The sequence below is a fragment of the Bufo bufo genome, chromosome 6 (genome assembly GCF_905171765.1).
Source record: "Bufo bufo chromosome 6, aBufBuf1.1, whole genome shotgun sequence".
Classification (NCBI taxonomy): domain Eukaryota; kingdom Metazoa; phylum Chordata; class Amphibia; order Anura; family Bufonidae; genus Bufo; species Bufo bufo.
In genome coordinates, this window is record NC_053394.1 from 83,792,776 (window position 1) to 83,853,723 (window position 60,948).

Genomic DNA, 60,948 nt, shown 5'->3' on the forward strand with positions numbered 1-60,948 from the left:
TCTACCTTACTAAAGATGGCAGTCCGCATGTGTTCTCTGAGCGAACTGACCATCACTGCTGGAGAGTCTGATACTACTACACCCGACAAACCCCTTGTCACTATCACTAGCATTACCACTGTAATGGAAATGGTCTGAACTGTAGTAACCTTTGGTCAAGTTGTGTATGCACTGTAGCTTTAAGGCCGGACAGGTTCTGTTCTTTTTTGTCTTTCGCATGATGTTGCTGAAGAGTGCTAACCTTGAGATACAGTTACCTGCATACCTCAGTAATGCTGCCATACAATACTAATAAATAATGCCGAATATGTTGGCACTATATAAGCAACAGGAAATGGCACCCTCTAGCTTTCTAATATTTTGAATACGTCCCTTTGAGACGTCTTACGTGTTGCCATCCGCCATCGCATTTTGCAGACTAGCATTCTTCAGTCTCTTACATCTCAATAGTTTTCTCCCCAGACTTTTTCTTACTCCTATTATATAATTGGTACATTTTGTTCATTACGCCCAAAAGAAACAGAATTTGAAAAGCGGGTGGGTCTTTAAAATGAGCACTATTGTAAATAGATCTATTGGCCTTTCAGTCACACCGACACACCCTGCCATGATTAATAAAATCATCTTGGCTGCCAACCGAGCTGTCTGCTAAGTAACCAGATTTACCGACTTGTAGACAAAACGCTTACTATGCAAAGGATAATTCAACTTGCGTGATCTTCATTTAAGCCATGCACAATTCCTATTTGTTTGCAACAAGCTGATCTTTGAAACCGACTATCTCATAAAAGCCCTTCTATAAGTGCAAACCCTCATGGCACACATTACACAAGCAATGCTAAGATCTTGATATAGAATTAAGTTATAAGGTTATGTGTGGTGTGGGGTTGATTACTACTGTGTGTTTCCCATGTTGTCCCACTAGAACAGGCATGCTCAACCTGCGGCCCTCCAGCTGTTGCAAAACTACAGCTCCCAGAATGCCTGAACAGCCTACAGCAGGGCATGGTGGGAGTTGTCGTTTTACAACAGCTGGAGGGCCGCAGGTTAAGCCTCCCTGCACTAGAATGTTAGATCATATGTTATAGCTAGAGATGAGCGAATTTCATATTTTGGAATTCGTTCACACTTCGTTTGGTGGTAAAAGGTGAATTGCGTTATGGATTCCGTTACCACGGACCATAACACAATTCTATGACGGAATGCCTTTAGAATAGAATAATAGAAGTCTAAGGCCCCTTTCACACGAGCGAGTTTTCCGCGCGGGTGCAATGCGTTCACTTCACGCATTGCACGCATAGCACCCGCACTGAATCCTGACCCATTAATTTCAATGGGTCTGTGTACATGAGCGTTATTTTTCACGCATCAGTTCTGCGTTGCCACATGTTCTGTTAGACGCTGTTGTAGTCACAAGGAGAGGGCTGCAGCAGAAAGGACACACCCCAGGGTAGAGAGAACCTAGCAGAGCAATGAATAGGGAGATCTCTGGACCCATGTGAGGTACAGGGCTGGTTCTAGCTTTGTTAGAAAGAGATTGCCATGTACTATGTGATGTCTGATTTTCATTATTTACATCTGTAAGGGTCAGCCCCTAGAATACTGTTCTTTGCACAGATATCTACAATATGGTGCTACATAGACTGTAATGACTTATTTCAGCCACTAGAGGCCACTGTGGCTCTGAGAAAGAGGAAGCTGAACTGTTTCTGAGATACACTAGAGGTAGGAGGAGCCAGAAGTTCCCGAGGTTGGAGTCCTGGCTGGAGGTGGGAGTGCCCCCTGAGAGCTGTGAGAGGATGGCTGCCATGTTAGGAGCCAAGTAAAGGCTGGTGATGGGACATGGAGCCTGACTGATGGAGTCCTGAGAAGCTGGTTGTGCTGGAGACAGGCCAAAATAGACTCTGAACTGAAGTGCTGCAGCTGTGACCCAGAGAAAGAGACTGCACAGTGTGTTACAGAGGAGTGGGACCGTGTGTCCGAGACCAGTACAAGCCGTATCCTTCCTGCCAGAGCTGAAGAAGATCTGTATCTGCTGTAACCAGAGAGAGAAAGACAGACAAGCAAGTGACCGGACCTGGAGCCAGACTGCATCTTATGGGATCAAGGAGAATCTGCAGAACTGGGAGTGGCATCGGTGCTTATCTGTGATAGGTTATAGAGTCAGGGACTTAGTCAGTGTGCTGCAGAAGCGTCCCCTGGGTAGCAGGGCTAGATAGGAGTATATTAGCTGAGTGTAGCCTGGACTCTGATGTGTATACTGTGGAACGCATTTATTCTAACTCGTGTTTATGTAATCTGTGTAAACCTGTTTATACTGTTAATCCAATTTTCCGGCAGTTACATCTGGTTCTTTAATAAAGCCGGTTTTTGCTTCAGTCTCCTTGTCCGCTGTACTGTACTTGAATCCTGCTTTGCGATCTCTTCCTCCCCTGACCGCTACACATCATTCATGGCATAACCCATTTAATGACAATATAATGCAATACGCCATCAAATGACAGGTAGAAATCTACAGTTCAGTGCTGTAGAAAGCAAACAATTGTTAGTCGCAGACAAGCCCAGCCATAATTGAATTGTTTGTGTAGACATCCATATCGTCGTTTGCCGGCAGCAGACCGTGCTGTCTTAACACGCTCCATTGCTGGCAATCAATGAGTCTAAATCCATGCATAGGTCGCAATAATGCCTGCACAAGCGTCATAGACGCCTGTTCAGGACATTTTACCAATACCCCTTAGGCCCCTTTCACATGGGCGTTGTGGATTGGGGCCGGATGCGTTCAGGTAAAATGGTGCGATTTTGACACTAAAACAAGTCAGTTTTCACTGCGATTGCGTTCCATGTTTGCGTTTTTTCCGCGCGGGTGCAAAACATTGTAATGCGTTTTGCACGCGCGTGAGAAAAATCTGCATGTTTGGTACCAAGACTCGAACCCGGACTTCTTCACAGAAGTTCGGGTTTGGGTTAGGTGTTGTGTATATTTTATTATTTTCCCTTATAACATGGTTATAAGGGAAAATAATAGCATTCTTAATACATAATGCATAGTACAATGGGGCTGGAGGGGTTAAAAAAAATACTAAATAATTTAACTCGCCTTAATCCACTTGTTCGCGCAGCCCGGCTTCTTTTCTGTCTTCTTCTTTGAGGAATAGGACCTTTGATGACGTCACTGCGCTCATCACATGGTCCATCACATGATCTTTTACCATGGTGATGGGTCATTTGTCGGACCATGTGATGAGCGCAGTGACGTCATCAAAGGTCCTTTTCCTGTGCACAGCAATGAAGAAGACAGAAGAGAAGCCGGGCTGCGCGATCAAGTGGATTAAGGTGAGTTATATTATTTTTTTATTTTTTTTTACCCCTCCAGCCCTATTGTACTATGCATTCTGTATTAAGAATGCTATTATTTCCCCTTATAACCAGGTTATAAGGGAAAATAATAATGATCAGGTCCCCATCCCGATCATCTCCTAGCAACCATGCGTGAAAATCGCACCGCATCCGCACTTGCTTGCGGATGCTTGCGATTTTCACGCAGCCCCATTCACTTCTATGGGGCCTGCGTTGCGTGATAAACGCAAAATATAGAACATGCTGCGATTTTTTTCACGCAACGCACAAGTGATGCGTGAAAATCACTGCTCGTGTGCACAGCCCCATAGAAATGAATAGGTCCGGATTCAGTGCGGGTGCAATGCGTTCACGTCACGCATTGCACCCGCGCGGAAAAGGGGCCTTAGACTTTTCCTGCCATTCATCGGCACAGTGACCGCTGTGAACAGCACAGGCAGTGCAGCAATGCTGCTGGTGCCTGAAACAACCAGTGAGGAGCTTTGTTATTGGTCAGTTTCAGAGGGCTACTGGAGAATTCGACACACCATTCTCAAGTTAGGTGGGAGGCGCGCGATCTTCACTGGCGGAGTAAGCGGCCTTGCTGTGTAGAAAACTTTAGCGGAGGTCCCAGCTCTGAGACCCCCGCTGATCTCTATAAGGCCCCATTCACACGTCCGCAATTTCGTTCCGCATTTTGCGGAATGGAATTGTGGACCCATTCATTCATTTTTATGAGCCAGGCTCCGGAAATGCGGACCCGCATGGTCTAAGGCAGGGATGGGCAAAGTGTGGCTCTCCAGCTGTTGTAAAACTACAACTCCCAGTATTCCCAGTCTGCCTACAGCTATCAGCCTACAGCAGGGCATGATGGGATTTGTAGTTTTACAACAGCTGGAGAGCCCCAGTTTGCCCATCACTGGTCTAAGGGGCCACCTGCTTCAGTGCTGCTGTTCAGCTGAACGTCCGTGGAAGCAAACGGGCGGACAGTTGAAAAGCTGCACTTTACAATGCAGTGTAAGGCCCCCTTCCTGTACACATAAGGCCTCTTTCACACTTGCGTTGTCCGGATCCGGCGTGTACTCCACTTGCCGGAATTACACGCCGGATCCGGAAAAACGCAAGTGTACTGAAAGCATTTGAAGACGGAACCGTCTTCCAAATGCGTTCAGTGTTACTATGGCACCCAGGACGCTATTAAAGTCCTGGTTGCCATAGTAGGAGCGGGGAGCGGGGGAGCGGTATACTTACAGTCCGTGCGGCTCCCGGGGCGCTCCAGAATGACGTCAGAGCGCCCCATGCGCATGGATGACGTGATCCATGTGATCACATGATCCATGCGTTTGGGGCGCCCTGACGTCACTCTGGAGCGCCCGGGGAGCCGCACGGACGGTAAGTACACTGCTCCCCGCTCCCCACTACACTTTACCATGGCTGCCAGGACTTTAGCGTCCCGGCAGCCATGGTAACCACTCTGAAAAAGCTAAATGTCGGCTCCGGCAATGCGCCGAAACGACGTATAGCTTAAGGCCGGATCCGGATCAATGCCTTTCAATGGGCATTAATTCCGGATCCGGCCTTGCGGCAAGTGTTCCGGATTTTTGGCCGGAGCAAAAAGCGCAGCATGCTGCGGTATTTTCTCCGGCCAAAAAACGTTCCGTTCCGGAACTGAAGACATCCTGATGCATCCTGAACGGATTTCTCTCCATTCAGAATGCATTAGGATAATCCTGATCAGGATTCTTCCGGCATAGAGCCCCGACGACGGAACTCTATGCCGGAAGACAAGAACGCAAGTGTGAAAGAGCCCTAACACAAGTCATTACCACAGTGCTGCTCTGCAAACTGACAGCTCTGGACACCAGCAGCACTCTTCTACTGGAGCTGTAGGACCTGCCATGATGTCACCTGCAGGAGGCAGAGCAACAGCAGAGAAGAGGTGGATGAAGGACCTGCGATGACCTCACCATCATGTGACCAGAACAGGAGGCGGAGCTATGCAGTAAAGTAATGAAGAAAAAGACCAGTGATGCATGGGCAGAAGTGAAGGATTCAATGTAAGGGCCAGGGAAGTGCTGGGAGTTGAAGTCCTCTCCTCTTATACCTCCTGTTATGTAATATCAGAGTACATTACAAGATGAGGTATGAGGAGAGGACTAAAACTCCCAGCATGTCCAGCTTATTATGTAATATCAGAGTACACTACAAGAGAGAACTACAACTCTCAGCATGTTAAGACCATTATTATGTAATAGGGTACATTACAACACCCTGGATATGCTGGGAGTTGTAGTCTTTTCCTCTTATACCTCCTCTTATAATGTACTCTGATATTACATAATAACGGCTTGGATATGCTGGGAGTTATAGTCCCATCCTCTTATACGTCCCCCTGTAATGTGCTCTGATATGAAATAATAATGGCTTAGACATGGTGGGAGTTATAGTCCTCTCCTGTTATACCTCCTGTGGTAATGTGCTCTGCATTAGGGCCGGGACAATAGATAGGCGAGGGTAGTCATCCGCATAGGGCACCACTTCACTACCCATAAAGGGGGGCACACTCATGGCCGTCCAACTTCACAAGCCTCTGGCCGCTAGGCCTTAAGCCTGTGAGGCATTAAAACAGCGCAAGAAGCTGCAATTACATCAACGCAACCTCCTGCACTGGGTCTCGCATGATGACATGATCACGTGAGAGCCAGAGCAGGAGTGGTGATGACATTGGGACCGCATGCATCAGGACGCAGCAACACAAGCCACAAATAAAACTGTGGTCTGCATCGCAGACAGCGGCGAGAAAAACGGGTTTGAGGTGTTTATTTTTTTTATACTAAATGTCCGCACTGCTGGGGCACCAGGGAAGGGGGGAAGGAGATCATTATATATACTTGGCACTACTGGGGAGGAATGGAGGAGCATTATATACTGGCACTACTGGGGAACATTATATATACTGGCACTATGGGGGGGAGCATTATATATTGGAACTAGTGGGGGGCACTACAGGGGGACATTATGGTTATATTATTACTACTAGGGTACTGTAGAGGCACCTGGCACCCCATGCCGATCAGCTGTTTGAGGAGACGCTGTGCGCACGTGCCGTCTCCCTCCTCTCTTCCTGCTCACCGCTGTATGTCTATGGGACAACAGCAGTGAACAGCATGTGCCGTCTGCTCAAACAGCTGATTGGCGGGGGTGTCAGGTGCCGGACCGTTTTTTTTTACAAGATTGCTAATGTGAAGGAGGCACAATGGGCATTTCTACTCTGGAGGGGGAACAATGGGCATAGCTAATGTGAAGAGGGCACAATGGGCATTTCTACTATGGAGGGGGCACAATGGGCATTTCTACTATGGAGGGGGCACAATGGGCATTTTTACTATGGAGGGGCACAATGGGCATTTCTACTATGGAGGGGCACAGATAGGGCATTACTACTGTGAAAGGGGCACAGAGGGCATAATTACTGTGAGGGGGCACAATGAGGGCATAACTACTGTGAATAGGGCACAATGAAGGGATAAGTACTTTAAGGGGGCACAATGTGAGCATAACTACTGTTAGGGGGCACACATCTGTACAAAACTACTGTGAAGGTTGTACAATGAGGACAATACTAGTGTGAGGGGGTATGATTTTATTTTTAAGTATTAGGGGAAGAGAAAGGACCCGCCCCAGGTGCCAAACACCCTAGGCATGCCACTTAGGGCTCATTCAGACGGCCGTATGCTATCCACAAAAATGCAGATCCGTTTTTTTGCGGATTAGATGCTGACCCATTCACTTCTATGGGGCCCTATTCTATTCCACGGTTCCGCAAAACAAATGAAACATGTCCTATACTTGTCCGTGAAAATCAGGACATGGCCCCATTGAAATCTATGGGTCCGCAAAAATACTGAATGCTATCCGTTTTTTTTTGTGTATCCGCAAAAAAAAACGGATAGCATTCAGTATTTGTTTTGCGGAACCGTGGAATAGAAAAGGGCCCCATAGCGGACAGCATACGGCCGTCTGAATGAGCCCTTATGATGAGGGATACGTCTCCTCCTGCAGTCCTCTCGGAGCTGCCGTAGATTTTAGTCATTATTTAAGCCAGTTTCTGGTGTAAATTATGATGTGCCCTCGCCATGCCCCCTTTTCTGAAACTGGTGAGGGCAGTGTAAAAATGTAATGACATTTAAAAAGTTGCAAAACTAGGGTGTAGTAGGAATGATAGATTCCCCCCATTGACTCTCAGCGGTGTTGTTAATCTATATTTAGACGCTGAACACCTGCCCACTCTCACTTCTTCATTTTTCAGGGGGCCTCAGTCAAACAATCACAACACATACATTGTCTTACATGTGGACACATTCAATATGCCCTTTTTATAAATGAGAAATGTGAAGGAATATTATAGACAATATTCTGTCACGACATTTGTGCAGTGTCCATTTGGTTTATTTTACATTTAAAGAGAAGGACGTGCCACCTCTCCTGACATGTCTGTTGTAGTCACTACTTGCATTCCCCTCTAATAACAATTCTGGAGCATCTATCCTTATGACTCTGTAACAGCGGCTGCTGTATGCCGTGGTTCCCCCACTTATCGCTGCGGTCCCGGGCGCCGTGCTCAGTGGTAACCTGTGACCGGTGCTTCCATTTCACCGCTGTGGTCCTGGGCCCGGTTTCTGTAGGTGTTATTGCTTTTGAGGATTCCGCTCCACAGCTTCCACTCAGCCCTGGACACAGCATGAGTTTGGCTGGTTTTGTGTTACACTGCTCTAAGGCTGCGTTCACACGGGCGGGATTTCCGCGAGGGTGCAATGCGGTAGGTGAACGCATTGCACCCGCACTGAATCTGGACCCATTCATTTCAATGGGGCTGTTCAGATGAGCGATGATTTTCACGCATCACTTATGCGTTGCGTGAAAATCGGAGCATGCTCTATATTCTGCGTTTTTCACGCAACGCAGGCCCCATAGAAGTGAATGGGGTTGCGTGAAAATCGCATGCATCCGCAAGCAAGTGCGGATGCGGTGCGATTTTCACGCACGGTTGCTAGGTGACTGTCTATACACTGTATTATTTTCCCTTATAACATGGTTATAAGGGAAAATAATAGCATTCTGAAAACAGAATGCTTAGTAGAAGGTCAATTGAGGGTTAAAAAATAAAAAAAATTAACTCACCTTGTCCTCTTGTTCGCGTAGTTCTCCCGGTCTTTAGTTCTTTAAAAAGATGAACTATGGGCTAAAGGACCTTTGATGACGTAAGATCACATGCTCCAATCACATGGTCCATCACCGCGGTGATGGACCATGTGATTGGAGCATGTGATCTTACGTCATCAAAGGTCCTTTAGCCCATAGTTCATCTTTTGAGAAGTAAAGAAGAGACCGGGACTTACGCGAACAAACGGAGAAGGTGAGTTAATTTTTTTTATTTTTTTTAACCCTCAACTGATCACCTACTAAGCATTCTGTTTTCAGAATGCTATTATTTTCCCTTATAACCATGCTATAAGGGAAAATAATAACATCTACACAACACCGAACCCAAACCTGAACTTCTGTGAAGAAGTTCGGGTCTGGGTACCACAGTCGGTTTTTTATCACGCGCGTGCAAAACACATTGCACACGCACGATAAAAACTGAACAACGGAACGCAATCGCAGTCAAAACTGACTGCAATTGCATTCCTACTCGCGCGGGTTTGCCGCAACACACCGGGACGCATCCGGAACTAATCCGGACACGCTCGTGTGAACCCAGCCTAAGGGAAGAGTACATCACTCCCTGGGCTGTGTGGGTTAGGTCAGGTGACCTCGCTGACCAACTCTGGCTCTCCTGCATGTATTTAAGTGCCTCAGCCCCCTTCCCAGATGCCTCAGTGTCAAGGTCCTTGAGTTTACTGGTTTCTGACACTCTCGTGTGCTCCTGATCTATACTTCATTCCTAGACTCTGATTATCATCTGATCCCTTCCTGCTTTGTCTCTCCTGTTGCCAACCCGGATTGCCTGACCTGTACCCATGCCGCCTGGCCTGACCTATTGCCTGTCTGACTACGTCTCTGCCTTATCCTACAGACCAGCTGCCACTGACTGGACTGTCCAATCAGTACTGCTGGTGGCAGACTGTGCAGGGACACACCCCAACTGGTAACACCCATCTGTACCTTTACTGCAAGCTGCTGACAATCCATTCATAAACTTCTAGTAGAAATAACAGAGGAATGGCACAATATAGAGCCATAAGAATAAATGCTCCAGAATGCAAGTAGTTACTACAACAGCTATGCCAGGAGAGGTGAGGAAGGCCAGGAAGAGGAAAGGTCCTCTAAAATAATGCATCAGTCGAAGATCCTGCTGCAGTGTCCTTTAACCCCTTAGTGACCACACATACGCCTTTTTACAGCGGTCACTAAGGGGCCTTAGGCTGGGCCGCTGCTTTTTTACGACGGCCCAGTCTAAGCGCTGCACAGGTCCTCAGGGGAGCAGAGGCCCTGCTCTAACAACCCAGACCGGCTGTCTCCCATTGGCACGCCGCAAATGCGATCGCGGGGTGCCGATGTGTGTGAAGGCTGGCTGGGTTCTCGTGTAGGCCCCAGACCAGTTTTGAGTCATTTCAAGCAGGCTGCGCCTCTCTGGCCAATATCAGAATAGCACTGATATTAAAATGCAGTGCACTATAGGGATAATGCATTGCATTTTAAAATCAATCAGAATATTGTCTGTTATAGTCCCCTTGTGAGACTATTAAGTGGTAAAAAAATGCTACCACTTAATTTTATTCAATATAAAAATCCCATAAAAAAAATAATTACTGCGTCCGTAACGATTTGGACTACATAAATATCACGTAAATTATCCCCTATGGTGAACGCCATAAAAAAAAGACAGAATTGCTCATTTATTCTTAGTTGCCACCAAAATGATACCAAGAAAAAATCCAGTCCCGCAAAAATCAAGCCCTCACACAACTCCAAAAAAAGAAATAGAAAAAAAGTTATGGGTCTTGGGAAGCGGCAATGCAAAAAAGTTATTTTATTTAACCACCTCTCGTCCGCACATCGACTATAAACGTCCGGGAGGTAGTTCTATATCTCTGAATGGACGTTTCTGAACATCCATTCAGAGATTGCAGCTGCACACTAATTGTGCAGCTGCAGATCGGGTTGCCCGCTGTCAGTGACAGCAGGGCAACCCTTAGAGAAGGCAGGGACAGTTCCCAGGCGTCCCTGAGTTCTAGATCGCTGTATACACAGTGCTTCCTGTTACGGCCTGGCGGTCATGTGACCGCCGGGCCGGAGAGTGCAGGAGCTGTCAGGTCTTTCACAGATCTCGATCAGCCCTGCACTGAGGCTGTACAGCGCTGTATACCGCTGTACAGCCTCTCTGGGGGGTGTATTTACCCTGTAACTGGGGCTACTATGTCAGCCCCAGTTACAGGAGAAATCAATAGTGAAAAAAAAAAATATTTAAGTTAAGTGTCTTGTATGACCCTATGGGGGACGAAAAGTGTAAAATAAAAAAATAAAGTGTTAAAATAAAAAAATAAAAAGAAAGGTTTTACATGTAAAAAAAATAAAAAAAATCCCCCTAGTAAGGAATAAATTATTTTCTTTTTTTTTAAATAGAATTTTTTTAATAAAATGACATATTTGGTATTGCCGCGTCCGTGACGGTCGGCTCTATAAATATATCACATGATCCACCCAGTCTGATAAACACCATAAAAAAAATATGTGTAAAAAAAAAGCCATTTTTGTCACCTTACATCACAAAAAGTGCAACACCAAGTGATCAAAAAGGCATATGTCCCACAACATGGTACCAATAAAACCGTCACCTCATTCAGCAAAAAATTAGCCCCTACATAAGAAAATCGCTAAAAAAAAAAAAAAAACTCTAGCTCTCAGAACATGGACACATTAAAACAAATGTTTCAAAAATGCTATTATTGTGTAAAACTTAGATAAATAAGAAAAAGTATACATATTAGGTATCGCCATGTCCGTAACGATCTGCTCTAAAAAAATTCACATGACCTAACCCCTCAGGTGAACGCTGTAAAAATGAAGAAATAAAAACTGTGCTAAAACAACCAATTTTTTGGTCACCTTGCCCCATAAAGTGTTATGATTTTTTTGATCATTCATTATATGTACCAAAAATAGTACCAGTAAAACTGGCACCTTATCCCCTAGTTTCCAAAATGGGGTCCCTTTTTGGGAGTTTCTACTGTAAGGGTGCATCAGGGGGGCTTCAAATGGGACATGGCATCTAAAAACCAGTTTAGCAGAATCTGCCTTCCAAAAACCATGTGGCACTCCTTTTCTTCTGCGCCCTGCCGTGTGCCCATACAGCAGTTTATGACCACATGTGGGGTGTTTCTGTAAACCGCAGAATCAAAGTAATAAATATTGAGTTTTGTTTGACTGTTAAAGAAAAAAATGGATTAAAATGGAAAATCTGCCAAAAAAGTGTAATTTAAAAATTTGATCTCCATTTTCCTTCAATTCTTGTGGAACGCCTAAAGGGTTAACAAAGTCAGTTTTAAGTAACTTGAGGGGTGTAGTTTCTACAATGGGGTCATTTATGGGGGGTTTCTATTATGTAAGCCCCACAAAGTGACTTCAGACCTGAACTGGTCCTTAAAAAGTGGGTTTTGGCAATTTTCTTAAAAATTTTAAGAATTGCTTCTAAAATTCAAAGCCTTTTAACGTCCTAAAAAAATAAAAATACATTTCCAAAATGATGCCAACATAAAGTAGACATATGGGGAATGTTAAGTAATAAATATTTTATGAGGTATCACTTTCTGTTTTAAAAGCAGAGAAAGTGAAATTTTGAAAATTGCAAATTTTTGGTAAATTTTTGATTTTTTCTTAACCCCTTAGGGACACAGCCTTATTTCACCTTAAAGGGTTTCTATCACTTCATATGACATAATTAGCTGGCAGACACTAGCGATCTGCTAGTGTCTGCTCTGGCCAACCATCCTACTATAATCGAATTCTCGCGCATGCGCCGTGCGCGGCTGTATTCGGCGCATTAGAGATGTCTGAGCTCGGAGCGGTCAGACATTCAATGCGCATGCGCCGCTTCGGCGCATGCGCATTGAATGTCTGACCGCTCTGAGCTCAGACATCTCTAATGCGCCGAATACAGCCGCGCACGGCGCATGCGCGAGAATTCGGCCGCTGCGTCACACGGAGGAGGACATGGGCGGGCTGGAGGGACGTGCTGGGCGGCCGCTGTGTATGAAGGTAGACGGAGCCTCTAGGTGCTAATGACGCCCACATAGCACCTAGAGGCTCATTAGCATATTTATAAAAGTTAGTTTTTTAGCAAAACCGTTGCCCCACAAGTGATTATAGTAGGATGGTTGGCCAGAGCAGACACTAGCAGATCGCTAGTGTCTGCCAGCTAATTATGTCATATGAAGTGATAGAAACCCTTTAAGGACCAGGCCATTTTTTGCAAATCTGACCAGTGTCACTTTAAGTGCTGATAACTTTAAAACGCTTTGACTTATCCAGGCCATTCTGAGATTGTTTTTTCGTCACATATTGTACTTCATGACACTGGTAAAATGAAGTAAAAAAAAATATTTTTTTTTTGCACAAATAAATACCTAATTTACCAAGAATTTGGAAAAATTTGCAAATTTCAAAGTTTCAGTTTATCTACTACTATGATGACTTTACATTCCCCATATGTCTACTTCATGTTTGAATTATTTTGGGAATGATATTTTATTTTTTGGGGATGTTATAAGGCTTAGAAGTTTAGAAGCAAATCTTGAAATTTTTCAGACATTTACAAAAACAAAATCTTTAGGGACCAGTTCAGGTCTGAAGTCACTTTGCGAGGCTTACATAATAGAAACCACCCAAAAATGACCCCATCTAAGAAACTACACCCCTCAATGTATTCAAAACAGTTTTTACATACGTTGTTAACCCTTTAGGTGTTGCACAAGAGTTATTGGCAAATGGGGAGGAAATTTGAGAATTTCATTTTTGTGTCTAATTTTTCATTTTAACCCATTTTTTACACTAACAAAGCAAGGGTTAACAGCCAAACAAGATTGTATCTTTATTGCCCTGACTCTGCCGTTTACAGAAACACCCAATATGTGGCCGTACACTACTGTACGGCCACACAGCGGGGCGTAGAGTGAAAGGTGCGCCGTTTGGTTTTAGGAGGGCTGATTTTTATGGACCGGTTTATTTACACCGTGTCCTGTTTCAACCCCCCCTGATGCACCCCTGGAGTATAAACTCCCTAAAAACGACCCCATCTAAGAAACTACACCCCTCAAGGTATTCAAAACTGATTTTACATACGTCGTTAACCCTTTAGGTGTTGCACAAGAGTTATTGGCAAATGGGGATTAAATTAGAAAATTTCATTTTTTTGCCTTATTTTCCATTTTAACCCATTTTTTCCACTAACAAAGCAAGGGTTAACAGCCAAACAAGACTGTATCTTTATTTCCCTGACTCTGCCGTTTACAGAAACACCCAATATGTGGTCGTACACTACTGTACGGCCACACAGCGGGGCGTAGAGTGAAAGGTGCACCGTTTGGTTTTTGGAGGGCTGATTTTTATGGACCAGTTTATTTACACCGTGTCCTGTTTCAACCCCCCTGGAGTAGAAACTCCCTAAAAGTGACCCCATTTTGGAAACTACGGGATAAGGTGGCATTTTTTTGGGGACTATTTTTAGGGTAAATATGATTTTTAGTTGCTCTATATTACATTTTTGTGAGGCAAGATTACCAAAAATTGAAATTCTGAAATTTCATCTCCATTTGCCATTAACTGTTGAGGAACACCTAAAGGGTTAATAAAGTTTGTATAATCAGTTTTGAATACCTTGAGGGGTGTAGTTTCTTAGATGGGGTCACTTTTAGGGAGTTTTTACTCTAGGGGGGCATCAGGGGGGCTTCAAAAGGGACATGGTGTCAATAAAAAAGGCCATCAAAATCGGCCTTCCAGAAACCATGTCTGTCCTTTCCTTTTGCGGCCTCCCTTTTACTGATACAGCAGTTTACGACCACAAATGTGGCGTTTCTGTAAACTGCAGTATCAGGGTAATAAATTGTAACTTTTGTTTGGTTGTTAACCCTTGTTTTGTTACCGGAAAAAACGGATTGAAATGGAAAAGTGCCAAAAATAGCGGTTTTGGCACCGTTTTGTTTTGTTTTTTTAACCGTGTTAATCTGGGGGGTTAGGTCATGGGATATTTTTATAGAGGAGATTCTTACGGACGCGGCAATACCTAATAAGTCTACTTTTTTTTTACAATTATTTAGGTTTTGGACTATATTATCCTTTTTGATACAATTTCTTTTTTTTGGTATCTCTAAAGTCTAAGTGTCATTTTTTTTATTTTTTTTATCCAATTATCTTATGTGGGGGCTCATTTTTTGCGGGTTTTATTGGCAGTATTTTGGGGGCTATATGACTTTTTGATAGCTTGCTATTAAACTTTTTATTATGTAAGGTGACAAAAAAAAAACCTTTTTTTCTGGACCGTGTTAATCTGGGGGGTTAGGTCATGGGGTATTTTTATAGAGGAGATTATTACCGACGCTGCGATACCTAATATGTCTACTTTTAATAAATTATTTTTGTTTTTTTGGGTGTCTCAAGTCTAAGAACCAGTTTTTTTTATCCGATGTCAGTGCTAAATTGGGATATAAATTTAGTACTCCATGGAAGTGTGATACTCCCTGAAGCAACCGTCAATGCAGAGGCCCGGATGATCGGGGCACGTGTCGCACTGAGTGGTGGTGTCCTTCCGTATCCCCCTCCTGCGACACACTCTGCACTTTTTTTGGGTTCGTCCCTTCTTTCCAGTATGGGGGACCACACCTGGAAAGTGTTGGCCAGGGACGATCCGGGCGCCTACAGTTCCCGAGGTACTCTGGCCTGCTCTTTCCCGGTCCGAAAAGATCAGGGCCTTGAGGACTGCCTCAGAACTGGAGGAATGTCCCTGTGCTGCCAGCACTTCGGGATAGTACAAAAGAGTTGTACATGGCAACCTGTACCAAGTAGACCGCAACTTTTTTGTACCATGCCCGGGTTTTGCGCATGGCGTTATATGGCTTGAGGACTTGATCCGAGAGATCAACTCCTCCCATATACCGATTGTAGTCAACGATACAATCGGGCTTGAGGACCGTTGCCGCGGTACCTCGCACAGGGACAGGGGTGATGCCGTTACCATGAATTGTGGACAGCATAAGGACATCCCTCTTGTCCTTATACCTGACCAGCAACAGGTTTCCAGTGGTAAGGGCACGGGTCTCACCCCTGGGGATAGGTACCTGGAGGGGGTGGGCAGGGAGGCCGCGTTGGTTTTTCCGCACGGTCCCACAAGCGGACGTGGATCTGGCGGCAAGGGACTGGAACAAGGGGATACTGGTATAAAAGTTATCCACGTAAAGGTGGTAACCCTTATCCAGCAGTGGGTACATAATTTCCCACACAAGTTTCCTGGTAACACCCAGAGTGGGGGGACATTCTGGGGGTTGAATACGGGAATCTCACCCCTCGTATACACGAAATTTGTAAGTGTACCCTGAGGTACTCTCACAAATTTTGTATAGCTTTACGCCATACCTCGTCCTCTTGGAGGGCACATACTGGCGGAAAATGAGTCTCCCCTTGAACGCAATGAGAGACTCATCAACCACAACCTCCCTTCCAGGTACATAGGCCTCCATGAATTTGGCCCCAAAGTGATCGATGACCGGCCGTATCTTATACAGACGGTCATAGGCAGGATCACCTCGGGGGGGACATGCTGCATTATCGGAATAATGCAGACATTTCCGGATGGCCTCAAACCGGGAGCGTGTCATGGCCGTACTGTAAAGTGGGGTCTGGTATAGGACGTCCCCACTCCAGTAATGCCTGACACTGGGTTTCTTGACCAGGCCCATATGCAGCACGAGGCCCCAAAATGTCCTCATTTTGGCTGCACTGACCGGCGTCCAGCCACCGGGCCTGGCCAAAAAGGAGCCCGGGTGTTGAGCAATGAACTGTTGGGCGTACAGGTTCGTCTGCTCCACCATCAGATTTACCAGTGGGTCACTGAAAAAATGACAAAAAAAGTCATATTCAGTGTAGCCCACTGTGGAAATCTGGATTCCTGATTGGCCTACAAAATCAGGAATCACGGGCTCGTATCGCTCTGGGCTACACCAGACTAGTTCACCGGCAGGGTGCTCCGGTGGATTTAACTGGTGGGCCGGGAAACCAGTACGAGCCCCAGAGCTGCTCGTACTAGTGTGGGCCACAGGGTCCCTAACATGGCAGTCCCCTTGCTCCGCCTGGCGGCGTCTCCACCGCCTTGGGGGCTCATCATCATCGCTAGATGATGAGGAGGACGTGGATGACAACAGGAATGTGGGGTCATCCTCGTCCTCACTGGGACTCTCGGAGTCGGAGGCAAGCTGGGCGTATGCCTCCTCGGCCGAGAACGTCCGGCGGGCCATAGGGGAGTGTGTGTCTGCGTGTGTGTAAAACTTTATTTGGTGTGCGTGTGTGTGGGGGCACGGGTGTTCACGAACACACCCTAAAACTAACAGAAAAAAAAATATATAAACTAACTAGAAAAAGGGCAAAAAATGTGGAAAAAAAATTTCAAAACCGCTGATCAACCGTCCGAAGGATGTCACCATCACCACTCAAGATCGCTGGATGGTGATTGGTGGGGTGAAATCACACCACCATCACCATCCTGTTCCGGGTTATCGGGTCTTCAGAGACCCGAATAACCCGGAAACGCAGAAAACCGCAGGTCTGAATTGACCTGCGGTTTTCTGCGATCGCATATATGGGGGGGTCACATTTGCCCCAAGTGCCTGCTCAATGATTTGAGCAGGCACGGGGTTCCGATCACCGCACGGCGGTGATCGAAAATACACAGGGCGTACATGTACGCCCTGTGTCATTAAGTACCAGGACACAAGGGCGTACCTGTACGCCCTATGTCCTTAAGAGGTTAAATAAAGGTGAAATATATTGACTCAAATTTATGACTATCATGAAGTACAATGTGTCACGAGAAAACAATCTCTGAATGGCTTGGATAAGTAAAAGTGTTCCAAAGTTATTACCACATAAAGTGAGATATGTCAGATTTGCAAAATTAGGCCTGGTCAGGAAGGGGGCAAATGGCCCGGATGTGAAGTGGTTAAAAAAAGGGGGGGTTTTATTGCAAAAAAGTAGTAAAACGGAAAAAAAACTATATGTATTTGGTATCACTGTAATCGTAGTGACCCAGAGAATAAAGATATAGGTTATTTATACCGAAAAATTAACTCTCTAAAATGCATACCGTATTTTTCGCCCTATAAGACGCACCGGCCCATAAGACGCACCTAGGTTTTTGAGGAAGAAAATAAGAAAAAAATATTTTGAACCAATAGGTGTGCTTTTGGTGGGTTTTGAACTAATTGTGGTCTGTGGATGGCGCACTGTTATGGGGGATCTGTGGGTGACGCACTGTTATGGGGGATCTGTGGGTGACGCACTGTTATGGGGGATCTGTGGGTGACGCACTGTTATGGGGGATCTGTGGGTGACGCACTGTTATGGGGGATCTGTGGGTGACGCACTGTTATGGGGGATCTGTGGGTGACGCACTGTTATGGGGGATCTGTGGGTGACGCACTGTTATGGGGGATCTGTGGGTGACGCACTGTTATGGGGGATCTGTGGGTGACGCACTGTTATGGGGGATCTGTGGGTGACGCACTGTTATGGGGGATCTGTGGGTGACGCACTGTTATGGGGGATCTGTGGGTGACGCACTGTTATGGGGGATCTGTGGGTGACGCACTGTTATGGGGGATCTGTGGGTGACGCACTGTTATGGGGGATCTGTGGGTGACGCACTGTTATGGGGGATCTGTGGGTGACGCACTGTTATGGGGGATCTGTGGGTGACGCACTGTTATGGGGGATCTGTGGGTGACGCACTGTTATGGGGGATCTGTGGGTGACGCACTGTTATGGGGGATCTGTGGGTGACGCACTGTTATGGGGGATCTGTGGGTGACGCACTGTTATGGGGGATCTGTGGGTGACGCACTGTTATGGGGGATCTGTGGGTGACGCACTGTTATGGGGGATCTGTGGGTGACGCACTGTTATGGGGGATCTGTGGGTGACGCACTGTTATGGGGGATCTGTGGGTGACGCACTGTTATGGGGGATCTGTGGGTGACGCACTGTTATGGGGGATCTGTGGGTGACGCACTGTTATGGGGGATCTGTGGGTGACGCACTGTTATGGGGGATCTGTGGGTGACGCACTGTTATGGGGGATCTGTGGGTGACGCACTGTTATGGGGGATCTGTGGGTGACGCACTGTTATGGGGGATCTGTGGGTGACGCACTGTTATGGGGGATCTGTGGGTGACGCACTGTTATGGGGGATCTGTGGGTGACGCACTGTTATGGGGGATCTGTGGGTGACGCACTGTTATGGGGGATCTGTGGGTGACGCACTGTTATGGGGGATCTGTGGGTGACGCACTGTTATGGGGGATCTGTGGGTGACGCACTGTTATGGGGGATCTGTGGGTGACGCACTGTTATGGGGGATCTGTGGGTGACGCACTGTTATGGGGGATCTGTGGGTGACGCACTGTTATGGGGGATCTGTGGGTGACGCACTGTTATGGGGGATCTGTGGGTGACGCACTGTTATGGGGGATCTGTGGGTGACGCACTGTTATGGGGGATCTGTGGGTGACGCACTGTTATGGGGGATCTGTGGGTGACGCACTGTTATGGGGGATCTGTGGGTGACGCACTGTTATGGGGGATCTGTGGGTGACACTTATGGGGGATCTGTGGGTGACACTTATGGGGGATCTGTGGGTGACACTTATGGGGGATCTGTGGGTGACACTTATGGGGGATCTGTGGGTGACACTTATGGGGGATCTGTGGGTGACACTTATGGGGGATCTGTGGGTGACACTTATGGGGGATCTGTGGGTGACACTTATGGGGGATCTGTGGGTGACACTTATGGGGGATCTGTGGGTGACACTTATGGGGGATCTGTGGGTGACACTTATGGGGGATCTGTGGGTGACACTTATGGGGGATCTGTGGGTGACACTTATGGGGGATCTGTGGGTGACACTTATGGGGGATCTGTGGGTGACACTTATGGGGGATCTGTGGGTGACACTTATGGGGGATCTGTGGGTGACACTTATGGGGGATCTGTGGGTGACACTTATGGGGGATCTGTGGGTGACACTTATGGGGGATCTGTGGGTGACACTTATTGGGGTCTCTGGATGGCACTATTATGGGGATCTGTGTATGACAGTTATGGGGGGGATCTGTGTATGACAGTTATGGGGGGGATCTGTGTATGACAGTTATGGGGGGGATCTGTGGATGACACACATATATAGCATCTTATGCTATGTGTCATCCACAGATCCCCTCCATAAACAGTGTCCCTGTAGTGAATGACCCTCAATAAAGGGGGTGGGGGTCGCATCTGCTTTTATAATGACAGCGGGGCCCGTGCAGTGACTGTATTCTACTACACGGGCCCCGCTCACTGTATAATCGTATCTGTAATAGTTAATTATGTATATACCGGTAATCGCATAATCAGCGCTACTTACAACTACAAGCGCTCGGTAGGTAGCAGAGAGGAGGGAGGAGGCAGGCCGGGTGTCACGGCTGAGGATGGGGGAAATCCTCAGCCGTGTGGAGCCCGGTGATGTTACGGCTGCTTGGCCATGAAGACAGGATTAGGGAGCAGGTCACCTCCTAAACGCATCCCTAACCTGACCCTGGCTCCTAGCTACATGAGCCAACCTTGATGGTAGGAGGGCTCATGCTCCGGAACCTAGAAGTCCCTGCTAGCCCTCAAGATGACCCTAAGCTAGGAGCTGAGTAAGACAGCCCACTCCTCCTAGACACGGAGGAGCAGGAGTCTCAACGGCCAAGCTGCAGGAAAAGGGGAGACATAAACAGCTCTATGGATATGGCAGGTGAACAAAGAGTTCCACCTACCTGCCACAGCCTTGCTGACTGGATCCCTGTGTAAGCAGGGTGCAGATCACAAACGCATCCCCACACAGGAACCCAGATCCATAGCTGCACAAAATCACATATAAAACATCACACGGACATCACACATAACTAGAAATAACTTAAAGCGACATTATGGTTATGACCACAGGGGTGGCTCTTACTGGCAGGTAATAAAGACATGAGGCTGCTCTCAGCTAAGCATGGCTGAAGCAACCTGCAGGCCTGCAAAAGCAATGAGGCTTTATAGGCCAAGAAGCCACACCCCACAGTCGGACACACCCAGTGCACACACACACTAGGAAGGAGATTAACCCTTCCAACACCAGGGAAGGGAAAACACCACTTAAAGGAGATGTGCACACAATAACATAAAAAGGAAGTGCACACATACACACATAACACAAAACCGCATGCACAACGTAGCGAGCTGCAATGGCACAGCTCAGCCTGCTACGCTGCCACATACACACTGTTGCCAGCGGCAACCACAGGTGAGGCAAATACCACAGCCCTCACCTGTGATTGAACACCAAAGAGAACCGCTGACAACCGCATGCGGTTCAGGAGTCACGGTCATAGCCATGGCCGTGACACCGGGAGGACGGGCGCTGGCAGCGTGAGTCACTACGTCATGCGCCCACGCCGCCTGCTTCACTCATAAAGTGGGCGGTGCAGGCGCGTGACGTAGTGACTCACGCTGCCAGCGCCCGTCCTCCCGGCCTGCCTCCTCCCTCCTCTCTGCTACCTACCGAGCGCTTGTAGTTGTAAGTAGCGCTGATTATGCAATTACCGGTATATACATAATTAACTATTACAGATACGATTATACAGTGAGCGGGGCCAGTAGTAGAATACAGTCACTGCACGGGCCCCGCTGTCATTATAAAAGCAGATGCTGGCCCCAGCCTCTCCTCCCTCACAGCTGATACACCCGCCGCTCGGCATTGCGGCGGGTGTATCATTGAAAATTCAGCAAAATCAGCAGCTTTCGCCCCATAAGACGCACTGCTATTTTTACCCCACTTTTGGGGGGGAAAAGTGCGTCTTATAGGGCGAAAAATACGGTAACTTAAAAACACAGTGGCAGCATGGGTGTAGGAAGCGGGGGGGACGGATTCCCCCCCAGGAAATAATGCGGGGGGGACAGGTTTGGTCAAATCCCCCCCCAGGCCAGCGGCAGTGTGTGCGGCGGGGGCGGGGCAGGCACTGAGATGAGCACTTCCATTGTGGAAGCGAAGCGCTCATCTCCATGGTGATGTGTTTCTGTTTGTATCGCTGTCCTCAGGACAGCGATACAAACAGAAGGCTGTGCGGAGGAGCAGGGCAGGGAGGTGTGTCCCTTTCCTGTTCCTCTGATAGGCTGCCGGCACTACTAGGCCGGCAGCCTATCAGAGGCCGGCGTAGGCGGCGCGATGACTTCATCGCGCTGCCTGAGCCGTACAGCGCTGGAGTCGGGACACAGGCCGGAAGAGGCCTGCATCGCATCGCTCCAAAGAGGTAAGTATAAGTGTTATATATTTTTTTTTAACTATATACAATACATTTTTTTACTGGCACATAATGGGGGGGCCCTGGTATTACTGGCACATGATTGGGGAATTTGGGGGGGCCCTGGTATTACTGGCACATAATGGGGGGGGGGCCTGGTATTACTGGCACATGATTGGGGGGCCCTGGTATTACTGGCACATGATGGGGGGGGGGTCTGGTATTATTGGCACATGATTGGGGGGGGCTGGTATTACTGGCACATGATTGGGGGGGCTGGTATTACTGGCACATGATTTGGGGGGGTCTGGTATTACTGGCACATGATTTGGTGGGGTCTGGTATTACTGGCACATGATTTGGGGGGGAGTCTGGTATTACTGGCACATGATTTGGGGGGGGGGTCTGGTATTACTGGCACATGATTTGGGGGGGTCTGGTATTACTGGCACATGATTTGGGGGGGCTCTGGTATTACTGGGACATGATTTGGGGGGCCCTGGTATTACTGGCACATGATTGGGGGGGTCTGTTATTACTGGCACATGATTGGGGGGGTCTGTTATTACTGGCTGATGAGAGGCGCCGGGGGGGCTGATGAGAGGCACTGGGGGCTGCTATGAGGCATGGGGCTCTTATCTGAGGTCTGATTGGGGGTCATTCATATTGGGGTCTGAGCTGAGGTGTGATCTGAGGTCTTATTAACTTTGGGGATCTTATTGGGGCTGTTAGCTGAGGTCTGATTAACATTGGGGGTCTGATTGGTGGTCTGACCTGAGGCGTAATGGAAAATATTTTTTTCTTATTGTGCCCACTTCCAGCCCGGAGCCCAGCTGCCCAGAGCACTGATCCGGAGCAGCTTGGAGAAAAAGGCCTCACAGTCTCCCACACTCCTTCTGCCCGCCAGCCAGCACCCCTGAGTCTTCAGAACTGTAAGTAAATTATATATAATACCCGGCGAGCAAAAATGCTGTTCCCCCCAGATTTTTGGGGGTTCCTACACCCATGAGTGGCAGTATTGCTATTTTTCCCATCTGCCTCCCAGAAAAAGTTTATAAAAGTTAATCAGAAAGTTATGTGTACCCCAAAATGGGAGCATTAAAAACTACAACTTGTCCCGCAAAAAACAAGCCCTCATAAAGCTATATAGACGGAAAAATAAAAAAGTTATAGCTCTTAGAGCGCGACGATGAAAAAAGGAAGAAAAGCGTGTAAGGGGTTAAAGGGATTCTGTCGCCAGAAAATTCACTGAGAAGGCACAGTGCCTTGTAGGACTAGCTCAGTAGAATGTAATAATACCTTTCACTTTAGTGATCCCTTCCTTCATTCTGGAGAATAATTTTATCTATATTCAAATGAATAGTTAAAGGGGTTATCCAGGAAAAGATATGTATGACTTATCCTCAGGATAGGCTATTAGTATTAGATCTGTGGGCGTGCGACACCTAGGACCCCTGCCGATCAGCTGTTAGAAGAGGCCTTGTGCTGAACTGCAATACCAAGCACAGCCACTATACAACGTACGGCGCTCTCCTTGGAATGCAACCGTAAGCCTGCATTGCTCACAAGAGCTCCAGTGAGCGTAGCGGCCCCCTGAAACAGCTGATCGACTTGGACCCCCCGCTGATGAGATAATGATGATCCATCCCAGGGATCAGCAACCTCCGGCACTCCAACTGTTCTGAAACTACAACTCCCAACTTCTCTGGGAGTTATGAGAACAGCCGAGTAAGTTTGCATGCTGGATGTTGTAGTTTCACAGCATCTGGAGTGCCGAAGGTTGCTGATCGCTGATCTATCCTAAGGATAAGTCATCATTATCTTTTCCAGGATAACCCTTTTGAGGGCAGACCTAAGCGATAGTTCCTGGATAGTCAGAGTACTAAGCCACACAGCCACCCTCCTTTAAAATATATATATATATACTGTATATATAGTATCATATTATTAATTTCCATATTTTTACCTGTAAGGTGGTAGAATTTCCACTTAGTGCTGTTGTTCAGTAAATAGAATTTCTTTGAGTAAATTTCAAATTTTTGTGATTAGACGGGTATCAAAAAACGTTCATACAATCCAAATGTACAAAGAGAAGAGCAGAGTTGATGAATTTTATTTTCTCAAATGGCTTCAAAAATGTACAACTATAATGCAATGGCGCCACCTAGAGGAAATGTATAAAACATATACACTAGAACGAGGCGCAATCAGACAGGTGAAGACATTAGGTTTTTTCTTTTTTACAAAATGTTAGTTTTTTTTAAAATATCTATGCATCCATTCTGTTAGTACCGCTTTCTATATGCTTTATGCTTTACAGTGGCCCTTGAAAATTTCTGAATCTTTCAGACTTTTCTATATTTCTGCATAAAACTTCGTCAGATTTTCACACAAGATAATGAAATAAAAAATGAGTCACAAATATTAGACTTTGTCATTGATTTATTGAGAAAAATGGTCCAATATGGCATGTCTGTGAGTGGTAAAAGAATCGAGCGGGTTTTGATTTTTATTCTGTTACGGCGCTCACCGCATAGGAAATATTTTTTAATAGTTCACACTTTTTCGGGCGTGGCGATATGTAATATGTTTATTTTTTATTGTTTGTAAATTTTATATGTAAAATTGGGAAAGGAAAGGAGGCGATTTAAACTTTTAGTATTTTGGTGTTTTTTTTTTTACTTTTTATTTACTATTAGCCTCCTTAGTGGCTATAACCCTTGTCCTATTCACCCTGATAGAGCTCTATTAGGGGGAATAAGACCTCACACTCTCCCTGCTGTCCTGTGCTTTGTGCACACAGCAGCAGGGAGATTACCATGGCAGCCAGGGCTTCAGTAGCGTTCTGGCTGCCATGGTAACCGATCGGAGCCCCGCGATTACACTGCTGCCACTGCCACCAATGGAGGAGGGGACCCTGTGGCCACTGCCACCAATGAATATAAAAATGGGGGGGCAGGGTGTGTCTGTGGCCACTGCGCCGCCAATGATACTAATACAGGGGAAAGGGTGGGGGGGGGGGGCGCACTGCGCCACCAATGAATGTAATTAATACAGTAATTCAAGTATAGCAGGGAGTGGGTGCCGGCAGAGGTATCACATACCCGGCCTCAATAACAGGGCATGCCATCCGCCGAATCGCGCCAATTAACCCGTCAGGTGTGCCGGTTCAGCGGATCGCATGCCCTGTTATTGAGGCCGGGTGCCGGGTATGTGATACCGCTGCCTACACTTGAATTAATGTGTTTCACATTCATTGGTGGCGCAGTGGCCACAGCCCCTCCCCTCCTCCCTGCTATCTGCCCATTGGTGGCAGCTGCAGCCGTGTCACAGTGGGGAGGGAGGGACAGACTCCCTGCTTCTCCACGGTGCTAGTGAAGAGAACATGGCATGTGCTGAGAGCGGCGCGTGCCATGTTCTTTAACTGATACTAGGCTGCGCAGCCTTGTATCTGTAAATAGTAAGACCCGGTATCGTATCGATCCGGGTCTGAAAGTATCAATTGGGTATCGATACTTTGATACCCGATGCAACTGAACATGAGATCAATCATAGGCTTCAACAAGTGAGTGAAATGATTGTTCAGATCATATTCAGCTTTTGGGCAAACTTTTTTTTATGCCAAGAGATGTGCCTATCCTTGTAAATGCGTGCATCTATAGTAAAACTATTTCTTGGTTGCACTCAGAGCCGGTTCCATCATTGCATTGCTGCCGCATTACCCGGCACGGCACTGCTAGGGACCACTGCCTCGCACGCCACAACATTACTAACACCAAGGGCACCCCAAACCACCAGCAGGCAGGAGACCATCACCAGGCTGTGACCCGAGAGGAAGAAAGAGAGCGCCCCTCTCACTGTGCAGCGACCCAGGGAGAGCTGGAGGATTGCCTCCGTGAGTACTACTACCACCATCACCAACCATAGACACCACTCTCAACCTCTCCACCTCGTGCCTCCCCTGTCAGCTGCTGCTTATGGACATGAAATATCTGAACTGAACAATAGACTAAGGGTACTTTCACACCAGCATTATTCTTTTCTGGTATTGAAATCCGGTAAAGGGTCTCAAAACCGGAGAAAAAAGGATCAGTTTTGTCCTAATGCATTCGGAATGGAAAGCAATCCATTCAGTATGCATCAGGGTGTCTTCTGTTCCATCCCTTGTATGGTATTTGACCTGACAAAATACCGCAGCATACTGCGGTATTTTTTCCAGGCCAAAATCCCGGAACAGTACCGCACTTGCTGGATCCGGCATTCATTTCCATAGAGATATATTAATGCCAGATCCGGTACCAAGTGTTCCGGAAATTGCCGCATTGCCGGTTTTCTGGTCTGCGCATGCGCCGGGCTTTTGATCTTTGAAAAAAAAATTATACCGGATCCGTTATTCCGGATGAGACGGATCCAGTATATCACCGGATCCGTCTAACTGATCCTGAAAAAAAAGCTATCCGTTTGTATACGGCTTGCCGGATCCAGCAGGCAGTTCCATTGCCAGGACTGCCTGCCGGATTCTAACAATGTTAGTGTGAAAGTACCCTTATACATTCATATGAAACTAATGTCATCCCAATCACCAAGAATATTGGTCAGGACGCTAATTCCTATGTCCACCATCATATTATGTCACCTACCTATGGAGGCTTCCTGTATAGTCCTGGATTTTGGATCAAAACAGGTTTAGCACCCCATAAAATTACATCGGACCAGAACCCCAATAGAAGTGTGCCAGCCACAGAAGCCACCATAGAAGTGTGACAGCCACAGATGCCACCATTGAAGTGTGCCAGCCACGGATGCCACCATAGAAGTGTGCCAGCCACAGAAGCCACCATAGAAGTGTGCCAGCCACGGATGCCACCATTGAAGTGTGCCAGCCACGGATGCCACAATTGAAGTGTGCCAGTCACAGAAGCCACCATAGAAGTGTGCCAGCCACCGATGCCACCATAGAAGTGTGCCAGCGACCGATGCCACCATAGAAGTGTGCCAGCCACGGATGCCACCATAGAAGTGTGCCAGCCACAAATGCCACCATAGAAGTGTGCCAGCCACAGATGCCACCATAGAAGTGTGCCAGCCACAGAAGCCACCATAGAAGTGTGCCAGTCACGGATGCCACCATAGAAGTGTGCCAGCCACAGAAGCCACCATAGAAGTGTGCCAGCCACCGATGCCACCATAGAAGTGTGCCAGCCACGGATACCACCATAGAAGTGTGCCAGCCACAAATGCCACCATAGAAGTGTGCCAGCCACTGATGCCACCATAGAAGTGTGCCAGCCACAGATGCCACCATAGAAGTGTGCCAGCCACAGAAGCCACCATAGAAGTGTGCCAGCCACTGATGCCACCATAGAAGTGTGCCAGACACGGATGCCACCATAGAAGTGTGCCAGCCACGGATGCCACCATAGAAGTGTGCCAGCCACGGATACCACCATAGAAGTGTGCCAGCCACGGATGCCACCATAGAAATGTGCCAGCCACAGAAGCCACCATAGAAGTGTGCCAGCCACAGATGCCACCATAGAAGTGTGCCAGTCACAGAAGCCACCATAGAAGTGTGCCAGCCACGGATGCCACCATAGAAGTGTGCCAGCCACGGATGCCACCATAGAAGTGTGCCAGCCACGGATGCCACCATAGAAGTGTGCCAGCCACGGATGCCACCATAGAAGTGTGCCAGCCACGGATGCCCCATAAGGCCGTTATCACACTGTCAGTGTTTGATCAGTGACTTCCATCAGTGATTGTGAGCCAAAACCAGGTGCGGGTCAGAAACACAGAACAGGAGGAAATCTGTCCATTATACCTTATATCTAAGTAGGCTTCACTTCTGGTTTTGGCTCACAATCATGATGAAAATCACTGATCAAACACTGACAGTGTGAACACAACCCAACAATGCACAAACCACATATACCCCCATAAATACACAGAAACCATATATAACACTCTCCAAAAACTGTAAATTGAGATATTCTGTGATTTTGTGATAAAGACAGAATCCATTTGATGTCAACAGAAGAAACATGTCTAAAATCGTGTTCCTAGGGGCAGTGGAGTACTGACAAGTAACGACCAATCAAAAAGCAGCTTTCATTTTCCTAAGGCAGACTACAAAATGAAAGCATCAACGTGATTGGTTCTCATGTTTAACTGCAGAAGGTTTGACGTGCGCTGGCGCGTCTAGCCTCGTCCTATGGCTGCGCAGTCTAGGACAGGGTTAGCGTTCTGTGAGGCGGAACCGAAAGTCGCGAGGATCGTTTCCTCCGGAAGACATCGCCGGTGCACTGTACCAATGTGAAGCCGCTGCTTTTGGTTTTCACTTCCTGGATCGGTCGTGTCATCAAGCCGGCGAGAGGTGAATGTGCTGGGTGACGGGGCAGCGGTATGTGAATAGTTAATAGCCGCTCCGTTATGGGGGAAGGGTGGTGTTGTGTGCTGAGAGCCGGGCACCTCCTGGCAGAGAGGGCAGTGTGCAGAAGGAAGGTCACAGGAGGCAGCCTCACCCGCTGGGCACATTGTCAGAGCATGGCTGAGGCGGCCATAGTCCTACTGCTGCCCTTCTAGGTAGACAGGGGCCCTTCGCCCGAGGGGTAGATTGGCATTAGTACATTTACTATACTGATGCGGGAAGTGTTTCTCTGCTGCTCTCTGTATATTGTTTCATTGTTTGATGCAGTTTGTGTTTTAGAAATTTCTCTATTCTGATAAATGTTGCGCTTTTGTGTAAAAGATCCCGATTCAAGTGTATAAATACGCAGGGAAAATGGACGTTCACGGCAGGAAGCAGAAGTGGCCCTCAAGGACAGCGGGGAGATGCGTGTGATGCATATCTATAAGGGGCGGCTCACCTAACCATCTGTTCTATGGGTCTTGTGGATTGGTAGCTGCGCTTTAGGATTGCTGTTGGTACTGAGGCTAAAGCTGCCCATATACCGTTACCCCAGTGATATAATGTGTATGTGGTGGCCGATGTATCGGGCATGTAAGAATTCAATCTGCCTGATCCTTTAGTTTATTTGAGAGTATCCTGCTGTCCGCATCCGGCGCAAGTTCTGTGGCGCCGCTAAAAAGATAAAACCTGTCCTATTCTTGTCTGTTTTGTGCACAGGGATGTGACCTTTTTATTGAAGTGAAAAAGAAAATGGCAGCATTCGTACGGCCAGGAGTTGTGGTTTAGCAACAGATGGAGGGCCGCAGGTTGGGCATCCCTGCTCTAGAGCCCCTTCATTCTGGAAATCGTGATGGTTCAAGCACAGAGACTCATTCATTTCTGTGACCGTTTTGGATCCCCTTTCCTCTTCACTGCCTCCTTCTCTGAGGGGTTGGTCAGTGATGGGCCCCCCACCCAGAACTGTGAAGGGTGAACCTTCCGTATAGTTACAAGAAGGTTTCGTTTTTGCAGAGTACACTTGACTGCATTAATGAGGTCAAAGTCTGCAAGTCCCGTTCTTCCGCCTACAGATAGAGGGCAGACAGGTGGTATATCTGCAGGAGGAGGGGAGCGAGACTCAGGTCCCAGAAAATAATATGTCCCTAAGCTCCAGATAGAGGAGACCTCCAGAGCCTCTGTAAAAAGCCAGCAGATAGACCTGGTGGGCTGTCATGAACACTGTCATGCAGCCTATGTGCGTTGGTTCTGATAAAGTACAACGTTCTGTCTTTTCTGAATGACGCGTTTCTGGTCGGCCTCATACAATGGAGCTAGCATTTTCAAGAGTAAAATAATGGAACTTTTATGTTTTTCTTTTTCAGAAAATGGTCCACGCAGAAGCCTTTTCTCGCCCTTTGAGCAGAAATGAAGTTGTGGGCCTCATCTTCAGGTTGACCATATTTGGAGCCGTCACCTATTTTACCATTAAATGGATGGTAGATGCCATCGATCCCACCAGGAAGCAAAAGCTTGAAGCCCAGAAGCAGGTAAGAGCTTTATGATTGATGTCTACTGGGCTCATAAATGAGATATTAAAGCCGATAACTGCCTAGTACGTACAGAAGTAGCTGAAAGAGCTCAGCCGTTTCCAGCACTCTCCATAGACTCCTATGGAAACTGCTACAAGCACTCGCAGTAGAAATGCAGGCTAATCTAATCCAATTTTGGCCTTTAGAACGGCAACTGGGAACTTGGGACCACCATTCTTGGAATCGCCAGGTAGTTGGACCTCACCGATCAGACACTTTTGGCATGTTGTACATCTCACTTTATGAATGTACATCTGTCTTTCAGCTGTACTATGTAGATCCTGTGCTTTTGGCGACTTTTTCACTTTGCGTCACTCGGGCGCAGATCAGATCTGTGTAGATTTCTTACCCAAATTGTCTTATAGGAGTCTGTAGCAGTGTAAAAATCACCTGTCTCCTCAGGTTTTTTATTAGTATTGACCTTAGTAATGTAAGGTTGACGTCAGGCAGCCGTATTTTGGAGGTCAGTATTGTGAACAAGCTCATTTGCTGTTCCATAAATTGGAGGTTTGGTTCCCTTTGTACCTCCATTTTGGAGTGTCACAAAGCCCAAGGGAAGCATGTGCTATTAGTTAAGTGGGAGTAACAATGGCCTCCGATAACATTTCTGGTACTGCCACAAACAGTGGAAACTCCACAGTGTATCTGGCAAAGTCGTGGGTGATGCCAGTTACAATCACTAGGACCCCAGCAATTCCATGAATGGGGGCCCCATGTTCCCTGTTGCCGTGCTGAAACCTGTCTGACATGGGATTAGATAGCCTGCATTTCTGCTGTACTGGCCCGTAGCAATGCCCATAATAGTCTATGTTGGAAAAGGTTTAGCTCTCTCATCTATTTCCATTTGTGTTGATTTTTCCGTGAAACCGTTTTGCCCCAGATGGCACCTCCTGCGTTGCACAGGAAGTCCACAGCTGATACCCGCAACTTGAATTGACATTCTGCTGATTTAAAGGGGCTGGCCGCTGTCTGGTTAGTCTTGGTCAGCGTGTTTGTAAGATTATATTGCTCTTACTCTTATAGATCTTCATTAGGTATGCCCCCCCTGTTGGCCAAGTCTCTTGTGCTGTCCACACAGAGGTCCTGTCGATAAAATGGTGGCTGATGGAGGGTCATGTGACCAGACAAATCACTCCTTCATTCAATTAAACCACACCTGCCACCTGCACTTGCACTGTAGGGAGTTTAGCGCAGGTGCAGTGCGTTTGAATGGCGGAGGCTGAGTGATGTGATCAGCCGCCATCTTATAGACAGGACCTCTATGAGGACAGCACAGAAGATTTGCCGAACAAGGGGACATAGCTTCTGAAGTATAGCAAACGGCATAGAATATCAACAAAGGCTATATTAGTAAGTGCCATATAGCCATCTTACCTACACATTGGTCAGTAGTAGTTAGAAGGTGGCCAAACCCCTTTAAAATCTGCACCACCGGTCAAGTTATGTGCGGACACTTTCCACACTGTAGATTACATATTTTTTTATTCTCATCCACTTGTTGCTACTAAAAATGCTGTGTCTTTTCCTCTTAGGATTCCTCTATACACGGTGTTTACGCAGTGTAAAGGGGTTGACTAGGAACAAGCACTGACATTCTGCTAGGATTTGCCATCAGTTGTTGTCAGATGGCCCTGAGCCCACACTGATATTCATAGTAGCAGCATACAGGTAAAATATCGTGCAAAAGTCCATTTATTTCAGTAATGCAAATTAAAAGGAATTGCATTAATGCAGCTTAAAATTAGAATTTTGTGAAAAGGTTCAATATTCTAGGCTCAAAGTGTCACACTCTAGTCAGATAATTAATCCATACCCCCTGAGCAAAGGGGACCTCAAAATTGTGACTTTGGGGTTTCATAATTATCCAAATTATAACAAAGGCTTGAAATATCTCGCTTTGCATGTAATGAGTTTATCTCATATGTTAGTTTCACCTTTTAAGTTGCATTACTGAAACAAATGAACTTTGCACGATATTTCAATTTTTCGAGTTTCACCTGTACATATGAGGATGCCATATCGCCATCTCCTTTCCACCCTGGTGAGCGTTTTCTGGAGCAGCATAGGTAGACTGCGTAGATGTAGCAGCACCGCACTTATCTCTATCTGTTGCACTTCGTCCTGGTGATCAGCTGGGATCACAATAGTTGGGCCTAAAAAAAGTATTTACGGAAATAACCCCTTTAATATTTACAATGCAGGAATAAGTGGAGAATAGTGACCGTCAATTTTGACAACCCCAAGTTTGTCGTTTCTGAGGTGTTAGATGCTGTATATTGCAGGTTTCGTTGGAATTCTTACTATTTCTGTCATTGCTATTCTGTCATTCAGGCCGAGAAGCTGATGAGACAGATTGGGGTGAAGAACGTAAAGCTAACAGAATATGAAATGAGCATCGCCGCCCATCTTGTCGATCCACTCAGTATGCAGGTAACCATGTTGTTCATGCTGCGGAGAAGTAATTCTTGGCTAGTTTTGTTGTATATAGCTCCATTTTATTAAACATCGAGCTGTAATGGGTCTTCAGGTCTCCCAAATGAACATGGTTGAAGTAAGTCATTTGACAAAAATAAGAAGATGCTTGTAATGAATCTCAGAAGGTTTATGGAACGTTTACACATACTATAACTACTGGGTTTTTAGTTTTATAAGATGCATTCCCCCCCCCCCCTTCCCCCCCGACAAAAGTGTAGAGGAAAAATGGCAGTGTGTCTTATAAAGTGAGTATAGCAATCCAGGGGTGGGATTTTGACATCTTATTGTTACTAATGTGCACTTCCATTATGGAAGCACCCATTAGTACAATAGGTCAGGGAAGTGGGGAATGTACTGGCTTTACTCACTGCTTGGTCTTCTTCTCCGGGCACCACACTGTTCTGTGTCCTGATAGCGTGTTACATCAGGTCACAGTGCAGCGCTGCTGGACCTCCCGAGTGGCAACGCCGTCCAGGGCAGGAGCGGTGAGTTGTTTTATTTAATTGTCCGATAAAGATTGGGGGTCTCATCTGAGGTCTGATGAAAAATATTTTTTTTCCCCTCTAAAACCTGAGTGCGTCTTATGGTCACGCAAGCCTTATAGAGCTAAAAATATGGTATTTTAAAGGTTATTTGGCATTTTATATTAATGGCCTATACTTAGTATAGGCCATCATTGAGCCGGACAACAAGGCAGTAGTGCTCACTAGAGTGCCTTTCCTCTTCACTCCTGTACCCGATCCTGTTCATGTACATGGGTATGTGTCTGGTACTGAGCATCGACTCCTTTTAAAGGGAACCTGTCACTCGGATTTTGGGTATAGAGCTGAGGACATGGGTTGCTAGATGGCCACTAGCACATCCACAATATCCAGTCCCCATAACTCTGTGCTTTTATTGTGTCAAAAAAACTATTTTATAGATATGTAAATAAACCTTAGATGAGTCCTGCCTCCTCCATGCTTGAGAGACGAGTCCAGCGTTCTCTGACTCTGAGCCCAGCCATGCCCACTGTGAAGGAGCCCGGCACCGCCCCGCATCCTCCGAATCTCCTCCTTGCTCCCCGACGTCACAAAGCTAGAGCGCCGTGAGCTAGCGCATGCGCAGTTCGTTCCCTGAGGCTGATGCCAGCACAGGGAAGGAACACTATGCCGACACTGCGCATCGCGAGATTACGGCGCTCTAGCTTTGTGACGTCGGAGAGCAAGGAGGAGATTCGGAGGATGCGGGCGGTGCTGGGCTCCTTCACAGTGGGCGTGGCTGGGCTCCGGAAACGTTAGTAGCCTCATTTAGATAGATAGATAGATAGATAGAGATATAGAGATAGAGATATATAGATAGATAGAGATAGATAGAGATATATAGATAGATATATATATATATAGAAAAAAATAACCAGCAGCACCACCAAGCCAGGAAAAAAAAGTAGAGAGGGTGCAATGTCCAAGTATGGTAACTGGTGCTTACCCACAAATATGGAACAAAGAAATCGGACTGCACTCCAGTTGAATCCTCCGTGAAAAAAGGTTTATTCACCCATAGGTGGCACAAGCGACGTTTCGGCTCGCAATGAGCCTTTCTTGAGAAAGGCTCATTGCGAGCCGAAACGTCTCTTGTGCCACCTATGGGTGAATAAACCTTTTTTCACTGAGGATTCAACTGGAGTGCAGTCCGATTTCTTTGTTCTATATATATATAATAGTTTTTTTACACAATAAAAGCACAGAGAGCTATGAGGACTGGGTATTGCGGACGTGCTAGCGGCCATCTAGCAGCCCATGTCCTCAGCTCTATACCCAAAATCCAGGTGACAGGTTCCCTTTAAGCTGCAATAACTGACAATGGCATGATAGTATGTGTCAGTACTATAGTTTAGTTAAAAGGGCTTTCCAGGATTTTTATTCCTCTGGATGAGTATCTGATTGGTTGTGGTCCCAGGTGTTGGACCCCCACCTATCAGCTGCTTTTGTCAGTGGCGTTCCTCCCTTCTCGCACATTACCAAGCACAGTGCCATACTTTGTATAGAGGCTGTGCTTGGTTTCGCACTCAGCCCTATTTACTGAATGAGGCCGAGCTGCTCCTAGGCCACGTGAACGTGAGTTGTAAACTGCAGCAGAAGGTTTTAGACACCACGCAGTATTTTGGCTCTCGAGCAGCGCTATCTGGATCTCTGTACAAAGGTTCCAGCACTTTACAGGCTTATGCTAACAGCAGCACTTTTCAACTCCCAGACGTTTCCTTGAAGTTTGGCCACACATCTTATCCATCCAAGAAACCGCTGGAGGAATGAGATCAATACCATGAAAAGGTTATCTGAGTGAACGATTTGTCAATGCATGTCGTGAGTCCCATTTTTAACAAAAAGTCATGAGGCTCTGAAGGCTCCGTGACACTGATGGAGGGCCTGGTCCACTGTAATGGTTTCCAGTAATGTAAGGCTGCGTTCACACTTCAGTTATTTGGTCAGTTATTTCGATCAGTTATTGTGAGCCAAAACCAGGTGCGGGTCAAAAACACAGAACAGGAGCAGATCAAATAATTACACCTGATCTCAGTGAAGGCTTCACTACTGGTTTTGGCTCACAATAAACTGATCAAAATAACTGAAGTGTGAACGCAGCCTAAGGGTCCATTCACACGTCCGTTGTTTCTTTCCTGATCTGTTCCGTTTTTTGCGGAACAGATCTGGACCCATTCATTTTCAATGGGTCCTGAAAAAAATCGGACAGCTCAATGTCTGATTTTTTTTTCAGGACCCATTGAAAATGAATGGGTCCAGATCTGGTCCAGATCTGTTCCGCAAAAAACGGAACAGATCAGGAAAGAAACAACGGACGTGTGAATGGACCCTTATGGTGAGCATAGCTCTGCGGGTTGACCTATTCTTGCTGTAAAAAAAAGAAAAGTCCAGCTAAAACGGAAATGTAGATGTGAGTAATCATAGAAAGCGTTTAGACTGTGGTTTGTGCAGAGATGAGAGCGTTTTATACCATTACATTTTTCATAAAAGACAAGGTGAGTCTTCACTCCCTTATAATACTAATGTGATAACTTGTCTTCAGGTGACGTGGAGTGACATTGCTGGCCTGGATGATGTGATCACAGACCTGAAAGATACGGTTATTCTCCCAATAAGGAAGAAACATTTATTTGAGAACTCCAGACTTCTTCAGCCTCCTAAAGGTACCACTCTTGACTTATGTTGCTCTGTGTTGTTTTGGAAACTTATGGTGACTTTCTGGAAAAGGAACTATCATTATGTCCTAGCTGTGTTGTTCTTACAGCAGTTGGATGTACAGGTACATCTAGTGGATAGCGCACGTGCAGGAGCCGTGCCTCGACCATCAGCAGCTTGTGTCTGCTGCTGTATACAGTGTCATGACGCAGCAACAGCTGGAATTGGAGTTATCTTTGAAGCCAGTCAATTAATCACTTAGATGTCATGGCCAGTAGCAACCATGGTAAGGATACTTTCACACTAGCGGCAGGACGGATCTGACAGGCTGTTCACCCTGTTGGATCCGTCCTGCCGCTATTTCGCCGTTGGCTATAATGGGGACGGGGGGCGGAGCTCTGGTGCAGCATGGCGAGAGGCCGCCGGACTAAAAGTACTTCATGTCCGACTTTTTAGTCCGGCGCGCCCCCGTCAATAGTCAATGGGGACGGAGCGGCAGTCCGGCGGCACGGCAAAATAGCGGTAGGACGGATCCGGCAGGGTGAACAGCCTGTCGGATCCGTCCTGCCGCTAGTGTAAAAGTACCCTAAGGAGTTGACTTGACAGAAGGTGGGGCTCTTTCTGTCAGCCCATCAGTACCCTGCAATGAGTTCAGGTGGTGCTGATGGGATTCCATGGCAGCTGGGATCCTAACAAAGGTAGGTAGAACTAGTTGGTCATGCCAGTGTAACACTAAGGGTACTTTCACACTTGCGGCAGAGGATTCTGGCAGGCAGTTCCATTCCGTCGCCGGAACTGCCTGCCGGATCCGTCAAAACGTATGCAAACTAATGGCATTTGTCAGACGGATCCGGATCCGTCTCTCCGGTGTCATCCGGAAGAACGGATCCGGCATTTTATTTTTTCCAGTTTTTGCAGTCTGAACATGCGCAGACCGCAATGTTGGATCCGTTTTGCCGGAACACTCGAGGCCGGATCCAGCATTAATGCAGGTCAATGGGAAAAAATGCCGGCAAGTGTTCCAGAATTTTGTCCGGAGATAAAACCGCAGCATGCTGCGGTATTATCTCCGTCCTGAAAAGTAAAAAAGACTGAACTGGAGACATCCTGATGCATCCTGAACGGATTGCTCTCCATTCAGAATGCATTAGGATAAAACTGATCAGTTCTTTTCCGGTATAGAGCCCCTAGGACAGAACTCCATGCCGGAAAAGAATAACGCTAGTGTGAAAGTACCCTAACTGACAATATTGTAATAATAAGTATTCTCAAGTATTTTAGTAGCGATCAAGTAGTTGCTACAGGATAGGTCATCAATATCAGATCGGTGGAGGTGCTGGGAGTTCGAAGAGGCCAGAGCGCTCAGTCACGTGTCCTAGGTGCAGCTCAGTCCCCTTCAAAAGAGAGCTGCTATGCAATGGATGGCACTGTGCTTGGTAAGCTGTGAGGAGGCTGCAGCACTTACCAGAGCTCCAGTGAGCGCAGCAGCCTCTTTAAACAGCTGGTCGGCAAGTGTGCTGGGAGTTGGACCCTCACCAATATGATATTGATGACCTATTCTGAGGATAGACCATCAATCTCAAATTCACGGATAACCCCTTTAGGCCTCTTTCAGACGGGCCTTGCGGGAAAAGGTGCAGGTACGCTGCGGGAACATGCGCAATTTTTCCGTGCGAGTGCAAAACATTGTAATGCGTTTGGTACCCGAACTTCTTCACAGAAGTTCGGGCTTGGGATCGGTGTTCTGTAGATTGTATTATTTTCCCTTATAACATGGTTATAAGGGAAAATAATAGCATTCTGAATACAGAATGCATAGTAAAACAGCGCTGGAAGAGTTAAAAATAAATAAATAATTAAACTCACCTTAATCCACTTGATCGCGCGTCTCCTTTCTTTGCTGTGTGCAGGAACAGGACCTGTGGTGATGTTAATCTGGTCATCACATGATCCATCACCATGGTAAAAGATCATGTGACGGACCATGTGATGACCGGAGTGATGTCACCACAGGTCCTGTTCCTGCACACAGCAAAGAAAGAAGACAGAAGAGATGCCGCGCTGCGCGATCAAGTGGATTAAGGTGAGTTAAAAAAAAATTTAACTCCTCCAGCGCTATTTTACTATGCATTCTGTATTCAGAATGCTATTATTTTCCCTTATAACCATGTTATAAGAGAAAATAATAATGATCGGGTCTCCATCCCGATCGTCTCCTATCAACCGTGCGTGAAAATCGCACCGCATCCGCACTTGCTTGCGGATGCTTGCGATTTTCACGCAACCCCATTCATTTCTTTGGGGCCTGCGTTATGTGAAAAACGCACAAAATAGAGCATGCTGTGATTTTCACGCAACAAAAATCACCGCTCATGTTAACAGCCCCATAGAAATGAATGGGTCGGGATTCAGTGCGGGTGCAATGCGTTCAACTCGCGCCTCGCATCCGCGTGGAATACTCGCCCGTGTGAAAGGGGCCTTAGTCTTAAGACTGGTCCATACCTACATCCAGTTGATAATAATGAAGATAATTCAGACCCCTTTGTGCATTTTGTTGTCTGTAGGAATATATTATTTTCAACGTCTCGGTTTGCTATAAATGAATGAAATATTCTTGTGCACTGAAACCCATATAGTCCCTTACAAACAGGCAAAAACACCTAAGTAAGAAGTCTGCTTATTTAGTATGGAGATGCATTTCCTGACAGCAGAATGCTTCTAGAAGTATAATTTCAAATTGCACAAGTCCCTCCTGACTGCGGAGGGGAGGTTTAGAACAAATGAGCTCTTCCAGCCAAAAACCTTGCCGTCTGAAAGCGTTTAATTCTCTATAACATGATAAAGGCTCTTCCTCACTTCTCAGAAGTTTTATTTCTTGGAATCATTAAAAGTAAAAGAACAAATGCAACTTATTCCCGGCCAAAGGGAGAGCAGAAGAGCGATATCCTGTGAAGAAAAGCAAATGCTGGCAGAACAAAGTGCTGATTATTTAAAACAAAATTAACCCTACATTTTTCAATCGTAAAAAAAATCTTGTGTGCTAAATCCCCATCCAGGAAATAGCTTATGTCCGGTATGGTGATAGGAACCTGTGTGGCCTATATCAAGCATATAGCTGCTGTCAGAAGACCTTCAGTGAAGACTGATTATAGCAGATGGTGATGCATTGTTTCCGCGTTGTATTGCACGTCAGACTCCTCACTAATTGTTATGTTATTTAATTATATAGGTGTGCTGCTTTATGGACCACCAGGATGTGGGAAGACTCTTATTGCTAAAGCAACTGCTAAAGAAGCCGGGTGTCGCTTCATAAACCTGCAGCCATCTACTCTGACTGACAAGTGGTATGGAGAGTCCCAGAAACTCGCTGCCGCTGTCTTCTCCTTGGCTGTAAAACTACAACCGTCCATCATTTTTATTGATGAAATTGGTAAGACAACGTCAAAGACCGTGTGGGTCATTAACTTATCATGTAGGTTTACTGGTAAAAACCAAACCAGTCAGATTCCTGCTCTAATTTCTCAGACGCTGACTGGAAAATCGACTTTTCCCACTAACTAATTCTAATGCTTATCACCATTGTGTTAAAGGGGTTGTTCGGTGTACATAAATTAAGAGATGCATACTCACTGATCCCCTGCTGCGCTTTACTCTGACACTGCATTTCCCCTGTCCTTCTTTACTACCTGCTGCATTTCCCCTGTCTGTCTGTGTGATTCATGGGTAAATCAAGTCTACCAGAGTGTTCTGGGTCATAGACTTAAAGGGGTTGTGCGGTTTCAAGATAGGTAATCAATATCAGATCAGCGGTAGTCTAACTCTCTGCACTCCCACTGATCAGCTATTTGAAGGGGTCGTGGTGCTCGTTAGAGTGCTGTGTCCTCTTCAGTATTTACCTGCACGCTGTCTAGATCAGGTATGCACAGCCTGCCTAGGACAGGGGTAGGCAACCTCCGGCACTCCAGCTGTTGTGAAACTACAACTCTCAGCATGCATACTTGCTGTGTTCTTCTCAGAACTCCAATAGAAACAAGTGGAGCATGCTGGGAATTGTAGTTTCACAACAGTTGGAGTGCCGAGGGTTGCTGACCACTGGCCTGAGAGATGAGGGATCTCCCAGCATGCCTGCACAGCCTACAGCTATTAGGGCATGCTGGGAGCTGTAGTTTTGCAACAGCTGGAGGTTCCGCAGGTTGAGCATCCCTAGTCTAGATTATAGATTGGTGCAGTGTAATTACAGCCAGTACGTAATGGGACACGCAGTTGCAGTTACACACACCTCCCCTACAAGTTAGACGGCACTTGAACATTAAGACGGATGCAGCACTCACGCTAGTGTCAAGGCTCCTTCAAACAGCAGGAATTGGATCCCTGCTGATCTGATATTGATGACCCATCCTGACGATAGGTCACCAATATGCACAACCCCTTTAAGTCTATGACCCAGAAGACTCTGGTAGACTTGCTTTACCTGTGAATCACACAGGCACAGCCATTCACAGAACACTGACAAGACGCATACAACTCTGTCCACTTCTCAGCTGACAACAGGTCATCAATACCCTTACACTGCACATAACCTTTAGCATCAATGAGCCATAATAAGACATATAGCTAGGTGTAAATGCCATTATTATAAGGGTAACATCCGAGTTGCCTGTCAGCAAAGCTTTTAGACATAGGTCTATGAGCAGATTTACTTTCTTTTAACTGATTTGTGGATCAGATGTACCTATTCTTTAAATTCCCATAAAGTGATGCCATATTGCTGAGATATGCCACTACTTCATGACCGGTGGGGATCTGATCTCTAGGACCTCCACCAATCCTGAAGATAGAGGAAAGCTCCATTCTAATAAATGGGGTTATACTGCAGTTCCTTGCACAGCCAAGTGGCCAGGAGCACCTCTGGGCAGGGAAATAACATTGAAAGGGCGATCGCCCCATTATTCTCAGTGGAGAGATAAGCCATGACTCTCTGCGATACCCTTTTAAGTCATTCTTTGGTTTCAAGACTGAAATTCCGACACGATCATGTCCAGCTGAGCCAGAAGCACTCCTGATCTAGTGTATCCGAGCTGTCTCTTGTAACGCGCCTGGATCAGTTTGATGTGATCCTGTGTGCCTTTCAGAGACCGCATAGACCTTGAAATGTTAGCGTTAGGCCAGCTTCACATATATCCAGAAGTCCAGCTCAGTTTACTCCAGCAAGGTGCAGAAAACACAGGAGGGGAACAGAAGCTAGAACTGATCCCATAGTTTTCTGTTGGATCGTTCATATTCATCCCGTGCATCACTAATGATGCTGGATGTCAAATAGCGCAGGACTGAAAAACTTGGCATGCAGCGTTTTCCTGTCCGGCGTTAGTATAGACACCAGAACTGCACGTACATCAGTTGTGTCCGGCTCCCAGCCTGAAGTAGCTGGCTGGACATGGGAAGGGGGCCATTGTAATGCTTCATAACTATATTAAAAACATTTCATTCTCCTGAAATGAGTTATCCTCTTTCATTTTTGATTCTGAAATGTATCTGAGCAGCAATTATTTAATCTCGTTACTTCTCTTCTTTTGCAATGAAGATTCTTTCCTTCGGAGCCGTTCAAGTACTGATCACGAGGCAACTGCAATGATGAAGGCTCAGTTCATGAGTCTCTGGGATGGACTGGATACTGACTATAGCTGTCAGGTAAAAGCCTCTGTATTTAATCATCATCATATGACCGATACATGGGACAACTGACGGACCTCATTATCTTGTAATTGGGTCCTCGGGATCCACAGATTTTCAGACTTTGTAGTTACCCACTGGTATACTATGTGTCCACCCCACTGTCCTCTTCCAGTTAATACCTGTGGACTGGAAATTACATTTCCTTATATGCCTTTTATGGCACAGAATACCAGACATATATGGGGTCACTTATCAAACTGGTGTAAAGTAAAACTGGCTTAGTTGCCCATAGCAACCAATCGGATTCCACTTTTCATTTTCCATAGGAGCTGTTAAAATGAAAGGTGCAATCTGATGGTTGCTATAGGCCACTAAGCCAGTTCTACATTACACCAGTTTGATAAATGACCTCAATAGAGTTGTAATATCCCCTCCTCTTGGGCAGAACATACTTCCAGTACAATAAAGGAGTTGTGCCATAGGATAGGGGATAAGTATTTGATGTGCTCCTGTATGAATGGATTGGCAGGTTGCGCATGTTCGCTGCTGTTCCATTCATTTTCTATGGGACTGCTGGAGCTAGCCAAGAACAATATTTAACTTGCTGTATATGCCAGGAAAGGTCCTGTAGTATTCATTAAATTCATCCATAGGCCCCCATTCGCCCACCAGAAACAAAAAAGTAAAAATAATTTACTTTTTGCATCCTTCTCTCTGGTATACTTTTTATTATACTTTTTTTTCTGGATAGATTAGTGTAGTCCACTATGCTATTCTATTCAAAGACATCCTATGGGTGACAGATGCCACCTAAAAGGCCCCAGAACAGACCCCCTAAACAAATCCATGCCTTTGAATACAAACCTGGGCTAAACCCCTAAACAAATCCATGCCTTTGAATACAGACCTGGGCAGACCCCCTAAACAAATTCAGACACCAAATGCTCGTAAACTATTACAAACCCCAGAACAAGCCTTAGCTCATTTACAGGTAGTTACTGTTACTGTTAAAGTCTGTTTTAAAAATGTTCTGGAAAATGTAAAAGGCTTCTAAAATTCTAAGAAAAAAACACAATGCAACAGCACTCTGCAAACCCAATGCAATAATGCCATAGTGATAGAAAATATGCTGGTGGTAATGCTACGCTTATTTTGTAAATTTGAGATTCTTGGCAAATACATTTTGTACAAAATTATTTTGGCCCGTCTGCCACGCGTCAAGGCGATCTCTATCAGACGGGAACCTAACCCTAAATCCTACCTGTTATGTGCCATAATGACCACTATAAAATTCAGGGAGTGCATGCATGCTGAGTCCACCCTATACCTCTCCTGGTGCCAGACTGCTTCCAGTGAGTGAGGGAGAGCAGGCTAAGCTTTATACTTACTCTAATTAAAATCGCAAAAACTCAAATGCAATAGCACTCTGCAACCAGCACTCTGCCCTGCCTCTATGCTGGATGTTGAATGAGGCATTGGTGTACATTTTGGCCAAAGCGTAATAGGCCACTCACCACGTCAAGGTCGCCTCTGAGTGGTCCCTAACACTAGTTCCTACCTGTTTATGGGCCATGATAGCCACACAAAGTCCAGGGAGCGCAGGTACAGCATGAACGCTAGGCACACTCTGCTTTTAACCCCGTCCGGTGCCGTGACAGCTTTCATCGGATACAGGGATGCAAGTACCAACATGCATGCTGAGCCCACTATATACTTCTCCTGGAGCCAAATGGCTACTGGTAGGCGCTGTAAAAGTCGACTCAGTTTTATACTGACTTTAAAACAGCGCCTACCAGTAGCCATTTGGCTCCAGGAGAAGTATATAGTGGGCTCAGCATGCATGTTGGTACTTGCATCCCTGGATCCGATGAAAGCTGTCACGGCACCGGACGAGGTTAAAAGCAGAGTGTGCCTGGCGTGCATGCTGTACCTGCGCTCCCTGGACTTTGTGTGGCTATCATGACCCATAAACAGGTAGGAACTAGTGTTAGGGACCACTCATAGAGGCGACCTTGACGTGGTGAGTGGCTTATTACGCTTTGGCCAAAATGTACACCAATGCCTCATTCAACATCCAGCATAGAGGCAGGGCGGAGTGCTGGTTGCAGAGTGCTATTGCATTTGTGTTTTTGCGTTTGTATATGTATTTCGCCATAGCGATGTGCACCTGCATATAGGGTTGTGCTGATTGAATCCCCCACATTTTTTCTTTGTACTAATTAAAATCGGACTATAAAATCAGAAAATTGCTAATTTTGCCAAAAGCTCTATAGATTTTGGATTATTTTTTTTATAAATAAAGGTAAAGCATATCAACCCAAATTTACCACTATCATGAAGTACGATGTGTCACGAGAAACCATTTTAGAATGGCTTGGAAGTAAAAACGTTCCAAAGTTATAACCACATAAAGTGACTCGTCCTATTTGCAAAATTAGGCTGTGTCTGAAAGGGGTTAATCTGAGCACTGTACCATGTGTTCCTCAATATTACTATTGATATTAATTATGTTGTATAATACATATTAGTAGTAGTGGCAGTAATATTATTTATTATTATAAAAAAATTTTCCTCTCTTCTGACATAGGTGGTTGTAATGGGAGCCACAAACCGTCCTCAGGACCTGGATATTGCAATTATGAGGAGAATGCCCACAAGGTTTCACATCAATCAGCCGGTACATTAAAACATATATTTGAGAATTAATTAGACAAAATAATAAATGACTTTGAAGGTAAACGTCACAATCAACAGGCAGGATTTATGTGATAACAGCCCCCGTCCCCCCGTCTCTGATATTTAGGTCACCTATTGATTGCTTGTAAAGGGGCATTTACATGACTGAATGTATTTTGTGGTCCGCAAAATACGGATGACGTCTGTGTGACACTAGTGTTGCATCCATGTTTTGTTTTTTTGCGGATCCATGGATTTCAGTGGGTCGTGGCCTGCCTTTGCAGCCAAGAAAAAGATATGTTCTGTCTTTTGAGGAACTGACATATGGATGTGGTTCTGAGTAGGCACCATGTTTATATACTGGACTTCCGCTGTACATGTACGACGGGGGTCCAGAGGGGGTTAAAGGAAATATATTATGGTTGGGAATGCTCTGTGAATAATAATAGAGATACGTGTTACTTCCAGTGATGTGCTTTGGTCTTCCTGTCACTGACGCCATCTTTCTGGCAGCAGGGGTGACGTTGTGTGTGTGTGTGTGCACAGGACACCATGCAGCCTATCACTGGCCTCAGCAGTACATGGGACATCACCGCTGCAGCCAGAAAAAATAGCAAACAGCAGAGAGGGAGGACCATAGCGCATCGCATGAAGCGACAGGGGAGAAAAGGGGTTAATATTGAGGCTTTTGTTATCTTATTACATTTACAGGGTTTACCTGAGTTTTTATTTAACTCGGAGAACCTCTTTAATAGTCATGTGCGTTCAGAAATTTGAGGGTTTGTGGATTCTGTTCCTCAATCCTCCATTAGAGCCACTGATACTCCACATCCAATGTAAATGAATGGGAGTTATCCTATCCCAATCGCATGCAATGGGAAAAATGTGTGTGGAATAATGACCATGCTGCAGATTTTAAAAATGACAACGAGCAATGTTGGGTTTGAGTATCCAAATCCTGAATGTGTTATCATAGCCCAATAATTTACAACCATGACGTGATCTGGTATGCTAGAGTACTGCCATGGGTGGTAGGATAAGTGACAATTACTTTAACTGTAATTATATATTATATAATTATAATATAATTATATAAAATTGAATACCGTATCTATTTGGATTTATTTTATTATCATTCTGTCCTTTTGTGACCATGTGAAATAAATGCCCATAGCAGTTGCCTTTGCTGCCCTGTTAAGAAGGTAAAGGTCAATGCCCTAGAACAGTGATGGCTAAACTCCTGTACTCCTGCTGTGGCGAAACTACTACTCCCAGCATGCTCATTTTATTTCTGTGGAGTTCTGAGAACAGCCAAGCAAGTGTGCATCTTGGGAGTTGTAGTTTTACCACAGCTGGAGTGCCAGAGGTTAGCCATCACGGCCCTAGCTTTCTTATGTAAGATTCCTTGTTCACATAGCAGATTATAGAATTTTATCATGTTTTTGTTTCCATTTTACATTAATAACTTATCACACTTTCTTCCCAGTCTATGAGACAGCGAGAGGCAATCCTGAACCTCATACTGAGGAACGAGAATGTAAGTAATATATTAAGTGAAGTGAATCTCCTCCTCCTTCCTTTTTCTAGATACCTGATTTCATATGGACATGTTTAGAAAGAAGAACAGCGAGATCTGGAATGTCTTATATCCCTGGCGTGATGCCCACACACACTGATCAGCTAGTGATCAGGGTCAAGGAAGTGGACAACTCCTTATATTAAAGAGCCTTTCCTCTTAAAGGTATTGTGCCAAGTTTGCAAGTTATCCCTTATCCACAGAATAGGGGATAACAAATTGATCGCTGTGGATCTGACCACTGGAACCCCCTTCAGTCCTGAGAATTGGGGTCCCATTCACCTGATTTGATGGAGCAGCAGGTCAATCATGCCCTGGCACTCCATTCATTCTCTGTGGGAATGTCAGCTATGTCTGGCAGTTACATAGAGATGAATGGAGCGTTGGGCACTGCATGCTTGACCTGCTGCTCCATCAGATCGGGGAAACTGTACCCCTGTTCTCAAGATTATTGGAGGTACCAGCAGTTGTACCCATAGCAATCAGTTAGTTATCCCCTATCCTTTGGATAGGGGATGACTTGAAAACTTAGCACAACCCCTTTAAGATGGCCATACACATTAGAGGTTTATCGGCCATCCCGATCATCTAATGTGGATGAGTTTCCTGACGTCTCTTGTTGGGCAATGTCTGGAAAGATGAGTAACAGGCTGTTGGAGTTTAACTTGCCTGATCTGCTTGTTCTTGGAACAATAAGCTATAGGAATTCAGAGCATTACCAGGATGTATATTTAGACAGTATGGGACACTGTTTGGCTTTGTCTCTAATCTTGTAAGGCCACGTTAACCTTTATCTATCTGTCTGTCTTCTGCTGTAGGTGGACCAACGTGTGGATTTGTTGCAGGTTGCAAACGGTACAGATGGATTCTCTGGAAGTGACCTGAAGGAAATGTGCAGAGATGCAGCTTTGCTGTGTGTCAGGGAGAGCGTGGTCAATAACACAGAAGAAAGGTTAGCATGTTCTAGGCGTGGACCTACTGTCCTTCCTATGTAATGTGTTCTGAACGTTTAATTACAATAAGTGTTGTGCCGACACCAAAGTGCTGGACACAGAAGCAGGCAGGTCAGTTGGTAAGTCGCTGCCACAGTGTAGTGGTGGCCAAGAATTATGTAGTTTGTCATGCGGATTGGGCTAATCAGCATGTGGCTACTGATATGGAATTTTCACTGGATACTGAATCTGCGTCAGTAATTGTAAACCTGCTCAATTCCCCAACATTCCAGCTCCGTCACTTTGGTGGTCAGAGCTGCAGTGATGACGTCACCAACTGCTCCACTTGATAGCGGCATCCAGTCACAGAGTTAGTCTGCTACGTCATTCGTACGTCAGGCTTATTTTTCTATTTTGCAGTATTCCTGGCCTTCAGTAAAAATTTTAGGGGTCTTTGGAAATGCCCTTAAAGGGGTTTCTCGTCAGTACTAACACATTCTCCGTCTTCAACCGTTTGCTGCAATAACACTAAAATTTGCTGTTTATTGTGGTTCCTATAGTCTCCTCTTTTTGACACCAATCTGTGGCTGGGAATACTGCCCTAGACTTTCTGCATCTCCCTGTACCTTTTGGGGAGTGATCATCAACAGAAGGTGAAGACCACAGTCTTGCCACTGCTCTGTAGGACTTCTCTTTTCACTCTTCATATGTGCATCAAATTCAGTACCAGACGTATATTTTTATTCTAATGCATACATTTACTTTGGTATAATAATATAATTTTGATCAGACTAGGTTCTGTTACCTGGAAATAATTTCTTTTTCCTTTCAGTCCCGATGAGGAGATCCGACCAATTCGGCAACAAGATTTACTGAGGGCCATTGACAAGATGAAGAAATCGAAAAGCGCAACCAACCCGGGGGTTTTGATGCATGTTAGTTTGGACTGAGCCTGTTTCAGCTCCTATCATCCGAGCCGTTGGCGGCAGGCCTAGACCATAGACTTTATTGGTAACCAGATTTTATGATCGCTAGCCCCCACTTTTGGACCTTAGTAACTATTCTCTATTAAGTAAAGAGCCTTGTAGAGAGAAGACGGTAACTCTCTCTAGCATCACTTGAGCTGCTGATATTGTCTTGTACCGGGTGTGCGTCCATACGTTTACTTTGTACCGTCATCTGTGTGAATGATTTGTAGAACTTTTGGAAAGGGAACCACTGAATATAGTGGCGTGCTTCATAGATCATGTGCAGGGTGCTAGATATCTGCTGCTGTTCAGTCACACGCCGTGTTTTGGGCTTTTGTAAGAGGCTGAAGCCTACCAGCACATCTTCGCACCTGTACAAGAAGTGTTTTATAATCCAGGCCTTAAAGTACAGGGAGTAACAGCCATTTTTTATGGTTATTTCCACATGGACTAATTTATCCACTTGTTTGGGTCCAAGTTCTACATATATTCCCTACTGACCTTCCAGCTTTACTTGCAACACTGTCATCATTGTGCTATGATATCCTGTTCTGTCCCATTTTGGGTGAAGAAGAAAAGCATGTGTTTTTCTGTCTCCCCTCCTCTAGTGCATGTGAAGCAATAGGCTTTAGGTAAAAGGATGGGGCCTTGCTGGTTCCACCTGAGCAGATAGCATGCTGCAGCACAAAACTTCAAATCCTGCATTGTCACTGTCTCTTTCAGGGACGTATAACCCCTACCATTGGTGTCCTATATGCGCGCACTTATTCCTTTCACTTGCTGAAAGTCCTGACATGATGTGTTTTGTTTTTTTACTTCCTAATTTGCTAAGGGGTCTTCCCTTTTGAGACCTTTAAATTTTAGTTCATTTACAGAACCTGAAATGAAATTCAGTCTTTGCTTTGATGGACAAAATCATAGGTATTTATTTACAAGTAGGAAATGTACAAGTCAATGGAAAAATGCCATTGTGCAGGCGGCGAGAGGGAATACATTTCATTAGTACTGTAGGGGTGGCTAATCTTCATGAAAACAGCGGAGTCCAGTATACCTAATGTAGAGATTAGACTATGCAGTAAATATAGTGTTTGTGACGTGTTCACATGTAATGACCTGGATGCCACTTTAGAAATCTTTATACATACAGGGGTCCAGGTTCCTTTGTGTTTATGTGCCCATGGCATTTATAAAGCTGACCGTTCTCATGACCCATTAACACTGGCCGATCTGATTATTACATTTTTGACACATACAAAATGACTTTTTTGCTTTTGTGATTTTCCACAACCGTGATATTTTTAACAGCTTGACCTGGAAGTGACCACAGAATGAAGCTTTAACTATGACAATCTGCACATAAGGGTACAGTCTCGCATGCATTGTTCAGCACTCTCTTTTTTTTAATGCCCGCTCTGTAACCCACCAACTGCGAGCCCATTAAAAAAAGTTAAAAGCCCCCTTCATTTTCTAAAGTAAAAAATTGTTATACTCAACTCTTTTCGTGTTGCTGTTCTCTGTGCTGCTGGTATACAAACTGATGTCCTCGCTGCAGCCAACCACCGTCTTCAGCAGTGTACCGCTGAGGACGGTAATTGGCTGCAGGTGTCATGAGCCGTACACTGAGCACATCACCCTCGCTGTACCTGCACAGTAGCGTCAAAGGTGTACAGTATACTGTACCGTATGCCTTACATAAATGTCAGCCTAAGGAGTTTAATCATTTTTGATTACTAAGACATTTTTACATGCCTCCCTGATCATCCTTAAAAGGGTTGGCAAAATCCCCTGCTGGGCAGCCCTGCAAAGGATGGCATACTTACCTGCTCTTCAGTGTTGGGTCCCGACCTCAGCGGCTTCATTCTGGTCTTCGACTGTGAACATCTGCTTTGACACGACTGTGACCCCCTTGCGTCATGTCAGTTGGTCAAATGACGCAAGGGGAGCAGATCACCACTGCTGCAGTGGTGTCAAAGCAGATGTTGACAACAGGGGATCCAAGTAAGGCAGCCGAGACCAGGGAGCGAAGGAGCTGGAACCCAGCACCGGAGAGCGGGTAAGGACGCTTCTCTTTGCAGGGCTGCTCAGGAGAAGGGGTTGCCAAAAACTCCTCAAATGTGGTCAACTCCTTTAAAGTGAATGTCTACTATTGAATACCACTATATTTAACTTTATTTTTTATTTTTTTAGTCTAGATAGGTTTAAAATTGTGTGCTGATAAATCTGTTAGTACCTCGTAGGAGCTCCATTTCTTGATCCAGAGTTCCCAAACCCCCTGCCTTGACAGATGTAAAAGTGTAACCTCAGCTGAAGGTGAAGATCCATCTTAAAGCAACTGACAGGCTTCCTCATTATGATCACTGGCTTTTTTTTAATTATTTTTTTTTTTTGGGGTGGGGGGGCGCTCTAGATGTGTGCTGATTTACCTTTTGTGAATAAGAGATATAAAATAAATGTATTGAATATATATGTAGGGGTTGCGCAGCCGGTGTATATTGATGACTTCAGGTCATAAATATCTGATGAATGTGGCAAGCACTTGTAATTACACTGCGCCGCTGCTGCAAAAATGACGGACACTTGCACAAGCTCCTCCTCTCCAAACAGCTGATTGGCGGGGGTAATGGGAGTCAGGCCCCCACAATCTGATATTGATGGCCTATCCTGAAGATAGGTCATTAGTATGTACCAGCTGTACAACCCTTTTAACCCCCATCACAAGGTAACTCTCATTAGTTGCCTTTTAACAATGAGATGTCATATGTGGTGGTGCTCACAGGGACAAGAATTGACACTTCAGGGGTATTCTGGTTAGATTAGGTTATCCTCTACCCACAGAATAGGGTAGAACTATTAGATCAGTGGGGCTCCTACCGCTGGGACCCCCATTGATAACGAGGACAGGAGCCCCGTACTCCCTCCAGCCCCCTGAAATTTATGGAGCAGCCGGTCAGGCATGCACATGGTTGCTCCATTCATTTCTATGGGAGTTCTGGAGATACAGCGCTCTGCTATCTCCGGAATTCCCATAGAAATCAATGGACCATCTGCACGCATGACCGAACAGCCACTCCGTTTATTTCAGGGGGTCTCGTGAACAATAGGGGGTCCCAGCGGTAGAACCCAATCTACCGCTGTCTTCATGGAGTGCATGTATTGTTTGTACGACCAGTTCATTGCGTGAGTGATCTATCTTAGCTAGTGTGAAGGATTTTCTTTTTTTTGTTTGTTTTCTAATCTTCCACCCTGAATGTATCACTGATGCTTGTACATTAAAACATGTTAAGTGGATTGTGACTCCTGTGTTCTTGTTAACGCCGCAAAAGTTCTTAATTGAAGACATTTTTTTCCCCATAGCAGTATGAACATCGGCCGTCTGCGGCACCCTACAACCCATCAACAGGCTACATGCAGTTCTTTTTTTGGATGAGATTTTGAAGCAGATCTGCCTTTAAGATTTTCAGCGAAAGCCAGAAGTGGATCCACCATGAAAGTACAAATCCTTCCTTTATATTTCCAATTCCTTTCGAAGCCACTTCTGACTTTGACAAAAAGAAATATCCTGCAGGCAGATCTGCCTCAAGACCTCTTCGAAAAATCGATGTGGCCATACCTTTATGACAGCTGTAGCCTCCACCCCATGAACAAACTGAAGACCACTTCTAGCTTCCAAGGGTAACCACTTCAGATTGTATTTACCATAAGCCTGGTTACTGATCGTGGTCATTCTACAGAAAGTGCAGATGATGCAGTACGTCCTAAGATAAACAGCTTCACTTTATCTCTAGGCAAAGGCACCCAAATACCTTTTGTGTGTATTGTCCATTAATGACGCAGTGGGTTGCCTAGTAGGATTCATCCATTCCAGCACTGTGACATAAATGTACATATTATGGCTTACAAGCACATCCTGGATTTGCAGGGGAACACCAGTAACTACCAGTTTTAGGGATGACTTTTGTATGTAAGGGAATTCGGTTGATAAGAACCACAGAGATCAAATAACCGCGGGTTCTAAAGAGACCAAAGCAAATGCCGTCTGTATGGGCTCATGCCCACGACCGTATGTATTTTGCAGTCTGCAAAACACGGATCAGCGAGAAAAAAAAGTATGACATCCGTGTGCATTCCGTATTTTGCGGAACGGAACAGCTGGCCCCTAATAGACCAGTCCTATCCTTGTCCGTAATGTGGACAATAATAAGCCATGTTCTATTCTTTTGCGGAATGGACATATGGAAACACAATGCACATGGAGAAGCTTCAGGTTTTTATTTTTGCGGACCCATTGAAATGAATGGTCCCGCATATGGTCCACAAAAAAAAAAACGGAATGGACACGGAAAGAAAATACGTTCGTGTGCATGAGCCCTGTATCTGTATATACCCAGGCTGTATGTCACACTGAGATAGTAATAGCATGGAAGAAACTCTTTTAAAGAGGACCTGTCACCACTATTGACATGTGTGGGTTTTTTTTGGTTTTTTTTTTGTGTGAAGAATTGTATTCCAGGTGTAATGACAATTCTGGAGCATTTATTCTTATGTCTGTCGTTCAATTCCTTTATTATACCTACTGGAAGTTTATGAATAAAAGTACAACTAGGTTTTACCTGTTGGGGGTCTCTCCTTGCACCGCCTGCCATTTTCCAATCAACGCTGCCAGTGGGACAAACCCCCAACTGGTAACACCCAGTTGTACCTTTATTCACAAACTTTTAATAGCAATAACTGAGGAACTGAACAATCTAGGGTTAATATGAAAAGATGCTCTAGACTTGTTTATTCATGGAGAATAAAATCATTTGCTAAAACGGACACATCAGCAGTGATGACAGATGATCTTTAAGGCGTGGTTTTCCATGCATGATGATTAGGTTAGATATTGGGTAAATACACTCATTTTCTGACTTATCATATTCATCTGATGCATAAATTGAGGATCCTTGACAAAAACAACCACTAGATGGCAGTCTTCATTTTCAGACTTTAACATCTTCAGTCACATAATCCATCAGTACAATGACCCCGAGCCTTCCATGAAAGCCTTATGAGCTGGATTTAATAAAAAAAAAATATATATATATGTATTCAAATTTCCTGTGCTGATCAGCTGGGACCTTTAGACCAAATGTTAGTTCCATTACAGGTCAGCGTAACCCAAGCTGATGGAGCCCAAAGAATGCTGCAAATAAATTCAGCCGAAGGTACTTCTGCCAAAATTCTAAATACCAAAGTTAATTAACCATAGCCCACATTCAAATAGTTGAAATTTGACCACAGGACCTGTCCCCACCCTGCAGTCAAATGAAGTGAACTTCGATCACCATAACATTCTGTGGTGGTCTAAGTCCAGTTCATATGAACCACGGGGGTTCGAAACTTCCTTAAATTGTCACTTACTTTTGTTGGTGCACAGAAATGTCCCGGTGGGCCAATGGCCAGGGGGCTACCTGAGCCCCTCCTCATCGCTGCAGGCTGGATACATAATTATTTAATACTTTCAGCATTAAAGGGGTTATTTAACACCTAAAATGCCCGGGCACCTCATATGGGTTATACTTACCCCGTTCCCAGGCACCCATGTCCCTCCGGATCCCTGCCGTGCCACCGCAGCATCACGGGTGCCGCTAGGGATGCTTGTTCCTGTTGTGGCCTGCTATTGCTTAACCCCCCCCATCGCTGGATGCTTCGATCTGCACGACGGGGAAATGCAGCGGCGGCCTTGCGGGCATCAGGAGCGATGCGTGTGCCAGGGAGCAGGGTAAGTATAACCTGTATGTGGTGCCAGGGCATTAAAAGTATTGGATAACCCCTTTAATTAATGCTTTGTGCATCAGGTACTTATGCAATTGGCTGGCAGCTGCAGGTGCCCTACTGAATTCACCTGTATCGCCATCCTCAGCATGGTGATACAGTGCAATACTGCAGGGGGGGGTGCATGGATTTTGTGCTGTACTTGCCCACAATATGGGGCCTCTTTTTTCGTTTTTTTTTCCTGGGACACTTTATGCTCCTGGTCCGTTCCTGGCCAATAATACAGAAAGACACAGCCCTCTATGGCATAGAACCCATGCAATCATTTAATAGCAGCTCTGCCCTCACCTCCTAGATATCATGGCAGCTCTTGGATGAGGCATGTACCTAACTTCCCGGAGAACAGAAGGTACAGGAGTGAGGGCAGCCATGAATGGGAGACTTTGGCTTGCACTTTTCTTAGGTGAAACAGTTTTACCTAAATTCCTTCCGAAGTCATTTTTGACATGCGCACAGCATATGCCCTAAACGTGTTCTCTGATTATGCTATAAATGCCTTGGATCGGAGTTTCTCTTGAATTTTAACTTTTATTGCAGCCCTTGAAAGGGGCCTTTGCACAAAAGGTTGTGCACCCCCTGCTCTGTAAAGCAGGTCAACGTCAGACCAGTGGTTACCATACCATAAATGTAAAATACATATAAACTCTGATAACATGGCCCCCTTGGGACCACAAACCTATTTCTCAGGCCCATAGCATCGATCCACAGCGTCCCAGGTTCCAACATGTCAGTGCTGATGCTCACAAGCAGTCAGGCACATGAGGATGAGCATGTGCATCGGTAAGCTTATTGGTGCCCAAATGTTTAGACCTCATGGGTGTATTTCATATATATGTGTCCAATAAAAAAAAAAAATCTTCGGATTGCATATGGACCCATTCCTTTTTATGGGTCTGCAAAAAAAAAAAAAAACAGAAGGCACATAGATGCAGACCACAGACCCACTGAAGTCAACGGGTCCCCAAAAAAACGGACACAACAAAGACATCATCCATGTTTTGCAGACCACAAAATTGATAGTCGTGTGAATGAGGCCTTAGTATGTGCCCAACTGTCGACACCTGTGCGCTGTACATCTTACTAGACTATGCCGTTCATTGTAATTGGAGAAGAAAATATTTTTGTCTGCTGAGTTATTAGATACCGTATATACTCGAGTATAAGACGAGTTTTTTGGCACATATTTTTGTTCTCAAAAAGCCCCCTCGTCTTATACTCGAGTCTAGGTCTGTATCCGCGCGGCACCTCTGTTAAAGGGACACTGACAGGCCCAATAAGCATCCAGCCGTTCTGAAGCCCCGCCCAGCTCATCAATATTCACTTCGCTGGGCGGCGGCTACAACTCTCCCCGACTCAAGTGCCCGGCGCATAAAGCAGAGGCTGCAGCGGCCTCTAAGACGCAGACTGTCTGTACGCAGGCGCGATGTGACCCCGGCCGGGCGCATGCGCTGAAGATTAGACGGAGGACGTGCCCAGAGGATTGAATTGGCCATGCGCAGGATCTTGAGTCGGGGAGAGTTGTAGCCGCCGCCCAGCAAAGTGAATATTGATGAGCTGGGCGGGGCTTCAGAACGGCAGTTGGGAGCGGCTGGCTGGGCGCATTTTGAGATGAAATGCCGCCCCTTGGGCAGATTGGAGACGAGACAAGCAGGTTATAAAACTTTAGTTTTCGGTATTTATAAGGTGGACAGGGGGGATACTTAGATGATTTTAATACACTTGATAAGACCTGTACTGTCATATATATACCTAAATATGCTTATTGGGCCTGTCAGAGTCAGACTCCCATCAATCTGAGTCACCCTCTTGCAGATGTGTGTATATAATGTAGAGTGTGTGCATTATATACACATAATGAAATTTACCAGTAGCTGCTGCATTTCCCACCCTAGTCTTATACTCGAGTCAATAATTTTTCCCATTTTTTGGGGGTAAAATTAGGGGCCTCGGCTTATATTCGGGTCGGCTTATACTCGAGTATATACAGTAATTAATATTATCTAATAAATAATAATAATAAATAGACCAATGGTTTATTACTTGTGAGATGGGTCCATCGAGTATGATTTACCTGTGTGAAATGGATCTGGCAAGCTGTTATGGCACAGAAACAGAGGAATCCTGCTATTCACCGCCAGACCCCATTGACTATAATGGGATCCGTCCGGTTTCCAGCATAAGTACTGTACCATCTTGCATGCAAAGGATCTTATCCGGCTAAAAGCCGGCATTTTGCAGGAAAGCGGCCAGATCCCATTATGGTCAACTGGATCCAGCGGTGAATGGCAGTATCCAGCTGGGCCGGATCTGTTGAATTCCGTCTGGTTTCACACAAGTGAGTGTCACGCTTCAGACTTGCAGCGCAGCTCCCATCCTGAACTTCCAGCACGGCTGGGGTCGCACAGCATTATGTCAGTGTTATACAATACATTTCAGACCTCTAAGGGATCATGCCCACCAACGTAAGGGCTCGGTGCCCGTGTTGACCGCGGGGCAGCTGCATGCGGATAGCGGGCCCATTCACTTGAATGGAGTCCGCGATCCGCATCCGATGGTCCGCACCGCAAAAAAGTAGTGCGTGCACTACTTTTTTGCAGTGCGGAGGCACGGCCAGAAACACCACGGAAGCATTACGTAGTGCTTCCGTGGAGTTCTGATCCGTGCTTCTGCACCACATCTCCGGATTTGCGGACCCATTTAAGTGAATGGGTCCGCATCTGTGATGGGGAATGCACATGGCTGGTGACCCATTTATTGTGGAACTGCCGTATGCGATCCGCAGCACAGGCACGGAGCCCTTACGTTCGTGGGCATGAGCCCTAAGGGTTGCATAGTATCATACATCAATATAATGCTATGCAACCCCAGCAGTGCTGGGAGGTCAGGACGGGTGCTGCACTGCGAGTCCAGAGAGTGACACTCGCTCGTGTGAAACCAGCCTTACTGTGCGATTAGAAGTCATATATGTCCTTGACCACCAAGGCATTGGAGCATAGGTGTGATTGCCAAATCTAGTCCCACTTCAGAAGCCATAAAGTGAGATACTGTGAATGGTAATGCGATAAGATCGGAGTATGATAAGAATATTTCAATAAACATGATTTTACAACTCCGCTTGCAGATTCAGGCTAGCAATATATAACAGGAAGTTTAGTAAAACTGGCTTGTGAATAGTTCACGCCCCGTGTACTCCTATAACCTCACATGTCCACTGCATGCAGCAGTCCAGGTCGTGGTTGGTTTGACCATTGCCTTAATTACTATATGGCCATACAGCCGCTTGTAAAGGTGTTTGTTGTCTTTTGTTTTATTCCTGCCAGCCTTGTCATGACGTAGAAAAATTGTGCTTTATTGTGTTTTTTCTTCACAGTACACCCTTTGCTTGTTGGTGTCTTACAAGGTGTGGCTACTGTCCCAAAAAGTTTCATTGCATGTGGTCAGTCATCTACTTTATTTTTACATCATCTGGACCTCAAGCATTGGCTTTGGTGGCATGAGAGCGGGCTTGTAACATGATTGTCCATTTTTCGATGTGAAGGCCTGGCTCACAGAGTTAGGGCTGATGCACACGTGTTTTTTGTCCGTATCTGATCTGCATTGTTTGTGGGTCGGATGCGGATCCATCCACTTCAAAAGACCGTGTGCTCTCCACATTCGTATGTCTGTTCCGCGCCCCCCAAATATTTTTTACAGACAAGGATAGGACAGTTCTATAGAGGGCAGGAATCCAAAATGCAGAAGGCACATGGCCGGAATCCATGTTTTGCGCATCCACAATTTGCACAGATCATCCCAAAGCTGATCCATGGGGTTGAGGTCAGGACCCTGTGCCATCACTCACGCTCCTCCACTCCACCAAACTCATGAAGCCATGGGGGAATTTACTAATGCTTAAATGCTGGTTTTGTGCCATGCTTTGCACAAAAATGTGCAAGACATTTCTAACAACTGGGTCAGGAAGGGGCAGGACCAACGTGGCCCGACAAATTTTAGATTACTCACCCCAGTAAACAGGCATACATTGCACCAGAATACTAGTTCAACGCGGTCAACCTCTTTGAAGTCGTTAAGCTCTTCTTCAGTACGGCCCACACTACTCGCTATGTTTGTCTAGTCCAAGGATCAGCAACCTTTGGCACTCCAGCTGTTGTGAAACTACAATTCCCAGCATGCTCCATTCATTTTTATTTGAGTTCTTAGAAGAGCAGAGCAAGTATGCATGCTGGGAGTTGTAGTTTCACAACAGCTAGAGTTGCCTACTCCTGGTCTACGGAGATGGTCTGGCTGGGTGCCTGCTTTCTGCACCTATTTGCAATGGGTGTGGCTGATCTCAATCACTAGGTGTGGTGTTCTCACAGTGTACATTTGCAGAACCTGTCTTTATCTCTCTCTCTCTCCGTACAGCTTATCTCGTAATCGTTTTTTAGCTGCATGTCCTGGTGTGGTCACCAGAAGATAATATCTAAAATATGCTGCCAGATTCCTGCCACTTAAAGCAGCGAGGTACATCGTTATAGTATGTGCCATTAGTGGAATGAGCTGGATGGTAAAGGGCCTTCCAGGACCTTAAGGCCTCCTGCACACGACCGTTTTTTCCCCCCATTTACTGGCCGTTTTTTTGCGTTCCGTATACGGAACCATTCATTTCAATGGTTCCGCCAAAAAAATGGAATGTACTCCGTATGCATTCCGTTTCCGTATTTCCGTTCCGTTTAAAGATAGAACATGTCCTATTATTGCCCGCAAATCACGTTCCGTGGCTCCATTCAAGTCAATGGGTCCGCAAAAAAACTGAACACATACGGAAATGCATCCGTATGTCTTCCGTTTCCATTCTTTGCGGAACCATCTATTGAAAATGTTATGCCCAGCCCAATTTTATCTATGTAATTACTGTATACTGTATATGCCATACGGAAAAACGGGACAGAAACGGAAACAAAAAACGGACCGCAAAACACTGAAAAAGCCATACGGTCGTGTGCAGGAGGCCTAATGCTGCGAGCGGCACAGAGTAGTAATCCTCTGATTTCCACCTGGCTTTATGGAATGGTTTTTAAGAACTCTCAGGTTATATTCTGCAGAGCGCATTCAGTGCTGCAGTCAGGAGTCCGATGATACTTATGCCATGCAGGTTCCCCTTGTCAATCAGTAGCTGGGGGGAGGTGACGGCCGGGGTAGGCGCTTGTCTCATGAATATCATTAGACCCCTTGCAGGCCGTGTGTTGCTGGGTATAACATGTAAGTGCTTAAAAACCACTACACACGTCCACATGAAATCAGCATCTGTTACTTTTAGTTTTGAGGGAAGCGAGCTTCAGATGCTTCAACCTAAGTCACTTTCTTCAAAACTTCAGAATAATACTGTACAGAGATCCGTCTACGTACAGTATTAGAATGTATGGGCTCCGAAGTTAGTTGAATAATTTCGGGAGTTGGTTTTTAAAGTGGAAAACCACTTTAAAACTTGAAACCGGAAACCGAATTCGGCTTTGGGATTGTGGTAATTTACGAGTCATGTTGTGACCCTGGTAAAGTCACCCCTAAACAAGGCAATTAGGATTTGCTCTGTTGCTCCAAATTCAAATTTCCGGTATATGAGCATGCACAGAAGAAATCACACTGACTCAGGTATGTGGTCAAAGTAACTTCTCAACTTTATTGCGGAACAGCTGACATTATATAGGGTAGTAAATATAGAACAGGAAAAAGTGGGGGGAATACAGGGTGGCGTATATCTTTGCTATGGGCCAAAAGCACTGCATAGATACATATATCTATTTTCTGCCACATCCGTGGGCAGAGAGGAAGTCCCCCCCCCCCCCCCTCCTCCCTTGCCAGATGGGTGAAGCCGTTAGTCTTTGTTTGCTTGAAGCTGCTTGCTTGAGGTAAACAGAAGCTGTAGCTGGATATGGGAGCCATTTTGTCTGTGGAAGCCATTTTCTTCTGTTCTTTTGAGCAGAAGCTGAGTAAGGGAAACTGAATGATATTCACTTCTCTATCAGACCCCATCACTGCTACACAGATATCTTTGATTGCGTGACCAGTTAGATCACTTTAAAATTCTGATTTTCATTTTCACAGAAAGCATTTTAAAATAAAATCTGTGATCCAACTGGTTGTTGGAAAAAACACTGGGGGAGATTTATCAAAACTGGTGTAAAAGAAAACTGTCTCAGTTGCCAATAGCAACCAATCAGATTCCAACTTTCAATTTTCAGATCGCTTATGGAAAATTAAAGGTGGGATCTGGTTGCTATGGGCAACTAAGCCAGTTTTCCTTTACACCAGTTTTAATAAATGTCCCCCACTGATTATTATTTTTACCTATGGTCTTGTGATGTGAACTGCTTCTGGGATATGCTGTGCCCTGTCACTCTGGAAAGTATTTTTCAAGACTAGGAGTATATATTGACGTCCTGTGCAGAGGATCTTCCCAGTGGATCTTTAGGGTATGGCTACACAGCGCCCAAGATCGCAGGGGCATCGCAGTGTAGAGGTCATACCATAGAAATCAACGAGGTCACAGCGGGAGTCGCACACGTGGTGCGATTGCAACCCCTAAATCGCAAAAAATCCAGCAGAGTTGGATTTTTTGCCATTCAGGTGTCGCAGTCGTGCCACACGTGCGACTTGTGCCGCGACACCATTAATTTCTATGGCATCTCCGCTCCACTGCAATCCTGGCTGCGACAGCTGTAGCCATACCCTTAAAGAGGTGGTCTGGTTACAGCAAAAAAACTGGGCAATACTTGGAAATGAATATATGTAGGGATAGGACGCTAAAACAAAATAACAAAATCTTTATTATATTGTCTCAATAAAATATAGGGGTGTCTACCCAAACTGCACGAAGCAGCAACTTGAACCGTCACTGATTTATGGGACCACCCTCATAGTAACCACATAGATAAAGGTGGGACCATATAGGGATGAATGAAGGGTGGATCCCACAAACTAAAACCCACCAACACTCAGGGGGGCAAAGCACCACAGGGTCCTAGGTGTGTGACCTGGGTGAGGTACTGTATAGCTGGATATCTGGTACCAGGTGTCACTCCTAACAGTGAATGTCAGCGCGCAGACATCCACTGGACTAACATAGTACAGGGGCAGGACTGTGGCAGGGTCTGATGTGACTGGAGCACCGACTGTCCTAAATGGTAAGTGCTCAACGTGTTTCCATGCACTAGACATGCATTTCATCAGGAGCAACATGCACCCAAAATAATAAAGCCCAAAGCCTGTGACATAGATGTTTGACTGAGGCTATGAACAGAAGGCAGAGGTAGGGTGACCTGCCTATAACCGAGTTCCTCTAGTGTGAGGTACGGTATCGTCACTGGAACCTACAATCCTGCCTAAGCCGACCACCTCTAGGTTGAGGGGCAGCGTGCTGGTGTGCAAACAAATCGGCGCTGTAATGGCCGCCGCTACTTGGAAATGGCCTAAAATACAAAATTAAGCTTTAATTACCTAGTAGATCCAGCACTGCCACTCTGGTTAATGATTCTGGGTAATTATAATGATTTATAATGCTGTGTGTTCCACGTACGTGTTCTCCGCGGACAGCACACGTACCCATTCCTTTTAATGTGTGTATTCACGCATCATTTCTTTACCTCGGTCTCTGTTTTTAGCAGGGAAGCATGCTCTATTTTGTTTGTGCTCACAGATCCATCACGCCCATTATAGTCTATGGATCTGTGAAAACCACAGATGCAACACAGATACTATCCGTGTTTCACGGATCATTAGGAAAAGG

At 45.7% G+C, this 60,948-nt stretch overlaps 1 protein-coding gene across 1 annotated transcript; it reads left to right on the top strand.

The window, feature by feature from the left end:
- The first annotated feature begins 28,191 nt into the window (after positions 1-28,191).
- ATAD1 (ATPase family AAA domain containing 1) lies at positions 28,192-49,568 on the top strand. The gene is made up of 10 exons (XM_040437389.1): positions 28,192-28,316; positions 29,687-29,851; positions 32,225-32,323; positions 35,432-35,552; positions 38,774-38,974; positions 41,126-41,232; positions 43,805-43,894; positions 45,380-45,430; positions 46,288-46,421; positions 47,234-49,568. Exons 2-10 carry the CDS (start codon positions 29,690-29,692, stop codon positions 47,349-47,351), a joined length of 1,083 nt encoding a protein of 360 aa, XP_040293323.1. The 5' UTR covers positions 28,192-28,316; positions 29,687-29,689; the 3' UTR covers positions 47,352-49,568.
- The last annotated feature ends 11,380 nt before the right edge of the window (positions 49,569-60,948 follow it).

Excerpts from the sequence above, each read along its gene's own strand:
- ATAD1 (XM_040437389.1), top strand. The coding sequence starts at position 29,690 with ATGGTCCACGCAGAAGCCTTTTCTCGCCCTTTGAGCAGAAATGAAGTT. Across the intron at positions 32,324-35,431 it reads TCGATCCACTCAGTATGCAG|GTGACGTGGAGTGACATTGC; the intron begins GTAACCATGTTG and ends ACTTGTCTTCAG. Across the intron at positions 41,233-43,804 it reads ATACTGACTATAGCTGTCAG|GTGGTTGTAATGGGAGCCAC; the intron begins GTAAAAGCCTCT and ends CTTCTGACATAG.